The 70,848-nt window shown below is 46.4% G+C and overlaps 4 protein-coding genes across 11 annotated transcripts; 1 reads left to right on the top strand and 3 right to left on the bottom strand.

Moving 5' to 3' along the window:
• Window positions 1-40,218: 40,218 nt before the first annotated feature.
• LOC125545659 (E3 ubiquitin-protein ligase RGLG2-like) lies at window positions 40,219-44,799 on the top strand. The gene is made up of 11 exons (XM_048709680.1): window positions 40,219-40,867; window positions 41,701-41,785; window positions 41,872-42,012; window positions 42,092-42,205; window positions 42,287-42,384; window positions 42,920-42,999; window positions 43,168-43,273; window positions 43,394-43,521; window positions 43,614-43,800; window positions 44,017-44,073; window positions 44,185-44,799. Exons 1-11 carry the CDS (start codon window positions 40,535-40,537, stop codon window positions 44,263-44,265), a joined length of 1,410 nt encoding a protein of 469 aa, XP_048565637.1. The 5' UTR covers window positions 40,219-40,534; the 3' UTR covers window positions 44,266-44,799.
• LOC125545660 (probable proline transporter 2) lies at window positions 44,728-47,117 on the bottom strand. Its single transcript, XM_048709681.1, has 7 exons — window positions 46,867-47,117; window positions 46,544-46,768; window positions 46,297-46,391; window positions 45,977-46,163; window positions 45,524-45,867; window positions 45,204-45,434; window positions 44,728-45,135 (listed from the first exon to the last, which is right to left on the bottom strand). The coding sequence occupies exons 1-7, from the start codon at window positions 46,976-46,978 to the stop codon at window positions 44,986-44,988; spliced, it is 1,344 nt and encodes a 447-aa protein (XP_048565638.1). The 5' UTR covers window positions 46,979-47,117; the 3' UTR covers window positions 44,728-44,985.
• A 7,088-nt stretch (window positions 47,118-54,205) lies between these two features.
• LOC125545658 lies at window positions 54,206-61,025 on the bottom strand. 5 transcript variants are annotated; one of them, XR_007300148.1, is made up of 7 exons: window positions 60,828-61,024; window positions 58,943-59,236; window positions 56,209-56,394; window positions 55,731-55,817; window positions 55,568-55,626; window positions 55,307-55,483; window positions 54,206-54,996 (listed from the first exon to the last, which is right to left on the bottom strand). XR_007300148.1 is itself a non-coding variant. In XM_048709678.1 (7 exons), exons 2-7 carry the CDS (start codon window positions 59,219-59,221, stop codon window positions 54,913-54,915), a joined length of 777 nt encoding a protein of 258 aa, XP_048565635.1. In that variant the 5' UTR covers window positions 59,222-59,236; window positions 60,828-61,025; the 3' UTR covers window positions 54,206-54,912. The 5 variants fall into 5 exon arrangements, 3 of the variants coding, with proteins under 3 accessions (XP_048565635.1, XP_048565633.1, XP_048565636.1); XM_048709678.1 differs by having other exon boundaries at window positions 55,373-55,454; window positions 60,828-61,025; XM_048709676.1 differs by having other exon boundaries at window positions 55,307-55,454.
• A 426-nt stretch (window positions 61,026-61,451) lies between these two features.
• LOC125545656 lies at window positions 61,452-67,568 on the bottom strand. Of its 4 annotated transcripts, none has more exons than XM_048709673.1 (9): window positions 67,335-67,568; window positions 65,992-66,151; window positions 65,707-65,869; window positions 65,418-65,482; window positions 63,581-64,534; window positions 62,552-62,665; window positions 62,079-62,369; window positions 61,947-62,003; window positions 61,452-61,811 (listed from the first exon to the last, which is right to left on the bottom strand). In XM_048709673.1, the coding sequence occupies exons 2-9, from the start codon at window positions 66,091-66,093 to the stop codon at window positions 61,635-61,637; spliced, it is 1,923 nt and encodes a 640-aa protein (XP_048565630.1). In that variant the 5' UTR covers window positions 66,094-66,151; window positions 67,335-67,568; the 3' UTR covers window positions 61,452-61,634. The 4 variants fall into 4 exon arrangements, with proteins under 4 accessions (XP_048565630.1, XP_048565629.1, XP_048565631.1 ...); XM_048709672.1 differs by having other exon boundaries at window positions 65,992-66,135; XM_048709674.1 differs by having other exon boundaries at window positions 65,992-66,135; window positions 67,340-67,568.
• Between the last annotated feature and the right edge of the window lie 3,280 nt (window positions 67,569-70,848).

The following is a 70,848-nucleotide window of genomic DNA, read 5'->3' as shown; positions in this document are numbered from 1 at the left end:
TGGGTCATCTCATCTCCCCGGCTGCTGAAATGGCATACGGAACCGGTAGACAACACCTACGTACCATTTTGGTTCCTTCTGCGCTAAGTATTTAGATATGCACGCGTCTTTGTCATGCATATCCATTGGCCACTATACTGGCGTATACATGTGTCGCACCCGCTTCACCTTATCCGTGCCAAATATGCCATGTATAAATTGTGGTATTCCGGGAGACCGGAATGCAAGTATGTCTACGTAAAACTAGCTAGCTAGACTGGTAGTGTAGTTTCGGGACAGAAATGCGGGTCGCACATCGCTCACGACTAACATACCGTGTGAGTACCAAGTCATCGTTCGTGTATCTCCATTTAATTGTATTGCTCTTTCTGTTTGAAATACCACTAGTATATCTGTATATATCCATTGTGTTGTACTCCCTCTGTCTCAGAATAAATATCTTAATTTTAATATAATTTTGTACTAAAATAAAGTTGAGACACTTATTTTAAGACGAATAAAGTATTTTATAGTTTACAGAGTCACGGTGATGCACACACGTACAAGCTCCGTGACATCCCTTGGACCATTGAGCAGCCAAGTTCAAGGGAACAGAATAAGAGCAACTCTACCAGACCCCGCATCCCGCCCCGACCCGTAAAATAACCAACAAAATGCGGGTCGGGGCGGAAAAATCAGCCCGATCAGACCTAACATCCCGCCCCGGCCCGCCAAAAAATTTAGGGGGCGCGATAAAATCCCGAGCCCAAGCCGGGAAAACGCGGGTTTCCGCCTCGCGGCTGCGGTGCCCTGCATATAAACGGAAGCGATTGGTGGAGGGACATTTCATCCCGCGCTTTCTTCCACCAACTACCTCTCCTCTCCCCCCTCGCGCCGCCGCCGGCCGCCGCCCAAGATTCCGGCGAAAGCAGCCGGCAGGAGCACGCCGGAAGGCCGCCACGCGCACGAGGCCTCCCCTCCTTTCCCCCCTGCGTCGGCGGGCCGCCGGATTTGCAGATCTGCGACACTTCATCGCGGGCCACCGGATTTGGCTTTTCCGGACGCCGGTTGCTGCCCCAAGCGATGGAGTGGTCGGGGAGCCTCTCCCGCAGCCCAGACAAGGGCGCATCGCCGCATGCAGGTGCTGCTTCGTCTGCCCGCCGCCGCCGAAGGTTTGCGTGCATGGATTCGTCCGGCCGTCCACCGGGGTCTGCGCTCGCGCTGCGTCTTTGTGGCTTGCCGATGCCGCTCATAGAATGCGACGAAGCACCCCGGATGGGTGTTCTTCAAATGCAAAAACGACGGGGTACGTGCACTTGCGGTAGCTCATTTTGATGGCTCATTATTTGGTTCAATTGCAGTAGCTCATTTTGAAGATGCTCACTCATTGTGTGTAGGAAGATGGATACTCATTTTGGTTTTGGGAAGGCGAGTACATTGATTTGTTGATAGAAAAAAATTAATAGATGTTCGTGCACTCCTTAATAGAATCGAAGGCAATGAATCAGGTGCATGTGCAACTGGAGGGAAAGCAACGTCTACTTCTTTCGAACCAAAGATGAAGAAAGAAGAATGCAAAATCAAGAATCCGCAGATCAACAATGAATGCATGGAGAAGATATTAGTACAACTTGGAAATCTTCTAAAATGCATACTTGTGTTTCTTGTTTTCTTTGGTCTTACTATTCTAGCAAAGATTTGGTGATGTCTATGTATCCAATATTGTTGAAAAAGCAAAAAAAAATGCATTATGTTGGATCAAATTATGGTGCAAATTTAGGTTTTCCGGATCGGGAGGAGCTGCGCTGCGCCCGATCAGACCCCGCAAAGCCGACCCGTAAAAGAGCATATTCCGTGATTATTCTTTTTTACGGGTCTGTTATGCGGGGTCTGTATCTGCGGCCGTCCGCGCCGGCCTACAAAACCGTTTTTCCGCGAACTGCAAACGCGTTTTCCGTGCTGGTCGGATGCGGGGTCTGCTAGAGTTGCTCTAAGCACAACGAGCTAGCTGTTCCATATTTCCTCGGCAGAACATAGCAACTTGTGGAACAAGACCATCCCACGAGCCATACGAGTTGAGAGAACGCTCGTTAAAATTACACATTTGTTTGGTTCAATTAGCGCGTGTTGCTACGTCAAGGTCACGCCGAACGGCAGCGACAAATTTTGTCTAGTTTAAACCATGAGCAACTAGATGAGCCAACGGTCACAACTGGCCGAGGGGCGTGCCGCTGGAACCAGGGCCAAGGAAATTTCTGGGGACGTACGTGACGAGGGAGATGAAGATCCATCGGATGATGAAATGAGAAGACTAATTGATGATGGTTGTTCGTTCCCTAAATTACTTGGCTATATGCGGAGAAAATATTATATAGGAAAGTGGGTAGCACCTACCATATACACTACTCCTATCCTATGTCAACAAAAAGAAACGAACCCAGCCAACAATTGGTAGGTTAAGAATTAGGTAAAGTCGTCAATAGAACTGATGAAATTGCTTGAAATGTGAAGGCTTGAATGGAGCGGAGTTGAACAACAAATTGTCGTTCAGCAATACACGGCACGTGAGACCAATATAAATAACACCGGAAAGCATATGACTCCTGCTACAGAGACGATACTTCCTACACGACCCATGCCCAACACAAAAGATTAGACCGTCCCTGAGTGGATTCAAGATGCAGCGCACCAGCGGATGTTGCATCGTATGACGATCAAACATCGAAACGTCATGTGTACAGTAGTTTTCGAAAGCAGATTTACTACTCACCCCAATATTAAATATTTAAATGTATGCTTTTGGATGATTTAATGTAATATCACCATCACATGTAGGCATGTAGTACAACCTAGTGCAAACCAATTGTGCACACGCAAAAGGCACAAAACACACACATGATCCGCAAAGCTCTCTCCCCTTCTCCATGCTCTCTTTTGTGGAGAGAATGAGAATCACAATATCTGCCAAACAAAAAAAAGTAGAGATACTATTCCATGGGACCACTAGTTGTGATTTACTAGGCTAATCATGTGGATCTCGGTGAGGAAAAAGCAACCGGCCTTTTAGAGTCTTCTTTTTTTCTTTGAGAGTATACAAATTGCGTGGTATATTTTTTATAGAAGACAGAGAATATGTTACAAGAATGGATAGGAACATCAAGAAATGTTATACTGTTACTATCACTTTGAGTGATCTATCTTTTCTATATCTCTTTGTGTATGTTGATTTTTTTTACTTGAAATGTATGAAATTAGAAAGGGTAAAATGTGGTATAATTTTCGCTAAATGAGATAGAATGGATGAAAAATTCATAAATGAGGTAATTTCTTTCACAAAAGTTAAAACTGGGGCAAAAATGAAATTCAATAGAAAAAATCTCAGCGATTTACTACTTTTCATTAAAACAACAACTTAGAAATTTTCTTATTTTATTACTTTCTTATTGAGAGATAACAAGAGGGATGATATGATTCATTGAACAAAGGAGAGGCAAAAAGACTCATGTCCGGTTAACTAGAAGAAATCAAGCTAGAGCCCTAACAATAAGCAACTACCTAGTTAAACTAGATCTAGATTGTCCGGCTTAAGGCATCTCCAACGTCGTCCCTCAAACCACCTGCAAGGATTCGGACAGCGTGGTCCGGCTGTGTTTTACCATCCAACGCGGTCCTGCATCAATTCGCCGACCGGTTCAGACGCTCTTTTTTCCGCAAACTGGGGGGAGGGCTTTGCAGGCGTCTGGACCCACTACCATGGCCGCGTCTGACAAACCTGGCCTACCAAAAACCAGGGCACCCCCGCGCGCTTTCCCGGCAGAAGCCATTCACGCCGCTCTAGAGCGGCCGCTCATTGACGCCGGCCCAGAGCAGGCGTGACCTCTCACCTGTTGCCGACATTGAAGCGACCTGCCGGCCAAGGGCGCCGCCCGCGCCGCGTCCCTGGTCTCCACACCTGTTCAATGCCAAAGAGACTTTTACTGTACGGGACGGGACGGATGTCTATCCCACCCGTTCAATGCTCATCCCTCCGTCTGCCACCATTAAACAGGCTCGTCGACCGAGAAACCAACTCCGGCGCCTGCACGTTGATGCACTCGGACGCTTGGTCTCACTGGCATCCACTATTTAAAGACGGTCACACCTGGCGAATAGCCCACAACAACCCCATCCACCCCACATCTTTCTTATGTGCACCACATCCACCATGACTGTGAGTGGGAACGCTGTGTGGGAGAGCCTGTCGATGAAGATGAAGCACGAGATCACCACCCTTGTCGCCGCCTGGCAGAGTCCGCGTGCAAGGCGGATCGAGGTCGGTATGTTGGCCAACTCCCCTGAGGTATCTGACGAGAACGACCGCACGATGAAGACGGGCTCCGACAACGATTCAACACTAAAGCCCGTGCCGGTGCATGCAGACTTGACCAAGGAGCAAGCGCATGCGCACTTCAACACCACCATGACGAAGGAGCAGCCTGCGTCGGCACCTATGTCACTGTTCCAGCAGGCACATGAAGAGCAATGGTCCTCCTCGAGCAGCACCGGCCGGCGGAAGGCTAGGTCAATGGTGAGCGAATGAGCGAGGAAGCCGTGACGACCTAGGCAGTGGTGGACCCCAACTTCGTCATCGAGCAGTAGGCGCTCTACAAGGACGCCCGCGCTCAAGCTGCTGCTCGCAACGCGCGGGTGGCTTAGCCGGACGCGGACGCGATGCTGAATGCGCAGGCGATCGCAGACCGGTACGCCACCACCTCGCGTCCTACGTGCCGCCAAACACTGTTTGGTCGCGCCGCTGGGACGACGACAGTGTCAGTCCCTCCATTTCCATCGTGGACCTCATGTCCACCGGCGACGGATAGGTCGCGGACTCCTCCGATGATGATGATGAGTAGGGCATGTGAACGGCAAGGCCTGGTGTCCCAAGTGGGTCGATCTGTCTTGCATATTCCACTCTTCCTCGGGGGAGACCGCACCTTCACTTCATGAGTCTTGTCACGGCCGCTCATCAAGACGGCGAGGGAGGTGGAGCAGTGAGTTGCCTCGCTCGTATCCGGCGGGCTCGGCGGGCCACCCAGCCAGTTTTTATGATGGAAAACCCCTCTTGCTGCTCGTCGGATGCCATGGAGAGTATGGAGAATATGGTGCGAGGAGAATATGGGAAGCGGAGGTATGGTGCAGTTCTTGCCCGGCGTCTGACCTCGTTTAAATACACGATGGACGCGAAGAGCCAATCAGCGTTGTGTTTAATGTAGTCCGGCTCATGAACGGATGTGTGGTCGGAGTAGGTCTCCGGGCACACGCGCGACTTTAATGATGGCAGATGAGGACGCGTGTTCAGCTGGGCGTGCCGCGGTCGGCGCCATTGAGAGGTTCCGTCCACCCTGGTCGTCGTTAATGTGGAGTGGCCGCTCACAGCAGCATGAATGCGGGCAGCTGGAGCCGAACGGAAAAGCACGCGGGCGATGGAAGAGGGTTTTGGGTGTGACATGATTGCCAGATGCGGACGTGGCAGCGGTCCGGACGCCCGCACCCCCTCCCCCACTTTGTCTCTAGTTTGTGAGAAAATGCACGCCTGCGGACCGATACAAGACAGCGTTGGATGACAGAACACGTCTGGACGGTTTGTGTCGGCGTTGGAATAACATTATTTCAGCCACAAAATGAGTGGTTTCTCCCCACGTGTAAATAAGAGCAACTCCAACGGTCCGACCCAAACGGACGGCAATTTTGTCCGCTTTTTGTCCGTTTGGGTCGGCCAGGCGGACACGGATGTCCGCTTCCGCGTTTGGGTCAGCGCGTCCGCCCAACGCTAGCCTGACCCATTTTGACGGTGCTAAAAAAATAAACGCATGCACATTAAAAAAGAGAAACAACATTAGTTAAACATTAAAGCCGGCCACGAAGGCCGGCGAGAGTCCACACATCCACATTTGCATTTAAAAAAATAAAAACAACCTAAACTATGAGGCGGCGCGCTGCCCTAGGCGTTGTCGTCATCGTCCTCGGGGTCCGTGAGGTCGATGAGCGTCGGCACCGGCCCGGCCCAAGCGAACGCCGTGTTCCAGAGCGCCGTCATGTCGGGCGCACGCAGTGCCGGCGCGGGGGTGTGTGCGGCCGCCTGTGCAGCCGCGGCCTGGCGCGCCTCCTCCTTGCCCTCGCGCTGCTCCTCCTCGAGGTCGCGCTCGAACATCTTGAGGTACTCGCGGTCGCGGTGCTCCTCAGCCACCCGGATCTGGCGCCAGTGCTCGAGGTACGCCGCCTCCTCCGCCGGCGTCGCTCCCATCCAGACCGACGACGCGCGTACCCACTCGCGCACTACTCCTGTCCAGGAGTAGCGATCAATGGGGGACGGCTCCGGCTCGGGCTTCGGCTGCGGCTTGATAGGGGACGGCGGGGCCATCATCGGCACCACGCTGTCGCCCGCCGTGGAGAGGGCAAGTGCCTGCGCCATTGCCGCCTCGTACCGAGCCTCCTCTTCCTCCGCCGCCTCCGCCCTGCGCCGCTCGTCCTCCTCGCTCTCCCGGTAGACGGCTGCAAGGGCCGCCTGGTCCTCCTCGCGGACGACGAGCGCCGACGGCGGCGAGCTCCGGTCGACCTTGGGCACGCCCCGTCGCCTCGCCTCCTCGTGCTCGAAGGCGAACCACCTCGCCCAGTTGGACGAGTCGGATGCGTAGGCGGCGTCGCGGCGCTGCTCTGGCGTCAGCAGCGCCCGCCGGCGTCGCACCTCCTCCGCGTGAGCCCGATTCGTCCGCGGCGTCGCCGGCACTGGGATCCTATCTGGATCCAGAAGCCAGTCGTGCGGTAGGGTCATGTCGGGATACGGCAAAGGCTGGCTGTGCTGCCAGTGCCACTCCGCCTGGTGCACTGGCACGTTCACGCGCTGCCTCTGTCGGCGAGGCGCCGGCGCCGGCGGAGGCGGGAGGAACTTTGAGGGGAAAGGGGTGGCGGGGGCCTTGCCCTTGGCCTTGCTGCCGCTGGCACCGGAGAAGAGGCCCATCTCGCGGTGGTTGTGGTGGCTAGGATTTGCCGGCGACGGGGGAGCAAAGCTTGGCAGATGTGGACGGCGAGTTTGGATGAGACGGCCCCACCGCACGGTCGGCTTAAAAACGGACGAGCGCCGTCGCTGACGCGTGGGCCCGTGGTCATAAATTAAGTTGATCGCGTGGGCAGCGGGTAGTTGGACGGCCGCCATGTGGGGACGCAGCGGACAGCGAGAAGGCGCGTGAAGCGTCCATTCGGCGTCCGCGCCGACGCATTTGGGGCGCAAATTTGGACCACAAATGCGTCAGCGCGGACGCGACACAGACGTGATTTGGGTTTGGGTCAGTGCGTTGGGCCACCACTTTTGTCCGCGCCGACCCAAACGGTCGCAGGCGGACGAAATGTATCGGCCCTTTGGAGTTGCTCTAACACTCCCTGTGTCCCTCACTTCTCGCGTTGATTAACCAACACATATACATTGAACAGATATGAGACAAGATTCACTTTCTTAGGCCAACTCCACCGCGAGACCCCAAACGAACGTCCGGTTTGGCCGGATTTTGTCCCTTTGTGGCGCTGATGGGTTCGCTCGTGTCCGGTCTTGTCCGTTGGGTCGTGCGTGCGCCCACCGCGCGGCCGCTCCCCAAATCACGTCCGCGTTGGACATGATTTAAAAATAGAAAAACGTAAATAAAATGACTAAAAAATTAAATAAGCACAGTTTAATAAACATAAAACTTAGTTAGGGTCGCCACGGCCACAAAACGGCCCAGTTTCACGTCCAACTTGACATAATTAAACATAAAAAGAAAATAAAAAACGGCCACCGCCAGCGCGCTCCTACCCATGCCCGTCGATGCCGTCGCCGTCTTCAGTGGCCGCCGGCGGCGTAGTCGTCGCTGACGAGGTCCACGTAGGTCGGCGGCGTCCAGAGGTGGGCTGGCGGTGCGTGGTAGACGGGGGCGGGCTGGACGGCGGGAGGTGCCTGCACGACCTCCTCCCGTGGTGATGCCTCCCGCTCCGGTGACCGCGGCGGAGTGGCGCACCAGTTCACGCCCACGGCGGCGGCCATCTCCGGTGCAGTGCAGGACCAGCCCCACCCCTGGCCCAGCAGACCCGGGTGGAACGCGGCCACCGGCTCCTCCTCTATCGCCTCCTCCTCCATCGCCTCCTTCGCGGCCACCATCTCCAGCTCGAGGATGGCTACCTCGCCGGCGGCGGAGCGGGCCATCAACTCCTCCAGGCCCTCCCATTGCCGCTCATCGTGCGTGTACATGGAGTCCTCCATGACACGCGCCATGAGACGGGCCTCCTCCTCCGCTGTCATGTGAGGAGGTGGTGGTGGAGATGGCGAAGGCGACGGCGACGGTGTGGGAGTGAGGCCGCGCACCAGCCTACGCCCGCGCTCCTGGGGAGCAGGCGCTGCGCGCTCCCGACGTGGCCGCCGCGACCCAGACGTCATGTCGTCGAAGAAGGAGGCACGCCGCACGTCGTGCTCGTCCCTGAGCCAGGTATCCCAGAGGGAGGAGTCCGGGGTGTACCTGTCGTCGTAGTAAAAGTCGTTGGGGAGGAGGCGGTGGTGGCGCTCGATCTCATGACGGCGCGCACGACCACTCGCCGGGACCGGCGGGATCGGCACACGATCGGCGGACAGGTGCCAGTTGTTGGGGAGGTGGATGATACGTCTCCGTCGTATCTACTTTTCCAAACACTTTTGCCCTTGTTTTGGACTCTAACTTGTATGATTTGAATGGAACTAACCTGGACTGACACTGTTTACAGCAGAATTGCTATGATGTTGTTTTATGTGCAGAAAACAAAAGTTCTCAGAATGACCTGAAACTCCACAGAATATATTACAATAAATAATAAAAAAAATCCTCGCCCACACCCTTTCCACGAGGGTGGGGGGCGCCCCTACCTCGTGGGCCTCTGGAGACCTCCCGACTCCAACTCCAACTCTATATATTTGCTTTCGAGGAGAAAAAAATAAGAGAGAAGAATTCATCGCATTTTATGATACGGAGCCGGCGCCAAGACCTAAAACCTCTCGGGAGGGCTGATCTTGAGTCCGTTCGGGACTCCGGAGAGGGGGATTCGTCGCCGTCGTCATCATCAAGCATCCTCCATCACCAATTTCATGATGCTCACCGCCGTGCGTGAGTAATTCCATCGTACGTTTGCTGGACGGTGATGGGTTGGATGAGATTTATCATGTAATCGAGTTAGTTTTGTTAGGGTTTGATCCCTAGTATCCACTATGTTCTGAGATTGATGTTGCTATGACTTTGCTATGCTTAATGCTTGTCACTAGGGCCCGAGTGCCATGATTTCAGATTCAGATCTGAACCTATTATGTTTTCAATATATGAGTGTTCTTGATCCTATCTTGCAAGTCTATAGTCACCTATTATGTGTTATGATCCGTTAACCCCGAAGTGACAATAATCGGGATACTTACCGGTGATGACGTAGTTTGGAGTTCATGTATTCACTATGTGTTAATGCTTTGTTCCGGTACTCTATTAAAAGGAGGCCAGGCCTTAATATCCCTTAGTTTCCATTAGGACCCCGCTGCCACGGGAGGGTAGGACAAAAGATGTCATGCAAGTTCTTTTCCATAAGCACGTATGACTATATTCGGAATACATGCCTACATTATATTGACGAATTGGAGCTAGTTCTGTGTCACCCTATGTTATGACTGTTACATGATGAACCGCATCCAGCATAATTATCCATCATTGATCCGATGCCTACGAGCTTTCCATATACTGGTTTACGCTTATTTACTTTCCCGTTGCTATTATTACAATCACTACAAAATACCAAAAGCATTACTTTGCTTTCATTACTCTTTTGTTACCGTTACCATCACTATCATATTACTTTGCTACTAAACCCTTTGCTGCAGATACTAAGTTTCTAGGTGTGGTTGAATTGACAACTCAGCTGCTAATACTTGAGAATATTCTTTGGCTCCCCTTGTGTCGAATCAATAAATTTGGGTTGAATACTCTACCCTCGAAACCTGTTGCGATCCCCTATACTTGTGGGTTATCAAGACTAATTTCTGGCGCCGTTGCCGGGGAGCATAGCTCTATTCTTTGAGTCACTTGGGATTTATATCTGCTGGACACTATGAAGAATTTGAAAGACGCTAAGACAACAATTTATCCCTCAACTACGAGGGGAGGTAAGGAACCGCCATCTAGCTCTGCACTTGATTCACCTTTTGTTTTGAGTAAGCTTGCAACACCTACACCTGCTTCTGCTATTCGTTCTGATATGTCGCATGTTATTGATGATGCCACTTCTACTATGCATGACACTTATGATGAAACTACTTCTATGATTGATACTACTGTGCCACTTGGTGATTTTCTCGAGGGACGACTTGCTAGGGCTAGAGAGATTGAAAATATTGAATCCGATTATGATGATCAAAGTGATGATGAAGAATCACTTGTTATTCCTGAGGGTTATTTATTTGATCAAGAAGCTTCTTTATCTATTTTAGCTTGCAAAGATAGATATGAACTCAAAAGGTTATTAGCTAAATGGAATAAGCAATCTCTAAATGCTAGGATGAAACCTGACCCTGTTTTTTCTACTTCACCTATCTGTGTTACTGATAAGGATTATGAATTCTCTGTTGATCCGATATAATTACTTTAGTTGAATCTGATCCTTTTCATGGCTATGAATCTGAAACTGTTGTGGCACATCTTACTAAATTAAATGATATAGCCACCCTGTTCACTAATGATGAGAGATCTCGCTACTTTTATATCCTTAAAATATTTCCGTTCTCATTAAAGGGTGATGCTAAGATATGGTTTAATTCTCTTGATCCTGGTTGTATGCGCAGTCCCCAGGATATGATATATTACTTCTCTGCTAAATATTTCCCTGCTCATAAGAAACAAGCTGCTTTAAAGGAAATATACAACTTTGTGCAAATTAAAGAAGAGAGTCTCCCACAAGCTTGGGGAAGGCTTCTCAAGTTACTTAATACTTTGCCTGATCATCCTCTTAAGAAAAATGAAATACTTGATATCTTTTACAATGGACTAATCGATGCTTCCAGAGATTACCTGGATAGTTGTGCTGGTTCTCTTTTCAGGGAAAGAACACCGGATGAAGCTGAAATCTTATTGAATAATATGTTGACAAATGAAATTAATTGGGCACCTCCTGAGCTAGCTCCTGCTCCAATTAATGATCCTATTCCTAAACCAACTCCGAAGAAGAGAGGTGTTCTATTTCTCAGTCCCGAAGATATGCAAGAGGCAAAGAAATCTATGAAAGAAAAAGGTATTAAAGCTAAAGATGTTAAGAATTTACCTCCTATTGAAGAAATACATGGTCTTAATTTACCGCCTGCCGAAGAAATATATGATCTTGATCCTTTACTTATTGAAGAATCTCCAGACCTCGATAACCCAACACAGGTAGTAAAGGTAAATTCTCTCTATAGATATGATAAAGCTGAAATCCCTCCTGCTAAAATTGCTAGTCAATGTTTGGATGAGTTTGATAATTTTATGTTTAAGCAAGAAGACTTCAATGCTTATTTTGGTAGACAATTAAAACAAGATGCTGATATGATTAAATACTTGGGTGATTATATGGCTAATATTAGAGGTGAACTTAAACTTGTTAGCAAACATGCTTTTATGGTTACCACTCAAGTAGAACAAGTACTTAAAGCTCAAAAAGAATTGCTTAATGAGATGAATAGTAAGAAAAATAATTATGTTGTTAAAGTGGCTACTAGAACTGGTAGAATGACTCAGGAACCTTTGTATCCTGAAGGCCACCCTAAGAGAATTGAGCAAGATTCTCAGAGAAATAATATTGATGCACCTAGTTCTTCTAAAAAGAAGAAAAAGAAAAATGATAGAACGGTGCAAACTTCTAGTGAACCTATTGCTGAACCACCTGATAATCCAAATGATATCTCTATGTCTGATGCTGAAACACAATCTGGCAATGAACATGAACCTAATGAAAATGTTAATGATGATGTTCATAATAATGCTCAACCTAGTAATGATAATGATGTAGAAATTGAACCTGTTGTTGATCTTGATGACCTACAATCAAAGAATCAACGTTATGATAAGAAAGACTTTGTTGCTAGGAAACATGGTAAAGAAAGAGAGCCTTGGGTTCATAAACCCATGCCTTTTCCTGTTGGGGAACGTGGTAATTTCAAAAAAATTCCTACGGACACGCAAGATCATGATGATGCATAGCAACGAGGGGAGAGTGTGATCTACGTACCCTTGTAGACCGACAGCGGAAGCGTTAGCACAACGCGGTTGATGTAGTCGTACGTCTTCACGGCCCGGCCGATCAAGCACCGAAACTACGACACCTCCGAGTTTTAGCACACGTTCAACTCGATGACGATCCCCGGACTCCGATCCAGCAAAGTGTCGGGGTAGAGTTCCGTCAGCACGACGGCGTGGTGATGATCTTGATGTACTACCGTCGCAGGGCTTCGCCTAAGCACCGCTACAATATTATCGAGGATTATGGTGGAAGGGGGCACCGCACACGGCTAAGAATATGATCACGTGGATCAACTTGTGTGTCTAGGGGTGCCCCCTGCCCCCGTATATAAAGGATCAAGGGGAGGAGGCCGGCCGGCCCCTATGGCGCACCAAGGAGGAGTCCTCCTCCTAGTAGGAGTAGGACTCCTACTAGGAGGGGGAAGGAAGTGGGGAGGGAGAAGGAAAGGGGGGCGCCGCCCCCCCTCTCCTAGTCCAATTCGGACCAGGGGGGAGGAGGCGCGCGGCCCACCCTGGCTGCCCCTCTCTCTCCACTAAGGCCCATTACTTCTCCCGGGGGGTTCCGGTAACCCTCCGGCTCTCCGGTTTTCTCCAAAATCACCCGGAACACTTCCGGTGTCCGAATATAGCCGTCCAATATATCAATCTTTATGTCTCGACCATTTCGAGACTCCTTGTCATGTCCGTGATCACATCCGGGACTCCGAACTAACTTCGGTACATCAAAACTCATAATATAACTGTCATCGAAACCTTAAGCGTGCGGACCCTACGGGTTCGAGAACAATGTAGACATGACCGAGACACGTCTCCGGTCAATAACCAATAGCGGAACCTGGATGCTCATATTGGCTCCTACATATTCTACGAAGATCTTTATCGGTCAGACCGCATAACAACATACGGTGTTCCCTTTGTCATCGGTATGTTACTTGCCCGAGATTCGATCGTCGGTATCTCAATACCTAGTTCAATCTCGTTACCGGCAAGTCTCTTTACTCATTTCGTAATACATCATCTTGCAACTAACTCATTAGTTGTAATGCTTGCAAGGCTTATGTGATGTGCATTACCGAGAGGGCCCAGAGATACCTCTCCGACAATCGGAGTGACAAATCCTAATCTCGAAATACGCCAAGCCAACATGTACCTTTGGAGACACCTGTAGAGCTCCTTTATAATCACCCAGTTACGTTGTGACGTTTGGTAGCACACAAAGTGTTCCTCCGGCAAACGGGAGTTGCATAATCTCATAGTCATAGGAACATGTATAAGTCATGAAGAAAGCAATAGCAACATACTAAACGATCGGGTGCTAAGCTAATGAAATGGGTCATGTCAATCACATCATTCTCCTAATAATGTGATCCCGTTAATAAAATGACAACACATGTCTATGGTTAGGAAACATAACCATCTTTGATTAATGAGCTAGTCAAGTAGAGGCATACTAGTGACGTTTGGTTTGTCTATGTATTCACACAAGTATTATGTTTCCGGATAATACAATTCTAGCATGAATAATAAACATTTATCATGATATAAGGAAATAAAATAATAACATTATTATTGCCTCTAGGGCATATTTCCTTCAATTCCTCCCAAACCATCCAAGAAAAAGGATGATGAGGATTTTGAGCGCTTTGCTGAAATGATTAGACCTATCTTTTTGCGTATGCGATTAACTGATATGCTCAAAATGAATCCTTATGCTAAGTACATGAAAGATATTGTTACAAATAAAAGAAAGATACCAGAAGCTGAAATTTCCACCATGCTTGCTAATTATACTTTTAAGGGTGGAATACCAAAGAAACTTGGAGATCCAGGAGTACCCACTATACCATGCTCCATTAAAAGAAACTATGTTAAAACTGCTTTATGTGATCTTGGAGCCGGTGTTAGTGTTATGCCTCTCTCTTTATATCGTAGACTTGACTTGAATAAGTTAGCACCTACTGAAATATCTTTGCAAATGGCTGATAAATCAACTGCTATACCTGTCGGTATTTGTGAGGATGTGCCTGTTGTGGTTGCAAACATTACTATTTTAACGGACTTTGTTATTCTTGATATTCCCGAGGACGATAGTATGTCTATTATTCTTGGAAGACCTTTTTTGAATACTGCAGGGGCTGTTATTGATTGCACTAAAGGCAATGTCACTTTTCATGTTAATGGTAATGAGCATACGGTGTTGGAAATATGCCCTAGAGGCAATAATAAAAGCATTATTATTATATTTCCTTTTTCATGATAATTGTCTTTATTCATGCTATAATTGTGTTATCCGGAAATCGTAATACATGTGTGAATAATAGACACCAACATGTCCCTAGTAAGCCTCTAGGTGACTAGCTCGTTGATCAACAGATAGTCATGGTTTCCTGACTATGGACATTGGATGTCATTGATAACGAGATCACATCATTAGGAGAATGATGTGATGGACAAGACCCAATCCTAAACATAGCACAAGATCGTATAGTTCGTTTGCTAGAGTTTTCCAATGTCAAGTATGTTTTCCTTAGACCATGAGATCGTGTAACTCCCGGATACCGTAGGAGTGCTTTGGGTGTACCAAACGTCAAAATGTAACTAGGTGACTATAAAGGTATACTACGGGTATCTCCGAAAGTGTCTGTTGGGTTGACACGGATCAAGACTAGGATTTGTCACTCCGTGTGACGGAGAGGTATCACTGGGCCCACTCGGTAATGCATCATCATAATGAGCTCAAAGTGACCAAGTGTCTGGTCACGGGATCATGCATTACGGTACGAGTAAAGTGACTTGCCGGTAACAAGATTGAACGAGGTATAGGGATACCGACGATCGAATCTCGGGCAAGTAACATACCGATTGACGAAGGGAATTGTATACGGGTTTGATTGAATCCTCGACATCGTGGTTCATCCGATGAGATCATCTAGGAGCATGTGGGAGCCAACATGGGTATCCAGATCCCGCTGTTGGTTATTGGCCGGAGAGTCGTCTCGGTCATGTCTACATGTCTCTCGAACCCGTAGGGTCTACACACTTAAGGTTCGGTGACGCTAGGGTTGTAGGGATATGTATATGCAGTAACCCGAATGTTGTTCGGAGTCCCGGATGAGATCCCGGACGTCGCGAGGAGTTCCGGAATGGTCCGGAGGTAAAGAATTATATATAGGAAGTGCTATTTCGGCTATCGGGACAAGTTTCGGGGTCACCGGTATTGTACCGGGACCACCGGAAGGGTCCCGGGGGCCCACCGGGTGGGGCCACCTGCCCCGGGGGCCACATGGGCTGTAGGGGTGTGCGCCTTGGCCTATATGGGCCAAGGGCACCAGCCCCAAGATGCCCATGCGCCAAGAGATAAGGAAAGGAAGAGTCCTAAAAGGGGAAGGCACCTCCTAGGTGCCTTGGGGAGGATGGACTCCTCCCTTGGCCGCCGCCCCCCCAGGAGATTGCATCTCCTAGGGCCGGCGCCCCCCTAGGCTCCCTATATATAGTGGGGAATGAGGGCCTCTCACACCACGCCTTTGGTGCCTCCCTCTCCCTCTCCAACACATCCTCCTCCTCCGTAGAGCTTGGCGAAGCCCTGACGGAGTACTGCAGCTCCTCCACCACCACGCCGTCGTGCTGCTGCTGGAGCCATCTTCCTCAACCTCTCCTTCCCCTTGCTGGATCAAGAAGGAGGAGACGTCACGCTGACCGTACGTGTGTTGAACACGGAGGTGTCGTCCGTTCGGCGCTAGGATCTCCGGTGATTTGGATCACGTCGAGTACGCCTTCCTCATCCCCGTTCTTTGAACGCTTCCGCGTGTGATCTACAAAGGTATGTAGATGCAATCTGATCACTCGTTGCTAGATGAACTCCTAGATGGATCTTGGTGAAACCGTAGGAAATTTTTTGTTTTCTGCAATGTTCCCCAACAGTGGCATCATGAGCTAGGTCTATGCGTAGTTCTCTTGCACGAGTAGAACACAATTTGTTGTGGGCATTGATGTTGTCAACTTTCTTGCCGCTACTAGTCTTATCTTGCTTCAACGGTATTGTGGGATGAAGCGGCCCGGACCAACCTTACACGTACGCTTACGTGAGACCGGTTCCACCGACTAACATGCACAAGTTGCATAAGGTGGCTGGCGGGTTTCTGTCTCTCCCACTTTAGTTGGAGCGGATTCGATGAAAAGGGTCCTTATGAAGGGTAAATAGAAGTTGACAAATCACGGTGTGGCTTTCACGTAGGTAAGAAAACGTTCTTGCTAGAACCCTTTTGCAGCCACGTAAAACTTGCAACAACAATTAGAGGACGTCTAACTTGTTTTTGCAGCAAGTGTTCTGTGATGTGATATGGCCAAAGTTGTGATGAATGATGAATGATATATATGCGATGTATGAGATGTTCATGCTATTTTAATAGGAATCACGACTTGCATGTCGATGAGTATGACAACTGGCAGGAGCCATAGGAGTTGTCTTTATTTTTTGTATGACCTGCGTGTCATTGAGAAACGCCATGTAAATTACTCTACTTTATTGCTAAACGCGTTAGCCGTAGTAGTAGAAGTAATAATTGGCGAGCAACTTCATGGAGACACGATGATGGAGATCATGATGATGGAGATCATGGTGTCATGCCGGTGACAAGATGATCATGGAGCCCCAAGATGGAGATCAAAGGAGCTATGTGATATTGGCCATATCATGTCACTATTATTATTTGATTGCATGTGATGTTTATCATGTTTTTGCATCTTGTTTACTTAGAATGACGGTAGTAAATAAGATGATCCCTCATAATAATTTCAAGAAAGTGTTCCCCCTAACTGTGCACCGTTGCGACAGTTCGTTGTTTCGAAGCACCACGTGATGATCGGGTGTTAGATTCCAACGTTCACATACAACGGGTGTAAGACAGATTTACACATGCAAACACTTAGGTTGACTTGACGAGCCTAGCATGTACAGACATGGCCTCGGAACACAGAAGACCGAAAGGTCGAGCATGAGTCGTATAAAAGATACGATCAACATGAAGATGTTCACCGATGTTGACTAGTCCGTCTCACGTGATGATCGGACACGGCCTAGTTAACTCGGATCATGTTATACTTAGATTACTGGAGGGATGTCTATCTAAGTGGGAGTTCATTGAATAATTTGATTAGATGAACTTAATTGTAATGAACTTAGTCTAAAAATTTTACAATATGTTTTATAGATCAAATGGCCAACGTAGTCCTGAACTTCAACACGTTCCTAGAGAAAACCAAGCTGAAAGACGATGGCAGCAACTACACGGACTGGGTCCAGAACCTGAGGATCATCCTCATAGCTGCCAAGAAAAATTATGTCCTACAAGCACTGCTAGGTGACGCACCTGTTCTCTCTGCAGAACAAGACGTTATGAACGCTTGGCAGGCACGTACCGATGGCTACTCCCTCGTTCAGTGCGGCATGCTTTACAGCTTAGAGCCGGGGCTCCAAAAGCGTTTTGAGAGACACGGAGCATATGAGATGTTCGAAGAGCTGAAAATGGTTTTCCAAGCTCATGCCCGGGTCGAGAGATATCAAGTCTCCCACAAGTTCTTCAGCTGTAAGATGGAGGAAAACAGTTCTATCAGTGAGCACATACTCACTATGTCTGGGTTGCATAACCGCTTGACTCAGCTGGGAGTTAATCTCCCGGATGACGCGGTCATTGACAGAATCCTTCAGTCGCTTCCACCGAGCTACCAGAGCTTTGTGATGAACTTCAATATGCAGGGGATGGAAAAGACCATTCCTGAAGTATTTGCAATGCTGAAATCAGCAGAGGTAGAAGTCAAAAAGGAACATCAAGTGTTGATGGTGAATAAAACCACTAAGTTCAAGAAGGGCAAGGGAAAGAAAGCTTTCAAGAAGGACGGCAAGGGAGTTGCCGCTCCCGGCAAGCAAGCTGCCGGGAAGAAGCCAAAGAATGGACCCAAGCCTGAGACTGAGTGCTTTTATTGCAAGGAAAGTGGTCACTGGAAGCGGAACTGCCCCAAATACTTAGCGGACAAGAAGGCCGGCAAAACGAAAGGTATACGTGATATACATGTAATTGATGTGTACCTTACCAGTACTCGTAGTAGCTCCTGGGTATTTGATACCGGTGCAGTTGCTCACATTTGTAACTCAAAACAGGAGCTGCGGAATAAGCGGAGACTGGCGAAGGACGAGGTGACGATGCGCGTCGGGAATGGTTCCAAGGTCAATGTGATCGCCGTCGGCACGCTACCTCTACATTTACCTTCGGGATTAGTTTTAAACCTTAATAATTGTTATTTAGTGCCAGCTTTGAGCGTGAACATTGTATCAGGATCTCGTTTAATTCGAGATGGCTACTCATTTAAATCCGAGAATAATGGTTGTTCTATTTATATGAGAGATATGTTTTATGGTCATGCTCCGATGGTGAATGGTTTAATCTTAATGAATCTCGAGCGTAATGCTACGCATGTTCATAGTGTAAGTACCAAAGATGTAAGATTGATAATGATAGTCCCACATACTTGTGGCACTGCCGCCTTGGTCACATAGGTGTCAAACGCATGAAGAAGCTCCATGCAGATGGACTTTTAGAGTCTCTTGATTACGAATCATTTGACACGTGCGAACCATGCCTCATGGGTAAAATGACCAAGACTCCGTTCTCAGGAACAATGGAGCGAGCAACCAACTTATTGGAAATCATACATACTGATGTGTGCGGTCCAATGAGTGTTGAGGCTCGCGGTGGCTATCGTTATGTTCTCACCCTCACTGATGACTTGAGTAGATATGGGTATGTCTACTTAATGAAACACAAGTCTGAGACCTTTGAAAAGTTCAAGGAATTTCAGAGTGAGGTTGAGAATCAACGTGACAGGAAAATCAAGTTCCTGCGATCAGATCGTGGAGAATACTTGAGTCACGAGTTTGGCACACACTTAAGAAAATGTGGAATAGTTTCACAACTCACACCGCCTGGAACACCTCAGTGTAATGGTGTGTTCGAACTTCGTAATCGCACTCTATTAGATATGGTGCGATCTATGATGTCTCTTGCCGATTTACCGCTATCTTTTTGGGGGTATGCTTTAGAGACTGCCGCATTCACTTTAAATAGGGCTCCGTCAAAATCCGTTGAGACGACACCGTATGAATTATGGTTTGGAAAGAAACCTAAGCTGTCGTTTCTGAAAGTTTGGGGATGCGATGCTTATGTCAAGAAACTTCAACCTGAAAAGCTCGAACCCAAGTCGGAAAAATGCGTCTTCATAGGATACCCTAAAGAAACTATTGGGTATACCTTCTACCTCAGATCCGAAGGCAAGATCTTTGTTGCCAAGAATGGGTCCTTTCTAGAGAAGGAGTTTCTCTCGAAAGAAGTAAGTGGGAGGAAAGTAGAGCTTGATGAAGTATTACCTCTTGAACCGGAAAATGGCGCAACTCAAGAAAATGTTCCTGAGGTGCCTGCGCCGACTAGAGAGGAAGTTAATGATGATGATCATGAAACTTCAGATCAAGTTGCTACTGAACTTCGTAGGTCCACAAGGACACGTTCCGCACCAGAGTGGTACGGCAACCCTGTCTTGGAAATCATGTTGTTAGACAACGGTGAACCTTCGAACTATGAAGAAGCGATGGCGGGCCCGGATTCCGACAAATGGCTAGAAGCCATGAAATCCGAGATAGGATCCATGTATGAAAACGAAGTATGGACTTTGACTGACTTGCCTGTTGAGCGGCGAGCCATAGAAAATAAATGGATCTTTAAGAAGAAGACAGACGCGGATGGTAATGTGACCATCTATAAAGCTCGGCTTGTCGCTAAGGGTTATCGACAAGTTCAAGGGGTTGACTACGATGAGACTTTCTCGCCGGTAGCGAAGCTAAAGTCCGTCCGAATCATGTTAGCAATTGCAGCATTCTATGATTATGAAATATGACAAATGGACGTCAAAACAGCATTCCTTAATGGTTTCCTTAAGGAAGAATTGTATATGATGCAGCCGGAGGGTTTTGTCGATCCTAAGTATGCTGACAAGGTATGCAAGCTCCAACGCTCGATTTATGGGCTGGTGCAAGCATCTCGGAGTTGGAACATTCGCTTTGATGAGATGATCAAAGCGTTTGGGTTTACGCAGACTTATGGAGAAGCCTGCGTTTACAAGAAAGTGAGTGGGAGCTCTGTAGCATTTCTCATATTATATGTAGATGACATACTTTTGATGGGAAATGATATAGAGCTTTTGGACAGCATTAAGGCCTACTTGAATAAGAGTTTTTCAATGAAGGACCTTGGAGAAGCTGCTTATATATTAGGCATCAAGATCTACAGAGATAGATCAAGACGCCTCATAGGTCTTTTACAAAGCACATACCTTGACAAGATATTGAAGAAGTTCAATATGGATCAGTCTAAGAAGGGGTTCTTGCCTATATTGCAAGGTGTGAAATTGAGCTCATCTCAATGTCCGACCACGGCAGAAGATATAGAAGAGATGAGTGTCATCCCCTATGCCTCAGCCATAGGGTCTATTATGTATGCCATGCTGTGTACCAGACCTGATGTAAACCTTGCCGTAAGTTTGGTAGGAAGGTACCAAAGTAATCCCGGCAAGGAACACTGGACAGCGGTCAAGAATATCCTGAAGTACCTGAAAAGGACTAAGGAAATGTTTCTCGTTTATGGAGGTGACGAAGAGCTCGTCGTAAAAGGTTACGTCGACGCTAGCTTCGACACAGATCTGGATGACTCTAAGTCACAAACCGGATACGTGTATATTTTGAATGGTGGGGCAGTAAGCTGGTGCAGTTGCAAGCAGAGCGTCGTGGTGGGATCTACATGTGAAGCGGAGTACATGGCAGCCTCGGAGGCAGCGCATGAAGCAATTTGGGTGAAGGAGTTCATCACCGACCTAGGAGTCATACCCAATGCGTCGGGGCCAATCAAACTTTTCTGTGACAACACTGGAGCTATTGCACTTGCCAAGGAGCCCAGGTTTCACAAGAAGACCAGGCACATCAAGCGTCACTTCAACTCCATTCGTGAAAATGTTCAAGATGGAGACATAGATATTTGTAAAGTACATACGGACCTGAATGTAGCAGATCCGTTGACTAAACCTCTCCCTAGAGCAAAACATGATCAACACCAGAATTCCATGGGTGTTCGATTCATCACAATGTAACTAGATTATTGACTCTAGTGCAAGTGGGAGACTGTTGGAAATATGCCCTAGAGGCAATAATAAAAGCATTATTATTATATTTCCTTGTTCATGATAATTGTCTTTATTCATGCTATAATTGTGTTATCCGGAAATCGTAATACATGTGTGAATAACAGACACCAAACATGTCCCTAGTAAGCCTCTAGTTGACTGGCTCGTTGATCAACAGATAGTCATGGTTTCCTGACTATGGACATTGGATGTCATTGATAACGAGATCACATCATTAGGAGAATGATGTGATGGACAAGACCCAATCCTAAACATAGCACAAGATCGTATAGTTCGTTTGCTAGAGTTTTCCAATGTCAAAGTATCTTTTCCTTAGACCATGAGATCGTGTAACTCCCGGATACCGTAGGAGTGCTTTGGGTATGCCAAACTTCACAACGTAACTGGGTGACTATAAAGGTAGACTACGGGTATCTCCGAAAGTGTCTGTTGGGTGACATGGATCAAGACTGGGATTTGTCACTCCGTATGACGGAGAGGTATCACTGGGCCCACTCGGTAATGCATCATCATAATGAGCTCAAAGTGACCAAGTGTCTGGTCACGGGATGTGGGGAACGTTGCAGAAAACAAAAATTTTCCTACTCGTTTCACCAAGATCATCTAGGAGTTCATCTAGCAACGAGTCATCGGATGCATCTACATACCTTTGTAGATGGCGCACGGAAGCGTTCAAAAGAACGGTGATGATGTAGTCGTACTCGACGTGATCCAAATCACCGATGACCAGCGCCGAACGGACGGCACCTCCGCGTTCAACACACGTACGGGACGGGAGACGTCTCCTCCTTCTTGATCCAGCAAGGGGGGAGGAGAGGTTGATGAAGATCCAGCAGCACGACGGCGTGGTGGTGGATGCAGGGCGTCACAGAAGCAGGGCTTCGCCAAGACTACGAGGGAGAGACGTAACGGGGAGAGAGGGAGGCGCCAGGGGCTGGTATGAAATCCCTCCTCTCCCCCCACTATATATAGGGGTGCCAGGGGGGCGCCGGCCCTAGTAGATGAGATCTACTAGGGGGGGCGGCGGCCAAGGGGAGGTTTCCCTCCCCCCCAAGGCACCTAGGGGTGCCTTCCACCACATGGACTCTTCCATGGTGGAAACCCCTAGGCGCATGGGCCTATAGGGGCTGGCGCCCCAGCCCACTATGGGCTGGTTCCCTCCTATTTCAGCCCATGGGGCCCTCCGGGATAGGTGGCCCCACCCGGTGGACCCCCGGGACCCTTCCGGTGGTCCCGGTACAATACCGATAACCCCGAAACTTGTCCCGATGCCCGAAACAGCACTTCCTATATATAATTCTTTACCTCCGGACCATTTCGGAACTCCTCGTGACGTCCGGGATCTCATCCGGACTCCGAACAACATTCGGGTTACTGCATATACATATCCCTACAACCCTAGCGTCACCGAACCTTAAGTGTGTAGACCCTACGGGTTCGGGAGACATGTAGACATGACCGAGACGACTCTCCGGTCAATACCAACAGCGGGATCTGGATACCCATGTTGGCTCCCACATGCTCCACGATGATCTCATCGGATGAACCACGATGTCGAGGATTCAATCAACCCCGTATGCAATTCCCTTTGTCAATCGATATGTTACTTGCCCGAGATTCGATCGTCGGTATCCCAATACCTCGTTCAATCTCGTTACCGGCAAGTCACTTTACTCGTACCGTAATGCATGATCCCGTGACCAGACACTTGGTCACTTTGAGCTCATTATGATGATGCATTACCGAGTGGGCCCAGTGATACCTCTCCGTCATACGGAGTGACAAATCCCAGTCTTGATCCATGTCAACCCAACAGACACTTTCGGAGATACCCGTAGTCTACCTTTATAGTCACCCAGTTACGTTGTGACGTTTGGCATACCCAAAGCACTCCTACGGTATCCGGGAGTTACACGATCTCATGGTCTAAGGAAAAGATACTTGACATTGGAAAACTCTAGCAAACGAACTATACGATCTTGTGCTATGTTTAGGATTGGGTCTTGTCCATCACATCATTCTCCTAATGATGTGATCTCGTTATCAATGACATCCAATGTTCATAGTCAGGAAACCATGACTATCTGTTGATCAACGAGCTAGTCAACTAGAGGCTTACTAGGGACATGTTGGTGTCTGTTATTCACACATGTATTACGATTTCCGGATAACACATTATAGCATGAATAAAGACAATTATCATGAACAAGGAAATATAATAATCATTTTATTATTGCCTCTAGGGCATATTTCCAACAGTCTCCACTTGCACTAGAGTCAATAATCTAGTTACATTGTGATGAATCGAACACCCATGGAATTCTGGTGTTGATCATGTTTTGCTCTAAGGAGAGGTTTAGTCAACGGATCTGCTACATTCAGGTCCGTATGTACTTTACAAATCTCTATGTCTCCATTTTGAACACTTTCACGAATGGAGTTGAAGCGATGCTTGATATGCCTGGTCTTCCTGTGAAACTTGGGCTCCTTGGCAAGGGCAATAGCTCCAGTGTTGTCACAGAAGAGAGTCATCGGGCCCGGCGCATTGGGTATGACTCCTAGGTCGGTAATGAACTCCTTCACCCAGACTGCTTCGTGTGCTGCCTCCGAGGCTGCCATGTACTCCGCTTCACATGTAGATCCCGCCACAACGCTTTGCTTGCAACTGCACCAGCTTACTGCCCCACCATTCAAAATATACACGTATCCGGTTTGTGACTTAGAGTCATCCAGATCTGTGTCGAAGCTAGCATCGACGTAACCCTTTACGACGAGCTCTTCGTCACCTCCATAAACGAGAAACATTTCCTTAGTCCTTTTCAGGTACTTCGGGATATTTTTGACCGCTGTCCAGTGTTCCATGACGGGATTACTTTGGTATCTTCCTACCAAACTCACGGCAAGGTTTACATCAGGTCTGGTACACAGCATGGCATACATAATAGAACCTATGGCTGAGGCATAGGGGATGACACTCATCTCTTCTATTTCTTCTGCCGTGGTCGGACATTGAGCTGAGCTCAATTTCACACCTTGTAACACAGGTAAGAACCCCTTCTTAGAATGATCCATATTGAACTTCTTCAATATCTTATCAAGGTATGTGCTTTGTGAAAGACCTATGAGGCGTCGATCTATCTCTATAGATTTTGATGCCTAATATATAAGCAGCTTCTCCAAGGTCCTTCATTGAAAAACTCTTATTCAAGTAGGCCTTGATGTGTCCAAGAGTTCTATATCATTTCCCATCAAAAGTATGTATCTACATATAATATGAGAAATGCTACAGAGCTCCCACTCACTTTCTTGTAAACGCAGGCTTCTCCATAAGTCTGTGTAAACCCAAACGCTTTGATCATCTCATCAAAGCGAATGTTCCAACTCCGAGATGCTTGCACCAGCCCATAAATCGAGCGTTGGAGCTTGCACACTTTGTCAGCATTCTTAGGATCGACAAAACCTTCCGGCTGCATCATATACAATTCTTCCTTAAGGAAACCATTAAGGAATGCCGTTTTGACGTCCATTTGCCATATCTCATAATCGTAGAATGCGGCAATTGCTAACATGATTCGGACGGACTTTAGCTTCGCTACCGGTGAGAAAGTCTCATCGTAGTCAACCCCTTGAAACTTGTCGATAACCCTTAGCGACAAGCCGAGCTTTATAGATGGTCACATTACCATCCGCGTCTGTCTTCTTCTTAAAGATCCATTTATTTTCTATGGCTCGCCGCTCAACAGGCAAGTCAGTCAAAGTCCATACTTCGTTTTCATACATGGATCCTATCTCGGATTTCATGGCTTCTAGCCATTTGTCGGAATCCGGGCCCGCCATCGCTTCTTCATAGTTCGAAGGTTCACCGTTGTCTAACAACATGATTTCCAAGACAGGGTTGCCGTACCACTCTGGTGCGGAACGTGTCCTTGTGGACCTTCGAATTTCAGTAGGAGCTTGATCAGAAGTATCTTGATCATTATCATTAACTTCCTCTCTAGTCGGCGCAGGCACCTCAGGAACATTTTCTTGAGTTGCGCCATTTTCCGGTTCAAGAGGTAATACTTCATCAAGCTCTACTTTCCTCCCACTTACTTCTTTCGAGAGAAACTCTTTCTCTAGAAAGGACCCATTCTTGGCAACAAAGATCTTGCCTTTGGATCTTAGGTAGAAGGTGTACCCAACAGTTTCTTTTGGGTATCCTATGAAGACGCATTTTTCCGATTTGGGTTCGAGCTTTTCAGGTTGAAGTTTCTTGACATAAGCATCGCATCCCCAAACTTTTAGAAACGACAACTTAGGTTTCTTACCAAACCATAATTCAAACGGTGTCGTCTCAACGGATTTCGACGGAGCCCTATTTAAAGTGAATGCGGCAGTCTCTAAAGCATAGCCCCAAAAAGATAGCGGTAAATCGGCAAGAGACATCATAGATCGCACCATATCTAATAGAGTGCGATTACGACGTTCGGACACACCGTCACGCTGAGGTGTTCCAGGCGGCGTGAGTTGTGAAACTATTCCACATTTTCTTAAGTGTGTACCAAATTCGTGACTCAAGTATTCTCCTCCACGATCTGATCGTAGAAACTTGATTTTCCTGTCACGTTGATTCTCAACCTCACTCTGAAATTCCTTGAACTTTTCAAAGGTTTCAGACTTGTGTTTCATTAAGTAGACATACCCATATCTACTCAAGTCATCAGTGAGGGTGAGAACATAACGATAGCCACCGCGAGCCTCAACACTCATTGGACCGCATACATCAGTATGTATGATTTCCAATAAGTTGGTTGCTCGCTCCATTGTTCCTGAGAACGGAGTCTTGGTCATTTTACCCATAAGGCATGGTTCGCATGTGTCAAATGATTCATAATCAAGAGACTCCAAAAGTCCATCTGTATGGAGCTTCTTCATGCGTTTGACACCTATGTGACCAAGGCGGCAGTGCCACAAGTATGTGGTACTATCATCATCAACTTTACATCTTTTGGTACTCACACTATGAATATGTGTAGCAATACGCTCGAGATTCATTAAGAATAAACCATTCACCATAGGAGCATGACCATAAAACATATCTCTCATATAAATGGAACAACCATTATTCTCAGATTTAAATGAGTAGCCATCTCGAATTAAACGAGATCCCGATACAATGTTCATGCTCAAAGCTGGCACTAAATAACAGTTATTGAGGTTTAAAACTAATCCCGTAGGTAAATGTAGAGGCAGCGTGCCGACGGCGATCACATCAACCTTGGAACCATTCCCGACGCGCATCGTCACCTCGTCCTTCGCCAGTCTCCGTTTATTCCGCAGCTCCTGCTGTGAGTTACAAATATGAGCAACGGCACCGGTATCAAATACCCAGGAGTTACTACGAGTACTGGTAAGGTACACATCAATTACATGTATATCAAATATACCTTTGGTGTTGCCGGCCTTCTTGTCCGCTAAGTATTTGGGGCAGTTCCGTTTCCAGTGACCCTTCCCTTTGCAATAAAAGCACTCTGTCTCGGGCTTGGGTCCATTCTTTGGCTTCTTCCCGGCAGCTTGCTTGCCGGGCGCGGCAACCTCCTTGCCGTCCTTCTTGAAGTTCTTTTTACCCTTGCCTTTCTTGAACTTAGTGGTTTTATTGACCATCAACACTTGATGTTCCTTCTTGACTTCTACCTCCGCTGATTTCAGCATAGCAAACAACTCAGGAATGGTCTTTTGCATCCCCTGCATGTTGAAGTTCATCACAAAGCTCTTGTAGCTTGGTGGAAGCGACTGGAGGATTCTGTCAATGACCGCATCATCCGGGAGATTAACTCCCAGCTGAGACAAGCGGTTATGTAACCCAGACATAGTGAGTATGTGCTCACTGACAGAACTATTTTCCTCCATCTTACAGCTAAAGAACTTATCGGAGACTTCATATCTCTCGATCTGGGCATGAGCTTGAAAAACCATTTTCAGCTCTTCGAACATCTCGTATGCTCCATGTCTCTCAAAACGTTTTTGGAGCCCCGGCTCTAAGCTGTAAAGCATGCCGCACTGAACGAGGGAGTAGTCATCAGCACGTGTCTGCCAAGCGTTCATAACATCTTGGTTCTGTGGGACAGGTGGATCACCTAGCGGTGCTTGTAGGACATAATCTTTCTTGGCAGCTATGAGGATGATCCTCAGGTTCCGGACCCAGTCCGTATAGTTGCTGCCATCGTCTTTCAGCTTGGTTTTCTCTAGGAACGCGTTGAAGTTGAGGACTACGTGGGCCATTTGATCTACAAGACATAGTGTAAAATACTTTTAGACTAAGTTCATGATAATTAAGTTCATCTAATCAAATTTTTAATGAACTCCCACTTAGATTAGACATCCCTCTAGTCATCTAAGTATTACATGATCCGAGTTAACTAGGCCGTGTCCGATCATCACGTGAGACGGACTAGTCAACGTCGGTGAACATCTTCATGTTGATCGTATCTTCTATACGACTCATGCTCGACCTTTCGGTCTTCTGTGTTCCGAGGCCATGTCTATACACATGCTAGGCTCGTCAAGTTAACCCTAAGTGTTTTGCTGTGTAAAACTGTCTTACACCCGTTGTATGTGAACGTAAGGATCCATCACACCCGATCATCAAGGCGTGCTTAGAAACGACGAACTTTAGCAACGGTGCACAGTTAGGGGAGAACACTTCTTGATATTGTTATGAGGGATCATCTTATTTACTACCGTCGTTCTAAGTAAACAAGATGCAAAAAATGATAAACATCACATGCAATGAAATAATAAACGTGACATGATATGGCCAATATCACATAGCTCCTTTGATCTCCATCTTGGGGCTCCATGATCATCTTGTCACCGGCTTGACACCATGATCTCCATCATCATGATCTCCATCATCGTGTCTCCATGAAGTTGCTCGCCAACTATTACTTCTACTACTATGGCTAACGCGTTTAGCAATAAAGTAAAGTAATTTACATGGCGTTCCTCGATGACACGCAGGTCATATAAAAGAATAAAGACAACTCCTATGGCTCCTGCCGGTTGTCATACTCATCGACATGCAAGTCGTGATTCCTATTACAATAGCCTGAACATCTCATACATCACATATAGATCATTCATCATTCTTCACAACTTTGGCCATATCATATCACAAACCACTTGCTGCAAAAACAAGTTAGACGTCATCTAATTGTTGTTGCAAGTTTTATGTGGCTGAATTAGGGTTCTAGCAAGAACGTCTTCTTACCTACGTTAAAGCCACAACGTGATTTGTCAACTTCTATTTACCCTTCATAAGGACCCTGTTCATCAAATCCGCTCCAACTAAAGTGGGAGAGACAGACATCCGCCAGCCACCTTATGCAACTAGTGCATGTTAGTCGGTGGAACCGGTCTCACGTAAGCGTACGTGTAAGGTTGGTCCGGGCCGCTTCATCCCACAATACCGCTGAAGCAAGAAAAGACTAGTAACGGCAAGAAAGTTGACAAATCTCCGCCCACAACTAATTGTGTTCTACTCGCGCAAGAAGAACTACGCATAGACCTAGCTCTCATACCATGTTGGGGAACGTTGCAGAAAACAAAAATTTTCCTACTCGTTTCACCAAGATCATCTAGGAGTTCATCTAGCAACGAGTCATCGGATGCATCTACATACCTTTGTAGATGGCGCACGGAAGCGTTCAAAAGAACGGTGATGATGTAGTCGTACTCGACGTGATCCAAATCACCGATGACCAGCGCCGAACGGACGGCACCTCCGCGTTCAACACACGTACGGGACGGGAGACGTCTCCTCCTTCTTGATCCAGCAAGGGGGAGGAGAGGTTGATGAAGATCCAGCAGCACGACGGCGTGGTGGTGGATGCAGGGCGTCACAGAAGCAGGGCTTCGCCAAGACTACGAAGGGAGAGACGTAACGGGGAGAGATGGAGGCGCCAGGGGCTGGTTGAAATCCCTCCTCTCCCCCCCACTATATATAGGGGTGCCATGGGGGGGCGCCGGCCCTAGTATGAGATCTACTAGGGGGGGCGGCGGCCAAGGGGAGGATTCCCTCCCCCCCAAGGCACCTAGGGGTGCCTTCCACCACATGGACTCTTCCATGGTGGAACCCTAGGCGCATGGGCCTATAGGGGCTGGCGCCCCAGCCCACTATGGGCTGGGTTCCATCCTATTTCAGCCCATGGGGCCCTCCGGGATAGGTGGCCCCACCCGGTGGACCCCCGGGACCCTTCCGGTGGTCCCGGTACAATACCGGTGACCCCGAAACTTGTCCCGATGGCCGAAACAGCACTTCCTATATATAATTCTTTACCTCCGGACCATTCCGGAACTCCTCGTGACGTCCGGGATCTCATCCGGGACTCCGAACAACATTCGGGTTTTCTGCATATACATATCTTCACAACCCTAGCGTCACCGAACCTTAAGTGTGTAGACCCTACGGGTTCGGGAGACAAGCAGACATGACCGAGACGACTCTCCGGTCAATAACCAACAGCGGGATCTGGATACCCATGTTGGCTCCCACATGCTCCACGATGATCTCATCGGATGAACCACGATGTCGAGGATTCAATCAACCCCGTATGCAATTCCCTTTGTCAATCGATATGTTACTTGCCCGAGATTCGATCGTCGGTATCCCAATACCTCGTTCAATCTCGTTACCGGCAAGTCACTTTACTCGTACCGTAATGCATGATCCCGTGACCAGACACTTGGTCACTTTGAGCTCATTATGATGATGCATTACCGAGTGGGCCCAGTGATACCTCTCCGTCATACGGAGTGACAAATCCCAGTCTTGATCCATGTCACCCAACAGACACTTTCGGAGATACCCGTAGTCTACCTTTATAGTCACCCAGTTACGTTGTGACGTTTGGCATACCCAAAGCACTCCTACGGTATCCGGGAGTTACACGATCTCATGGTCTAAGGAAAAGATACTTTGACATTGGAAAACTCTAGCAAACGAACTATACGATCTTGTGCTATGTTTAGGATTGGGTCTTGTCCATCACATCATTCTCCTAATGATGTGATCTCGTTATCAATGACATCCAATGTCCATAGTCAGGAAACCATGACTATCTGTTGATCAACGAGCTAGTCAACTAGAGGCTTACTAGGGACATGTTGGTGTCTTATTTTCACACATGTATTACGATTTCCGGATAACACAATTATAGCATGAATAAAAGACAATTATCATGGGAACAAGGAAATATAATAATAATGCTTTTATTATTGCCTCTAGGGCATATTTCCAACAGCGCTGGCACGCGGAGAGGAAGAAGCTCGATGATGGAGATGATCCGAAGCTGAGACACGTCAAGGATGGAGGCCAGTGGAGAGCGTTGAACAGCTTCTATCGGTATTTTGGATGTGATGCAAGGAACATCATGCTCGGCGCGTGTACCGATGGCATGAATCCGTTTGGCAATCAGAACACCAACCATAGCACATGGCCCGTGTTCGTATGGATGTACAACCTCCCCCCTGGTTGTGCATGAAATCGAAGTACATTCACATGAGCATGCTTATTCAAGGGCCGAAACAATCAGGAAATAATATTAATTTGTATCTGGGGCTACTTCAAGAGGAGTTAGACACGTTATGGAAAACACCGGCCAAGACATGGGACGCCAGCAAAGGCGAGTATTTCAACATGAGAGCCGCGCTGATCACGACAGTGCATGACTATCTTGGTTACGGATATGTGGCAGGCCAGGTGTGCCATGGATATTGCGGATGCACGCGGTGCATGGATGATACGACGTCTCAGCAGCTAACGTCAAGGAAAGATGGCGGGTCTAGGAAAATCGTGTACATGGGGCATCGAAGATGGCTCGAACAGGACAACCCGTGGAGAAACCGTGGAGATCTATTCAATGGTCACGCTGAGCATCGAGGACCTCCACGTAAGCGGAGCGGTGCCGAAATCGATGAGCTGTTGAAAAACTGGAAGGAGAGCCCCGCGTTGGGAAAGACGATGAGAAAGGCGCCGGAGCCGCTGCTGGAGGTATGGAAGACGAGGTCTGTGTTCTGGGACTTGGAGTACTGGCACAAACTCGATAGACATCATTGCCTTGATCAAATGCATATCTGTAAGAATGTCCTTGAGAGCTTGCTCGCAACACTGATGAACATGCCGGATAAGACCAAGGATGGGCCGAAGGCAAGAAAAGACTTGCAAGATTTGAAAGTCAGGGAAGATCTGCACATGCCGCCCCGTAAAATGTCAGACAAGACAGAGACGGAGACAGGGGAACGGGAGAAGAAGGGCAAGAAAATAAAGAAAGAGGATTATTGCCCCCTTCTTGCTTCACCTTAAGTCAGGCTGAGATCCATCAATTCTTTAAGTGCCTTACCGGAGTCAAAGTTAGTTCCGGTTACTGTGGCAAGATAAGCAGATATCTAGACACGGACAAGAAAAGGTTCAGCGGGATGAAGTCCCATGACTGTCATGTGATGATGATGCAGATACTACCTGTTGCCCTTAGAGGGATAATGGACAAGCACGTCCGTGACACGCTTATTCGTCTTTGCAGCTTTTTCGACGTCATCTCTCAAAAGTCGATCAGTGTGAAGCAGCTTCGAAGGCTACAGGAAGAGATCGTTGTGATACTGAATGAGCTTGAGATGTACTTCCCGCCCGCATTCTTTGACATCATGGTGCATCTGTGTGTCCATATTGTGAATGACATAATAGACCTGGGGCCGTCATTCCTGCACAACATGAAGCCGTTTGAGAGGATGAATGGGATCATCAAAGGATTCGTTCGTAACATGTCCCGTCCGGATGAAGCATCGTCCAGGGCTATTTGACACAAGAGTGCATCTCTTTCTGTGAGAATTTTCTATATGGCACAGACCAGCCGCCTGGTGTTAGTGTTGGTTTGCCCGTTAACAAGCACGATGGGAGGCTCGAAGGAGAAGGTCACTGCAACGGTCACAGGGAATTGCACGTGGCATACTCAGATCAACGCAGCGACTTTGACAGAGCAAACTTGGTAGTGCTACAACATCTAGACGAGGTAGATCCTTTCGTGGCACTGCACAAAGAAATTATCGCAAAGAAGTATCGTGACCGGGGGGTATGCAAGACAGACACCGAAGTTACTAGAGAGCACAACTCAAAATTCTCACTGCTCCCCCTACCTCATGAGCCCCTGGAGACCTCTCGACTCCAACTCCAACTCTATATATTTGCTTTCGGGGAAAAAATAAGAGAGAAGAATTCATCGCGTTTTACGATACGGAGCCGCGCCAAGCCCTAAAACCTCTCGGGAGGGCTGATCTGGAGTCCGTTCGGGGCTCCGGAGAGGGGAATTCGTCGCCGTCATCATCATCAACCATCCTCCATCGCCAATTTCATGATGCTCACCGCCGTGCGTGAGTAATTCCATCGTACGCTTGCTGGACGGTGATGGGTTGGATGAGATTTATCATGTAATCGAGTTAGTTTTGTTAGGGTTTGATCCCTAGTATCCACTATGTTCTGAGATTGATGTTGCTATGACTTTGCTATGCTTAATGCTTGTCACTAGGGCCCGAGTGCCATGATTTCAGATCTGAACCTATTATGTTTTCATCAATATATGAGAGTTCTTGATCCTATCTTGCAAGTCTATAGTCACCTATTATGTGTTATGATCCGTTAACCCCAAAGTGACAATAATCGAGATACTTACCGGTGATGACCGTAGTTTGAGGAGTTCATGTATTCACTATGTGCTAATGTTTTGTTCCGGTTCTCTATTAAAAGGAGGCCTTAATATCCCTTAGTTTCCATTAGGACCCCGCTGCCACGGGAGGGTAGGACAAAAGATGTCATGCAAGTTCTTTTCCATAAGCACGTATGACTATATTCGGAATACATGCCTACATTACATTGACGAATTGGAGCTAGTTCTGTGTCACCCTATGTTATGACTGTTACATGATGAACCGCATCCGGCATAATTATCCATCATTGATCCGATGCCTACGAGCTTTCCATATACTGGTTTACGCTTATTTACTTTCCCGTTGCTATTATTACAATCACTACAAAATACCAAAAACATTACTTTGCTTTCATTGTTACCGTTACCATCACTATCATATTACTTTGCTACTAAACCCTTTGCTGCAGATACTAAGTTTCTAGGTGTGGTTGAATTGACAACTCAGCTGCTAATACTTGAGAATATTCTTTGGCTCCCCTTGTGTCGAATCAATAAATTTGGGTTGAATACTCTACCCTCGAAACCTGTTGCGATCCCCTATACTTGTGGGTTATCAATGGACGTCGCTCCAGGGAAGCGGCGTCCTCGTCTCCCAATAACAGCGGCACACCGACGCGCGGATGTAGTGTCGGTCGCGCTCGCCGGCGGACGTGGGGGCGATGGAGAAAGTGGGCGGCGCGGGGGGCCCGGTGTGGTGGTGATGCGGCCTCCTTCTTCACGGAGCCGGCGCGGCGCCCCGACGAGGAGCCGGCCTCGCGGTCGTGCTTCCCCTTGCGGTTGCAGAAGCCCATGGCTTCGAGGTGGCCGGCCGGCGAGCTCGACAAGGGAGGGCTAGGGTTTAGCGCGGTCGGGTTTCGAGAAGGCCGCGGGATGGAGTGGGGCAATGTGGGCGACAACCGGTCCACGGGTTCCCTATTTAAGAAGGACGGCGACCTTCCACTGGGCCGATGACAGGTGGGGTCGGCCACCCGTGCGCATTGATGTTGGCGGGTGGGAGGTAGATGGCCGCCCCGCCACGCGGCCAGACGCGGACGAGCGGCGCGTCCGTTCGGTGTCCGCGGCGACCCAAACCCGGCGCAAAGATGCGCTCGAAATGGGTCGGCCTTGATACAAAACGGACCAAACGGGTCCGGACCGTCGCGCGCTGAGCCGCCTTGTTTGTCCGTTTTACCCCAAACAAACGGAGCCGGACAGAATGGGGTCGCGCAATGGAGTTGGCCTTATTCCGTCACATCAAATGAAAGATAGATAGAATAGAGAACAGCAGGTCTAGTCAGACAGACAGAAGCGTGTTTCAAAAACAAAAAAGAAGGTCACATAGCAACTGCTAGTGATAGGTAAAACGCTCCGAGCACTACAACACAGTAGACATTAGGAGGCATTAAAAAATGTCTTTAAAAGCCTAAAAAATGCCTCCAAAAATATACCAAGGCGTTTTAGAAAAACGCTAGAGACTATCCCGAAAGGAAAGGTCTACCTAGGCATTTTTGAAAAATGCCTTAACAACACACACACACATACACGCAACGGGTCCACCTCGTCTCAACTTGCCGGGCCTTTTCCCTGGGCTGGCTGGCCCAATCATGTCCCACCTATCACATTTCAATACCATTTTTCTGAGCCATTCCCGTCCTCGTAGGTTAGATGTACAGGTCCACCATAATTAATAATTAATTTAATAATTAAACTAAACTAAATCACACGTCACTTTCGTTTACGTTGGAGAATTCTTACAAGACAATACGCGGCTGTTCTTTTAAAGCGGCTAAATTTTATCTCGGTAGACGGTATGGGACTAAATAGTTAGCGGTTGTATTCAAGCGTCGAATGGCTGGCGCAAAAAATGCAAATAGTATTGCTTTGGTAAATTCTAAGGTAATGCAGACCATCCCACCATCCTGCTATTGCTTTGAAGAGTAACAGTAGCTTTTATATGCAATATATCTGGCCAACTGGGCCGCACGAGTGGAAGGTTGTTGACGTACATATGCCATCTAATAGGGACTGATTTGGAAATTTAACTGAGATTTCGACGCGTTTTCTTTCAGAACGCCTTCAAAGCATGTGCTGGCAAATTTCAAAACACCCCTTATGCTTTGGTAAATTGCGGCGTTTTCTAAAAACGCATCTAAATCTCCAGTGGCCTTTTGCAAAATGCCTGTATACTATTCCATATCACGGCACTTTTTTTAAATGCCATTAATTGAGCATCTTTTGAGGCATTTTTCATAAGTGCCTGCTATCCATGGACCTTTGAAGGCATTTTCTCCAGAACGCCTTTGAAAGAGATAATCTAAGGCACTTTTTTTATGCCTTCAATAAAATGCCTCCATTTCTTAACCGTGTTGTAGTGCAGCCGAGCCAAGGCATCAATCTCGAGCAAAACGGGCGTCCGGTTTCAGATTATAGCAGTGTGCGCAGCGGCGCATGTTCTCCTCCGGTCACTGCGGTCAGCGACGATGACTTCCTACGTAGGGAACGCGCCGTCCTTTCGCGGCGGCGGCGGCAAAGGTGACTTGCCTTCGTTGCCAACCTCGTTCCTGAAGTGGCCAATGACAAAAGCCTTTTCCCCTAGCGTGCGTGCAGTTTTCATTTACCTTTTCTTTACGACGTAGTCGGCGACTCAGCGTTGGTAGGTCCTTCGTGCTTACTAGTAGCTGCTGTCTTAAGCTTCCTAGAAGGGAGCATTAAGCCCCTCTGATTAATTACCGAATGCAGTTTATAATCTGACACATACTCCCTCCGTTCCGAATTACTCGTCGCATAAATAGATGTATCTAGATGTATTTTAGTTCTAGATACATCCATTTCCGCGACAAGTAATTTGAAACATAAGGAGCGGCAATAGATATATGAGACGGCTAATAATCGTCCATGAACGGTGTGAATGATGAGATGATTGCTGATGAAAAAGGATAGCCTGATGGGTCGTCTCATCTCCCCGGCTGTTGAAATGGCATACGGAACCGGTAAACAACACGTACGTACCCCTTGGTTCCTTCTGCGCTAAGTATTTAGATATGTACGCGTCATTGTCATACGTACATATCCACTGCCCACTCTACTGGCGTATACGTGTGTCGCACCCTCCACCTTATCAAATTTTCAGTACACCTTGTGTCAATTGTGGTGTTTTCTGGGACCGAAATGCAAATACGCAAATACATGTATTCCCTCCGTTTTTTAGTCTGCATGTAAAATTTATCTAGAATCAAACTTCGTAAAGTTTGATCATGTTGACAGGAAAAAATATCAATATTCGCAATACAAAATCAATATTACTAGATGCATCATGAAATTAATTTTCATGCTCCTACTATATACCTCCGGTATGGTAGATGTTTATATATTTTAATACAAAATAGGTTAAACTTTAGGCAGATTTCAAATAAATTTTATATGCAGAGTAACAAGAAATGAAGGGAGTACATACCATAGCTAGACTGGTAGTGTAGTTCCGAGACAAAATGCGGTAGCAGGCACGTCGCTGACAACCAACAACGCGTGAGTACCGAGTCATCGTACTACACCCTCTGTTTGAAAACAGTATGCACGTATCCATCGTATTCTGTATTAGCATTCGCCATTCGTTTGCTTACGGAGCCACAGTGATGCGCGCGTACAGGCCCTGTGACGTAACACTGGACCTTTCAATGGGCACAGTCAAGGGAAAATGACATGCATGCACGTACAACTGACTGAGCACAACAAGTTTTTTTTTTTTTTTGAGAACTGACTGAGCACAACAAGTTGCTACATATTTCTTCCGCATAATACGACCACTTGTGGAGCAAGACCTTCCCACTAGGCACTAGCAATACAAGTTGAGAAAACTCTCGTTAAATTTACATTTGTTTTTCTAGAAGGACATTTGTTTGGGTTAAATTGGCGCGTTGCTACATCAAAGTCACGCCGAATGGCAACGGCAAAATCTTCTAGTTTAAATCATGCGCAACCAGATGCATGAGCCAACGGTCACAACTGGTCCAGGGGCGTGCCGTTGGAAGCGGAGCCAAGGAAATTTCCGGGGACGTGATCTCGAAGAGAGAGATGCGTCAAGGTCGGACAGTCAAATGTGATGAATTTACTTATGCAAAGGATAGTATACTATGTCAATGAAAACAAATGTGAGCAACCAAACCCTAGGTAGGTTATTGTAAGAGTTAGGTAAGGTTGAATAAGTAAGAGAATGGATGAAGTTGCTGGGAATGTGAACACTTGCGTGGTTGAACAAACTCTATCTCTCCTTCAACAAGGCACGGCATGTGTGACCAATAAACAACAACCGGAAAGCAAATTTACTAGCAGTACTACCAAGTTTTTCTTTAACTGCCCTCGTTTCAGAAAAGTTTTCTTTAACTAATCGCTCGATATTAAATGTATATTTTGGGAGGATTGGATCTGATATCACCATCACATGTTAGATGTAGGCATGTAGTACAACCTAATACAAACAAATGTGCACGCTCAAAAAGCACAAAAGCACACATGCTCACTGCCAAAAGCTATCACCTTTTTTTTCCATGTTCTCTTTTTGAGAGAATCACGAGGGTATACATGACATGGAGGAGAAATACTACAGTACTATAGCCCTAGGAAGTACTAGGTGACATTTTTTGATTTTTTTTGTCAAAAACACCAAAAAAATCGAGCTGGATTACTATTTTTGAAATACATATAATAGGCTTGGCCCTTCTGAACTTTCCGATTGTTGTTTCTCGAATTTTGGTTGTAACTTCTCAAGTTTCGATAGAAAATATACTTTTGTGTTTAGTGATATGAAAACTCACTATCACCTAGTTTCTTGTCAATAATAAGGCTATATAGGAGAGATAGCCACGTGGTTGCACCTGAAGTAATCTACATGTTTGTTGAACTGATAAATTGCCATGAAACAATCTAAATGATTGCGAGAAGTTTGGTTGTGTTTCTATATATTTGAATTTGCTTTTACGATCCCTATAGCTTGTTTTTTTTTTGGTACAACATGCAATTCTAATTATGATTTTTTGTGCAATGGTAAAGAACATCCTAACATGCACGATTAATGTTTTTGATGGTTTTCTATATTGATATGGAAGTTTAAAAAATATTTCCCGTATCAGGTATTTGGTGCTTGAGAGCCAAAACATTGCACCCAGATTTACGACGGTAAACATGTGGATCTTGGTGAGAAAATATCCATGGATCCTAGACCCAGTTTATACGCGGAGTAATTTGTGTTTGTTCCCGCCACCCGTTGAGTTCAAGATCGGTGAGTATGCATAAGATGCCCCAATCCAAGTATGCTCTTAGGCGGTAGCTATGCCGGTCACAGGCAGCCAATGGGGTGGAGGTGCCGATGGGTCGACAAGTAGTGGGAGGAGACAACACATACATTAGAAAATGCAGGGGAGCCGATGGTGGATCTTGTATGGAGGAACCACCGTAGACGTAGAAGAAGGTAGGGAAACAATGGTGATCCAAGATTCACTGTGATGGGTGATGAAAGAGAGAGAGAGATAGTGACAATGATTGGGTTGATTGGAGGGGGCAACGTAAGTCATTGCCCCAACGACATCAAGTCTAGTATAGTGACACACAGGGTGATAGAAGATGGTCTGTTGGTGCCTTGAATGATTGGTGCTAAAACTGTACTAACTACTGATGGTCAAAAATGGGGTGAAGGATGGAGGGCAGATCTGTGGCACGATCATCGTAGTTGAAAAGGTGCCATTTTATGTGAAGGAATGGCAGGACAAACACGATCTCGAGCAGGTGATCACACCGGCAAAGTAACCCATGTGATGGCTTCCCCCATGTGCAGGTTGGATTAAGGCAAATGCAGTCGGAGCGCTATCTAAGGATGGACCCATAGGTGGTGGGGGTGCAATTCTTCGGGATTATCATGGCTCATTCATCGCCAGAGTGTGCCTTTTGCTATTGTCCACCACAGAACCAGAGCTAGCAGAGTTGTATGCTTCCAACGAGTGGTGAATCTGTATGTGGTGATTGAGGAGGGGGGAGTGTCCAGGAGCTAGTACTGGAATCGGACTACACAGGGATGGTCAACAAGCTCAAGTCAAGGTTGAACCATTTTGTAGAAGGGGTGAAGAATCTGCTGCCCTCCATTCAGCAGGTTGAAGTGCGATGGGATGGATGATCCGCAAACGGTGCCGATCACGGATTAGTTAGGGAAGGTTGATGTAATGAACTTTTCAGAATGTGGCTCCATAATTTCCTGAGATGTAGTATTAGGAATGCTATGATCGCGGATTTATCCGAGGCCTTCTAATAAAAAGCAGTAATTCCATCTAGAAAATCTAGCCCACGCCCATTTGGTGGCTAGTCACCATGGCGCCCTCGCATATATATTTTTAGAAACACAATATAGACCATAGACACACATAAACACACATCCCTATAAATGCACATATCACATCCTGTCCCTGTGAGCACCTGTAAGAGACCGAGCCGACACGATTTTTGAGGTTGACAAGGTCGAATAACCTCCTTTGGTGACTTAAAAATTGCCATACCCTACGAAGCATTAGGCGCGACTCGGTAAGACACTAAACATGTGTATCTCGGCCGCATAAACTGTTTAATTTGTACAATCCAAATACACAAAGGACATTTTGACAAACAATTCCGCGTAGAGTACTGTACATTTTCCCCGGAAAGATGCCGTTTATTATTATTTTTCTAAGAAAAAACAACCAAAAGACATCCAGTAGAGTGAATGACAACTGTACGCAGAAGGATGCCATTTATCACAGCTGCCTATATATCTCTCGAAAGCTACCCTAAATAACATTCGAAAAATAGTAGGATCCGAGCGGAAAGCCGGCTCGCTTTCGAGGACCGCGATGCGAAGATTCCACGTACGTAGCAAGAGCGAGAGCCCGAGCAGTTTCCTCCGGGATTGGGTTTTCTTGCACGTGACCGCTAGGCCTAGGCGTGTGTCATGTGTGGGATATATACTCCTCCGGCTCCCCGTGATACCACTACTCGACGCATCCCCCTCCCCTCGCCCCAAAAAAAGTCACCCAGCCAAATCAAAACTCCAACCACCGTCAGCCAAGCGAACAGCAGCCCAGCACAGGACGGAAGCACACCGGAAGGAAGCATCCTCTAGACTCTGCAAGCCTCCAAGCCTTCGCCGCCGCCGCGGTCGCCTCCCCACCCGGTCCTCGCGCGCCGCCGTTGCCACAGCAGCCACCGCCACCGCGTTTTCATCTGCCATCTGCGGAGCCACCCATCTACTACTCTTCAGGCGAGGGCGGAGGGACACATACAGAGAGAGGGAGAGGCATGGGGGGCGGGCATTCGAGGAGCGAGTCGCGGGGGGACGGGAGCGGGAACGGGCGGTACGCGCACTCGGCGTCCTTCCAGCAGCCGCCGGCGCCGCAGTGGGGGCCGCCGGGGGCGGGAGGGTACCCGTACGGCGCCGGCCAGGACGCGCAGGGCGGCTACTACGGCGCGCCGCCGCAGCAGGGGGGCTACGCCGCGCCCTACCCGGCCTACCAGCCCGCGCCCGTCGCCGCGCAGCCGCCGCCGCCCGCAGCGCGGGCGGGGGCGGCCAACAAGCCGCGCCTCGACCGGCGCTACTCGCGGATCGCCGACGACTTCCGGTCCGTGGAGCAGGTGCGTCCCCTTGGTGATTTCGAGTTTGTTGGGATTGTTGTTAGTTCAAGCGTGTTCGTCCCTAACTCTCGGCGCGTTCATCCGGAACTCTCGGCGCGAATAGATCGAAACAGTGAGTTGGTGCGTGCTGCCAAGTCCCTAGATCCCATCTTCGGATTGCTGGGAAGCTGGTGGCATCGCCGATTTGTGTTCCGTAGTCGGTCAATCTGCAGCCCATTCGAGGTTTCCAGAGAGTTCATGACTCTCCATTAGCAGGTCAACCGGATTGAGTTCACGCCGAATCGGCACGAGATCACAAGTTAATCTCGTGGTCAACCATCAATCACTGTTGATGAATGATTCCCGCACGCGATAATAAAAGAAATTGGTTGGTCGCAGCTCACTACAAGAATTATACATGTTTATTGGGTGGTTGCCAGCTTGGTAATCATGTTTGCTTGTATTAGTTGGTGTGTGTTGCTTGGTCTTCTCAAACAGGATAATGACTATGGGTGGCAATAATCTATCGCCTCAAGTTCTGGGGTGCTCAGTCGCCCAATGTGCCGTGTAGATGCCTGTATATTGTCACACTGTGGTGCAGTTTGTCTGACAGTGACTTTCCTGATTAAATCTGTGCATCATACTTTCCTATCGGTTTCGCAAGTATGGCCCACTACATTTCTTACTGCAACTAGTAGCTTATCAATCAAAAGTTTGTTCACCAACTTCTGTTAGGTTCTGGCGTTCTTTCTGTAGTATACTGGCTTCAGCGTCAATAGTACAAGATTCAGGCACATAAGCAAACAATTGATTTTCAAAATCCGGATAGTTAAGAGTTGATAATGTGTTTGCAGGTTACTGATGCTCTAGCTCAAGCTGGACTCGAGTCTTCGAATCTCATCGTGGGTATTGATTTCACAAAGAGCAATGAATGGACAGGTTAGTGCTTGTGAACCACCTGTTTGCTTTATTCCCAATAATCAGTTCCACTGATCCTGATGCTAATGATTTGTTCCCTTTATCAGGCAAATTCTCCTTCCATGGACGTAGTTTACATCACATTAGCAATGTACCAAATCCTTATGAACAAGGAATCTCGATTCTTGGACAGACATTGTCTAAATTTGATGAAGATAACTTGATTCCCTGCTTCGGATTTGGAGATGGTAAAGATCGTGTAATAGTTGATCATTTCTCACCACTGACGATTCATCTAAATCATGCCCATTTGCTTACTTTTTTCAGCATCAACACATGACCAAGACGTATTCTGTTTTTACCCTGATGAGAGACCGTGCAATGGATTCTCAGAAGCTCTTGAGCGATACAGGGAACTCGTTCCACATTTGCGCTTGGCTGGTAAGCTTAAGTCACCCTATTGTCTTTCAAGTAGGTTCGATTGGTGTGTTAGTTCTGAGTATTAATGTTGATTTTGAACAGGACCAACATCTTTTGCACCAATAATTGAGATGGCTATGACCATCGTGGAGCAAAGTGGTGGGCAGTACCATGTTCTGCTGATAATTGCTGACGGACAGGTACTACACTTTACCCTCTTCTGATGGTACATGTAATTGCACAGTTGGTAGTTCTGACTCCTGGGCAGTGGGCATGCTAGATATGCTTCATTTAGAATTGTTGCATTCCAACTGCAAGGTGCTTTTTTCTTTTTCTGTTAACATAGGCATGACTGTTTGTTTGTATGCATATCTGGAGTGCTGGTATGTATAATAATGAACATATAACAGAAGAAAACTTCTATATCTGGTAAAAGCTGTATAACTTTTATTTCAAGATCAAACTCCTATATCTGGCAAAAGCTGTATAACTCTTGAAGAACTTCAACTCGATATAATGTGTTTGCGAAATTGTAATCATTCTTCCAGGATATGTATCCTTCTTTTATTAATCTGAACTATGTACCCTGCACTGTAGTGTCAAACTGTGCTCTTCACACTTGATCAAATAGTTCATATTTGTGATTATCATGTTTTCCATGTTCTCTCTGCTGTATAAACCTCAAAACTGGATATCTTCTTTATGTTCTCTTGTTAACTTGTGTGCTTTACGTAGGTTACAAGGAGTGTAGATACTGCATCTGGGCAGCTGAGTTCCCAAGAGCAAAAGACTGTTGATGCCATTGTGAGGGCCAGGTTGGTCCTTCATATTGCCTTTGTTATAATGTTTTGATATGTACATAGTCATGTGCACCTCACCCTCATTTTTGCAGTGACCACTTGCTTTATTGTGTGCATTGAATTTATTGCCCTCCCATGTCATGGATGTTGCTCATCGCTTCAGTTTTTTGTTTATGTATGCAGTGAACTGCCGCTATCTATTGTGTTAGTAGGAGTTGGTGATGGCCCATGGGACATGATGAAGGAATTTGATGACAACATTCCTGCCCGGGCTTTTGATAATTTTCAAGTAAGTCACAGGGGAACGTAGTGATAAAGATCTGATATGATTGATGTCATATGTTTTTTCCTTTTCCGAACCTTGACTGGCTGACGCCATTGTAACACTGAGAATCTTTTACTTGTCCAGTTTGTGAACTTCTCGGAGATAATGTCTAAAAACATGCCACAATCAAGAAAAGAGGCAGCGTTTGCACTTTCAGCCTTGATGGAGATACCACAACAGTACAAAGCAACTGTGGAATTAGGAATATTAGGGTATATGCTCCCCCACCCCTTTCAAGTGCTTGATTCGTTATTTTTTTATTCATTCTGAAATATGCACTGACTTGTATCGATGTGGCAAACAGTCGTCGTTCTATGAAGGCTCCAGAAAGGGTTCCTCTGCCTCCTCCTGGTGGAAGCCATGATGCTTATTCATATGGATCTAAAAGCTTTAGTAAACCTCAGCCTAGTACATCTTCATCAGCGTATCCTCCCTATGAAACTGCACATACTGCGGCCCCTGCTGCACCGTCTTCTGCTTATGATAATCAGGTAAAGTTTTCACCTGTCATAGATGCAAATGTCACCTGATCTTTTAATTTCCTACGCCCTCTGTTCACTTTTATAAGACCTTGAAGACATTTCAGACAATGTGCAAAACAGCCTATTTTGAGCTGTCTGATACAACTTACAAAAGTGAATGGGGGGAGTATTTCTTTACGCCAAATTTGCAGTCTCCAGCGCCTTACTAGCATTTCTCATGTGCAGGTTTGCCCTATCTGCCTTGTGAACCCAAAAGACATGGCTTTTGGCTGTGGACACCAGGTGAGTGGATTAGCGCATTGCTGTTGCTTCCTGGGAAATCATTTTCTGTTTTTGTGCGTGGGTTGAAACGTCGGTGTCAACATCCTTTCTAACAAAGCACTTCCTTTGCAGACGTGCTGTGAATGTGGACAGACATTGGAGTCATGCCCAATCTGTCGGAGTCCAATTACCACCAGAATAAAGCTATATTAGCAAGTGGTGGTTTGGATCATTGCGAATGGGTGGCGTTACTGGAGACCACCCCTGCGTCACACTGGACGATGGACTTCAAGCTCTCCAAGCCCAGTCCATGAAGGGCTCGATCGGCTCTCGGAGATTACGCCAGGCATCGGTCTGCGTCGAGTTTTGCAGGGCCGATGAATCCGCCGTCCCAAAGATGGGAGCAGGGGCCGGTCTCGAGTATCTACACCCAACCAGGAATGATCCAAACTCCAGCGCAAGAAATGGATGCAGGTTTTCAAGGGCCATTGGCATGCGAAAACAACAAAAAGAGAGAGAAAAGAACAGAAAAACGAGAAACTGCTGCTGATGGATCCAGCGAACCGTGTGTGGTACTTGCAAGTGTGTACATATGGATGTGGTTCTTGAGCTGCCGTTTCACCCGGGATATGTTTGTTTTTTGATTGATTGATGCGTCTGTACAAATCCGCAGTGTTCTCTTGCAAGGGAGGTGGCATTATTTTATTTTATTTTTCGTTTCGAAATGGAAGTTTCTTCTTGCTCAAATGGCGTCCAATGCAGGTGGTTCACCACTACTACTATGAGTACTGCTATTTTAGTGTCACGTTTGGCATGTTAACGTGCCCACGCATTGACACGGATACGATGGTCTGATAGTGCTAGTAGTAACTGTTATGTCACGGTTGGGCGCACGCACTGCATCATCGTCCTGCGCGCCGGGATCGTCGTGCTCTAGGTGTCGGCGAAGAAGCGGTAGACGCTGGCGTTGTGCAGGATGAGTCTGACGGCGGCGGCGGAGGTGGCGAGTCCGATGGCCGAGGAGACGACGATGATGCTCCAGTGCCAGAGCCTGCACCATCTCCCGTCACACTCCCCTTTGATCTGCACGGCAGGCACAATCGTCAAATTAACAATCCACGCACTGCTGGTTGTAAAAGAAATTTACTTACTTTGAGGACGATCATGCTGGGGAACATGAAGGTGAGCGGGAAGAGCGCGAAGGATCCGAAGAGGTTGACGAAGTCGCCCATGAATGGGAAGAGCGCGGTGACGAAGACGTTGACCCCGAAGAGCAGCCCCCTGGCGAAGAGCCTGCGCGTCATGTTGTAGCGCGAGAACATGCCCTCCTCCAGCCGCTGCAGCCCCGTGTCCATGCCCTCGTGGATCGGCACCGTGAACAGCTGCACCGGCATCATCAGCACCCATGTGTACGTACGTAGTGGCCATCACAACTTGACTGAAACAGACGAGAAGTAGAGTAAGTACGTACGTGCTGCGAGACGATGCTCTGGAGGAAGGCGGTGGCGTTGATGAGCACGGAGGCCCAGCGCGGGCCGGAGAGCTGGTTGGGCAGGTACTCGGACGCGGCGGCGCCGTACGCCCAGTACCCGGCCACGCTGATCCCGTAGTACCCCGCGGCCCCCACCGTGTACTGCAGCGCCAGCGCCCGCCGCATGTTGCCCACCGCCGGCTTCCGCAGCGTCGACTGGATCTCCGGGAGCAGGCCCGAGGTGTTGCACACCAGGATCGCCGCCACGGCCCCCAGCGCGTTGAACGCCTTCTCCGCCTCCGTCCCGTGGATGGCGTAGTCAACCCGCCGCGAGTTCGACCTCCCTACGTACGCAGTTCGTTACAACGTCAGTGAGCTTTTGCCTTTGAATGGTATAATGAAAATGCACGCACGCAGCACGCATATGCGTGGTCACCACCAGTCCACCAGTACCGTCTCGGACGAGGACGGCGAGCAGCGCGACGTCGAAGGTGACGGTGAGCGCGGCGGAGGTGGCCAGCCAGTTCCGCATGGCGGAGATGGTGGGCACGAAGTAGGCGAAGGCGAAGTAGACGAACCCCGTCGCGGCGATGAACCACTGCAGCCGCGGAGGGGTCTGGGTGAACTCCGCGCTGATCGCCTGCGGGTGGAAAGCAACGCACGCACGTTGACTACGGTTGTTAGTTAATTAATCGTGCTAATGCCATTATGACTCACGATAAAAAAAAGAAAAAAGTATTTTTAAGGAGGTGATGGCCGATCGAACGGTGAACCTTGAGTGCTCTCCCGCCGAGCAGAATGAAGCCCATGCTTCCCAGGAGCAGGGTGGTGAACTGCAGGAACCAGGTGAGGTAGTACATTTTCCTCCCTTCACACGCACAGCAAGCAGAGCATAATCGGTGAGTACGTGTCGGATGCATTTCGTTCTCCATTGTAATTAGTCACGAAGCTCTCAAGTCATCGAGTCAGCCTAGCTAGAACGCTTCCTCGAAAAGAAAAAAACAAACTCTGGCTGCGTACCGAAGACGAAGCCCATGAGGTCCCTGTAGCGGATGAACCGCTGGCCGTCGACGACGTGGAGGCCGGCGAGGAGCCAGTTGGCGTACCAGGCGGCGGCGGCGAGGAGCAGCAGGCAGGCGGCGCCCCACCCCCACCCTAGCGGCACCATCATCAGGTTGGAGAAGCTGAGCACGTAGGCGCAGTTGAACCCCGTCACCAGCAGCAGCCCCACCTGCTGCCATGAGTCTGCACACGCACTCATCAAGTCATCATGCACCATTGCCATGCGTCTCGAAACTTAACAAGCTACTAGATGGATTATTGACGTTTACACGACGACGAACCTGTGTCCACCGCGTGGGCGGTGGCCGCGGTGGTGTACCCGCTGCCGTCGCCGGCGGCGGCCTTGTGCTGCGCTCCGGCTCCCGCCTCCGTGTCCAGCGACGAGGAGGCCATTGCTAACTGATGGCTTCTCTAGTTCTCTTTTTCTGCTACGTCGTCGAGCTGTGCTCAGCGAATCTGTTTGAACGACCTAGGCAGGCAGGCAGGCAGGGATGGAACCGGCGAAGGATATGGCCTAACAGCTCATATAGGCTCCCGGATATATAGACAGAGGAGTGAGGTCACAGACTAAAGGTCTTGTGATCATGCATGTCGTTGCCGGGATACAGTAAAGGTGCACCACTAGAGTCGATCGGCCTGCTCAGCACGAGGGCGGGCGTACGTACGTATCCATCCGGCGCGCGAGTGCGTAGGCCCCCTCCCCTAAAAACGACCTACGTGCGAAATCAAATCAGATCAAATCAAACCGCAAGTGGCAACAAAATGTGATGTGATGTGATGTCTTATTAAACGTGACGCTCCTCGATCCAGCAATGGATCAACACAAAAGTGTGGGATTTGAACGTCATTTCTTTCGTGGTAACACGGGTTTCATTTACAGAATAAAGATCTAGTTACAAGACATGTAAACACCGATCTTACATGACCGAAAAGATTGGAAAATCCTATGCAAAATACTAGTGCATGTTCCTCTCCTTCGGCACCACCAAAGGGTGAAAAGACATATCACCTCTTCATCCAAGCTCGACGCGGTTTCATCGCTCATCAGTAGCTTTACGGACCTCCATAGTAGTTTGTCAGAAGCAAAACCATAACAGTTGAAAGAATTAATCAGACCGGGGCAACATGTTCCTGGACACACCGTCAAACTTCAGAACTGACACCCCCGCATGACAACGATGTCGGAGGAGGAAACCATAATTGTTGGCCTCCAACCACAGACCCAGCACTGGTAGAAAAAGGACATGTTGTCCCGGTTCGTAAGGGCCTTTAGTCTCGGTTCCTGAACCGGGACTAAAGTGTCGGTACTAATGCCATGTCCCTTTAGTCCCAGTTCAATCCAGAACCGGGACTGATGGGCCTCCACGTGGCCTGTGCGCGGAGCCCAGGCAGGAGACCCTTTGGTCCCGGTTGGTGGCACCAATCGGGACCAATAGGCATCCACGCGTCAGCAATTCTGTGGCTGGGGTTTTTGTTTTTTTTTTGAAAGGGGGGGGGGGTTGGGGGTTTTGGGGGGTTAATTTAGGTGTTTCATATATTGTGTTAGCTAGCTATAATTAATAGAGAGAAGTGTCCTCTCTTATGTCCGTGCTTGATCGACGCTACGTACTATACATACGTATAGAGAGGACTAGACACGCTAGCTAGCTAGTAAGCAAACGAAGGAAACAGAAGATCGTCATGAACATATATGCATACAGAGAGAAGTGATATCGACCACCTCTCCTTCTCCGAGAGATTGGTCGAACAACAAGTTCTCGTATATCTATCCGACACTACCGAATTATCTCTTACAAATATAATCATACGGACTCATGGTCCACATAGTATTCTCCGTCTTCAGCGATCACGTGGTCAAGAAAGAATGCCGCCAATTCCTCTTGAATTGCTCGCATGCGAGCTGGTGCTAGGAGTTCATCCTGCTTCCGAAACATCTAATTTGAAGAAGGGGGTCAATACATATATATATGAATGAATGAAACTCAACACAAATGATGGTAATAAAATAAAATTGTGAATGTTGTTATTTACGTACTTCATATTGTTCGTCAGAGTACCCGCCCCGCTCACAGGTCGTGTGACGGATGGACTCGCAGACGTAGTATCCACAGAAATCATTCCCTTGTTCCTGCCACAACCACTTTACAAGAAATAGAGGTCAATCAAACTGATAAGCAAGAATGCTAAATGGTATTGATGAAACTAGCGCTTGAATCACTAGGAGATGCGCGGAACATGCTACTATAGTACTTACTTTCGGGTGTCTAAATTCCAGCTCCTTCGGCAGTCCCGGAACTTTTCTGGTGAATTTTCTCCAAACCCTGCCGGACAAAGAAAACAATTACTTGATATCAGGAAATGAACAAAGTTGCTGATATGGTGGATAATGATCGATTTAACTTACTTCTTGAGGATTTCAGTCATGTACGCATACTCCTGGGGATCTTTTCGTTTAGAGTCCAAGACGGTTACTACTTCCTGCTTAAGCCTAATCTCTAGGAGAATATAGTGGAAACTGCACACGCATGCATAACTCATCAATTACATTACTATAACCTGGACTAATATATAAGGGAAACCGAATATGCACAAGACAGTAACACTCACTTGAAGTTGTAAGGAAAGAGTATTATATCTTTGTTTTCATTTTTTTGAATGATCGTAGCAAGTTGGCCTCGGTATCTTCGGGACGATGTTCAACCTCAGTTGCATCTATGAGATATGTGTTAACGAACCCAATATCACTTTGTCTTTTCTTCAATTCGGCGATCTTCAATCTGTATAATATAGCGAGGATAATTATAAATACATGCAATGAAAGAGATGAGCTATATAGAGAGACTTAATGACAGAAGTAGTAGTACTTACCGACAGTAGCAGGTGATCGTTGTTTTATCGAGGGCCACTTGATTAAAAAACTGATAGAACTCCTCAAATGGAATAGGCAACAGTTCAATTCCAACGAGGTCATGCTCCGGTTTAACTCTCGCATACAAAGTACTCCTCCCCCAGACTCTCTGCATATTTTCAAGTACCAATCATGTAATCTTCGCATCATTGTTGTTAAAGATTTTTCATCTTTGACGAGAGGCTTCTGTACTCGTATCTGTGTATCTGCACCTCCATGGGATCATAATGTACATCGTCGGGCAGGTAATCGTCAACATTGCCATAACCGGGCACCATCCTCGGATCGACGACGTCGCTAGGCACCTTGAGCGGGGGGCACGATTGCTTCGCTTGTTCGCCGAGCTGGGCAATTTGTTTCCCAGCTGCTCGTCGTTCTTTCAGCCTTTGATCACTGACTGTACTTCCCGACCGCTCCGCTTCGGCCCATGTCTTTGCAATAATGCGCTCATAGTTGCCTTTCGGCGGAGACTTGGGTGGTTTTGCCAGGGCAGCCAGAGTGCGCTTCACTTTCACCGGATCTACCTTCTCCTCCGGAGGTGGATGTCTCTTTGCTTTCAACCCTTGAAACCAGTCATCCACTTCGGTTCGCGCGATCTTCGTGTTCTCCTCCGGGGTCCTCTCGTACGGTAACTTCTATGGACTCTTCAGAGAAGGACCGAATCTGTATGTCCTCCCGCCTCTGGTTATACTGCTAGACGCCGGCCGAGCAGACGAAGCGGTTGTCTTCTTTACTTGCTTACGAGGCGGAGGAGAAGGACTACGACGCGCCGGAGCAGCTGCCGGAGCGGCGGCGGGTCTCTTCCGCCCTTGCTGACGAGGCGGAGAAGGAGGAGGCTGGCTGCTCGGGCGCGCCGGCGCAGGCGGAGTGCCGCCACGCGCCGGAGAAGGAGCCGGCCGAGGGCCCTGATCGTCACTCGCCAGAGGAGGAGGCGGTGGAGGAGGCGGAGTGCCCTGACTCACCGAAGGAGGAGGAGGAGGAGGCGGAGGCGTCCAGTTCGGAAGGTTGATGAGCTCCTTCCGCCATAGGTATGGAGTCTTCAGAGCAGACCCCAGCCGAGTCTCCCCTTCACCGGTAGGGTGGTCAAGCTGGAGGTCCTCAAATCCCTCCGCTATTTCATCCACCATCACCCTAGCATATCCTTCTGGAATCGACCGGCAGTGAAAAGTTGCGCCGGGTTCAGTAGGATAAACAGAGCCAACAACCGCCTTGACCTTCAAATTCATCCATTGCGTTATAAGGTGGCAATTTTGAGACTCCGTGATAACTTCCGCGGGATAGCTGGCAGGAGCCGTCAAGGCATGCTCCGGCTGAAGCAGCTCTAATAGTTGTCATCGTAGTCTTCTTCTTCGCCGTCTTCCATCATAACCCCTATTTCTCCGTGCCTAGTCCAAACATTATAGTGTGGCATGAAACCCTTGTAAAGCAGGTGGGAGTGAAGGATTTTCCGGTTAGAGTAAGACCTCCTATTCCCACATTCAGTGCATGGACAACACATAAAACCATTCTGCTTGTTTGCCTCAGCCGCATCGAGAAACTCATGCACGTCCTTAATGTACTCGCGGGTGTGTCTGTCACCGTACATCCATTGCCGGTTCATCTGCGTGCATTATATATAATTAAGTGTCCAAATTAATAGAAGTTCATCATCATATTAAAACCAAAGTGCATACATAGTTCTCATCTAACAACATATAGCTCTCCAGAGCATCTAATTAATTAAACCATACATTGAAACTATGTAAAACATTTCAATGCGAAAACAAATGCGATCATAATCGCAACCAAGATAACAATTGATCCAACGACATAATGATACCAAGCCTCGGTATGAATGACATATTTTCTAATCTTTCTAATCTTCAAGCGCATTGCATCCATCTTGATCTTGTGATCATCGACGACATCCGCAACATGCAACTCCAATATCATCTTCTCCTCCTCAATTTTTTTTATTTTTTCCTTCAACAAATTGTTTTCTTCTTCAACTAAATTTAATCTCTCGACAATAGGGTCGGTTGGCATTTCCGATTCACATACATCCTAGATAAATAAAATCTATGTCACGTTGGTCGGCATAATTTTCATAAACAATAAATGAACCAATAGTTATAAAGATAATATACATACCACATCCGAATCATAGACAGGACGAGGGCCGACGGGAGCGGATACCAAAACCATCGCACTATATAAGATGCAATAATAAATGTAAGAAAATGATACAAGTATCTATCTAAACATACAAGAGGCTCACCACGGTGGTGTCGGTGATGAGATCGGCGCGGGTGATCGACGGCGGTGAAGACGGGGACGGGGCGTGACGGACCGCTAAATCTAGACAAATCTCGAAGAAAATGGAGTTTGGAGGTCGAGCTTCGAGAGGAAAAAGGTTAAGTAGTGTGGCTCGGGCATTCCATCGAACACCTCATGTGCATAGGAGGTGAGCTAGAGCACCACAAAGCCCTCTCCCCCTCGGCCAGAGAAAAACAGAGCACTGGGGTGCTCTGCTCGCGAGCGAGGGGTATATATAGGCACCTCATTGATCCCGGTTGGTGACATGAGCCGGGACTAAAGGGGAGCCTTTGGTCCCGGTTCAAGCCACGAACCGGGACCAATGGTGGTGGGCCAGGAGCGAGGCCCATTGGTCCCAGTTCATCCCACCAACCGGGACCAATGGCCCACGTGGCCCGGCCGGCCCCCCTGGGCTCACGAACTGGGACCAATGCTCACATTGGTCCCGGTTCTGGACTGAACCGGGACTAATGGGCTGATCCAGCCTGGACCAAAGCCCTGTTTTCTACTAGTGCAGCACAAAATGCTCCATCTTCCAGCTGTCATTTGCGTAGACAACCGTCCGCGCGTACTCCTGAACGGCAAAACCTGCCTGCTCTACCATGATGTCGGAGACAACGCCACAACAACGGGAACAAAGCAAAAGGAGAGACACACCTGATGAAGTCGCCGCCGCCGCCTCGCCAACACCATCCATGGACCCTAACGTTGCTGATCTGAAGTATCGGCAGACATACGATGCCATCAACTCCGAGACGCCGTCATGAAAGGCACCACTAGTGTGGGAGTGAAACTGAGACAAATATATTCGTCCGCGCGGCGCTCCCACCATCCCAACGACGCACCATGACCTACACCCCCCCCCCCCCCTCCTTTCCTTCCGCCGGAGCAGCAACAAGGGGGGAGGGGGCCAGTGCCTTGGCCGGTGGAGATCGGTGGAAAGAGATCGCGTCCATAGTCGCCTGGCTGATGACGGCGGCTAGGGTAGGGAAAACGATTGAACGGCGTCAGGCCGCTTTTGCGCCCCAACATCATTTATTTACACCTGATGTTCTTCCGTGTCTGGCTAGTAGTATTAATTAATGCACTTGTTGATAAAAAAAAGTGGTTTACCGGCTAATAAATAAAGAAAATGGTCGAGTGCCCCGGCAGGAGCAGCATGTGACGGCGCCTCCGTGGCATGTGGCGCTGCCCCCGACCGATCGGGCCGGGCGGCCGCGTGCGCCGTTTCCTGGGTTTGTAACTTGCACCGTCGTCATGCACGCACGCTGGCACGCAGGTGCCTCCATGGATCGATCGGCGGCATGGTGCGCCCGGGCCTTTTCCGTTAGGCCAAAATGTCAGGGAAGTTGGGTGACGCGGTGCTCAACTGCTGTCTGCTGACCCCATCGGCCGCCGCATGCAGAGCAGGCGCGCGCGACGGCGTGCGTTGGTGGTTTTGTCAAAGAGCCATGTTTTCATTTTTTTTCTCAGGGGTCAAGACTCAAGAACGATGCATTGCATCGAACATCAAGATGCATTTTTTTTGCATAAAATACCTGTTGTGATTGATCTATGAAGGAGTAAGCACATGTGTAGAAACTAATAATATCTCGAGAAAGAAGAGAGATAAGGCGAGAAGGAGTGGGGCGTGGGGCGTGGTGGTGATTGATGGTCGGACTGAGCGGAGGCATGGGATGGACGATGCCGGCAGCGTCCACCATGCCAGATTGTTCCAGAGGCTTCATTTTTTAATTGCTCAACAATAAGATTGTGGGGGATAAGGATGAACAAGGGAAATGTGGAGAGGTGCAGATATCTTTTTGTAAAATTATTATAGTTTGCTTTCTATCCGTCATATATAAATCGGACGGTTTATATTACAAGATGACAGACACACCATCATCACCAACTCGATTTTTTATAAGAGTAGAGAAAAGATACTCCTTCCATAAAGCCTTATGCATTCTGTTAGTTCAATTTGAGGACAGTTACTCCCACTTCTATTCCGCCTCTCACAGCACTTAAAGTTTCTGTAAAACCAGTGGCTTTGCGTGAAGTGGTAGGAAATAGCATTCCCGAAAAGATAATATACATATGATCAAATGTATAGCTTTATTATTCAGTGTTATGCTACCCAACGAAGCATAAGGTCACTCCCAATTTAAAGAATGCATGTGTAAAACAAAGAATTGAAATACATAGAATTTCCGCATACCTAGGTGTTTGATTCACAAAGACCTTATTGATGGACGTGGGTGTCTCTTGGGCATTCTTTTTGCTAGACGACGTGTTTTGCAGCTGATCACATAAGTATACAAAAATTTCATTGCCCATCCGCGACTGCCCAAAGCAAAAGTTGATAACATGGTATCCATATCACGGATTCCCTATCAGAGCACTAGAATATGCTACGTACAAAAGCAACACCATTAAAATGTTATGTTACTCTCATCGATATATTCGATTATCTCACAGCAAAGCACATCACTCACGCCTTTTCAAAGAGGAAAATAAAGGAACAACATGGCGAGAGCTTTAATGTTCTCATTTAAACACAAACCGAACGAGATTTGATTGACGCAATGCAGCACTCAACCACCGGCCACTCACACAATCTAGGAGGCTTTCCCCGTCGGTTCTTTATGCCCGAGCCTTCCAGATCATCTGCCGGAGAAGGACCAAACACAAAGAATTGTCGCAGAGTCGCGAAGTTGACCCGATATCTTTCGCGCACAGAAAGGCCTCCATTGCTGAAACTTTTGCAGAAACATTGAACAAGAGGCAATATGATAAAATGAGAAGGCGTAATCCCATAACAGTGGAGTGGAATATCTGCAGGAGCTGACCAGGATTGATTTGCAATATGGCATGCAAAAACAAAATTGTCACCAGTGCCATAGTGGTCAGTGCACTAGTTTCTGCAGCTCTAGATAGCGGTTATGATGTCGCTTTTGATGCTACTCTCCTTCTAGTATTATCTTCATACAGGTACAACAGAGATGTTGCATTGGCAGCTAGCTGAAGCTAATGTATTCCTTTCTGCAAAGCACTACCACCACCTACACTGGATTATACTAAAACTAACCATAGTATAACCTGAACGATACTTTAGATGGACCGGCAGTTACTGCGCATGGAACATCTAGGGAGGGGTGACCGTCCGATCTTGTTTTGCTTTTAACGCAGTTTCCACATAGTAGTACAGTCTCCACAAAGTTGTGTCATCCTAAGGAAATGGAAGCAAGTGAGGATATGGTGAATATAGTACGTAATAAAGTAAATCAAGTGGAGATATACGAGACTTGAAGCTTCTGCAAACAAGTAAATTTAATAGCAAAGTTAACGCAAAACATGCTGTCATTTGAAGCCTGCATCTAACATAACACGTATGTACCTCTCATAATTTCATAAAGACTAAAATAAAATTCCAAACATATCTACATGGCAGAATCATGGTTGGCGTAATAGTAAGTAGCATGACCAATGTCATTTACTTAAAAGTAAAATTAAGTAGTAGGAACAGATAGGTTGAGTACCAGTCTTCCTAAGTTGAATGATACTTTATCAGAAACCGAGATTTCAGGTCTCCTCATTTTAACTACCTCCACCATGTGATCAAGTGCCGTCTCTGGGAGTTTGCGGACGCGCCTACCAAGTTCAATCTTCTCAGGAGTGGTCATAGATCTGACAGTATGCAGCAATTCAATAAATTTCTGCATACAGTAGATGTATATACAATCTTGACAGTCAGCATAAGTAGGCATATCACTCAAATTGAGACAAGCGACATATGATACCTGCACTTGGATGCCACTGTGTCCAGTAAATCATAAACACCTTGCTCCATTTCAGCAAGCTGAAAAAAATGTCTCACTTAAATCCTTAGAATAACTCATGAAAAATATGTGTAAGATATTATTTGACAAAGGATATTTCATAACCACATGCCATGTTGAATACCTTCCGCAGCAACCCATCGGAGAACATCTTTGCAGCCTCTTGACGTGTTTTGCCACTTTCTTCTATCAGCCGGATATCTCTTGTGAGCTGCCAGAAGCAAAAGCCTCATCTGTTAGGCTGCTACTGCTTTGGCAATTTCTGAAAATGTTCTTATAATGGAACCACTGGTTTGGTGCATAGCCTAACTCATTCTCACATCATTTGACATGAAAGACCAACAAACAAAACCAGTCACCTATTTTTTCGGCAGGATTATGGTTGGCTATTGCAAGTGGGTACAATAAGTATTTAAGTTTCCCCTCACAAAAATGGCAACAAAATTGCATCCACTATTTGCATTAATGGCCATCCGATTCTTAAAAAGGTAGCTGGGATGAGGGTATTCTCCTTAATCTTCCATTTTTCAAAGATTAAATGTTGGATTGGCTGAACGAAACGCCTAAGCATAACAGTTAGGTATAGAACAAAGATTCTTCACCTGTGCAAAGATATCTGAATCAATATGACCATGCGATTCTTCATAAGCATCGATTGTAGAAACTGTCACAGTTTTCTGTTTTTTAACACTTGGTGGGGCGATACTGTCCTCATACGATCCGCTTCCATGGTTTGACGGCAACTTCTCAGACCTAAATTCAGATAGTGCGAAAATGTAACCAAATATCTGCAGCCAATTTTAGATATTAGACAAATCACAGCAGTTCTGCCTGAGCAATATCAAAGAATCTTAAGTTAATAACCATAGTACTGTAACTTCAGAAGCTTATGTAGACAGATAGATCGAGAACCCTTAAAACATTGGAGTAAAAAGAAATAACAAACTACTAGGTTCGACATGGCTGAAATATGACTATCGATACTAGGTCTATTTTATCGTGGGCTGCCCAACCACCCAACTAACACAAGAGGATTATCGTGGGCCAGCCCAACCGCCTAACTAACAGAAAAAGATTAGTCCTTCCCGGCCAGCACAACCGCCTAACCAACAGAAAAAGATTAGTCCTTCCCGGCGAGTCAAACCAGGTGACCCCTTATCCTCGCACGAGCAACGACAGCCACATATTCCTTTCCTCTATTTCTTCTCCATCATCGACTCTTCCCAGATCGTCCATGCGCTGCCTCCCCGATCCGTAAGCCGCCTCCGGCGAATACACAGACGAGCCAAGCCTCCCCAATCGTGTCCCTCCTATTCTCCTCCCTCTTCCTTCTTTGCAACAACGGCGGCGAACGACGACTGTAAAACGCGACTATGTTTCCCGATGGCGGAAACGGCCACGAGAAAGTGCCTGTTGCAGTTGTGACAATGCTCCTGTTGCAAAAGGGTCATATTACAGCCTCATAAATAAAGTTTCACAAAAAACGCCATGTTTGCAATTCCATCAAGGGCCCTATTGCAATTGTAACTAGGCTCTTGTTGCAAAAGGGTAAAGTTACAACCTCGCAAAAAAAAGTCATGTTTGCAATTGCAACAAGAAACTTGTTGCAATTGCGACAAGGGTCAAGTTGCAGTGGGGAAACAAAGAAGAGGGATCATACGCATCATAGATCGGACGACTCATGACCCGGCCGATCTTTTAAGAAGATCAGTGGGCGGACGCGTAGCACACCCTTATAAATATGCGCTAACCTTGCTACTTGCACTCGTTGACTTTTTTTAATCTATCGAGCACATAGTACTAGTATATAGCAATATAGCTCTATCAGTAAAAATTTAGCCATATGTGTAAAGTTGCTAGTTTGCTAAATGACATGGAATATCCATGAACTATTGCATCTGTTTTTTCAATATAAATTATATATTTTGCATGCTTGTGCTTTTTCTAGGATTTCAAGCAGAAAATTGGAGCCCAAGCCCAGCCCAACAATTGCGTTTTTAGGCTAGGCCTACTGAACCGAGCTGCCTATGCCTATGTTTAAGCCTACAAGAGCAAGGAAAGAGATTCTCGTTAACTAACAACGCATTTGGCAATATTTGGGAAGGGGAATGGGAGTTTAGAATAGGGTGTTGTATTGAGAATAGAAATGGGTGCATCCATTTATTTACAATCCTTTGTTTGGTACATAATAGAAATTTTGTGTGGGAATTTGAAGAGAAACTATATTGCCTAGTTTGGTTTGTGGTAATTGACAAGGGACTAGATAAGGGAAGGTAATGTATGTTATGATGAAGTGTCAAGATGGATCACTAAATCAATTCCCTTTCAACTCCGAACCCTTACCCAACTCCCATGCCTAATCTCTTCTCAATCCCCAACCCGTAACCAAACAATATATTTCAAGTCATGTACCCCTTCCATTCCCTCCCTAGCTCTAACTAGTAAGGTACACGTGCATTGCACGCATGAGATTTGGTAACCAAATTATGAATAAATACCACACTATAGCATGTAAGCTTTGAGTCATATATGCATGATGTAGATGTTCGTTTAATTCTTATAGTTCATCTCATTCAAAATTAATTAGTTTTATAAAAAAAATCTATTTTAAGATTCATGGAATTGTGCATTGTAAAGCATAAAGTAAAAACAAATAGTGACAATTCATTTAGAATAAAAAAAGTTTGGGCAATTAAGATATGGAAGATTCTAACAAAGGAGAAGTGCTTGTGTTTTGAGGTTTGTGCATTATGCTTAAGTTCAACCATGGAGTCTTCTAGATTGTACATGTGGCAGAATCTGGTGGAATGTAGATGATATCCAACGGCCAGTAGTGCTCGGATTTGCCATCTCTGTACCGTCGGATTGGCTTCACCAACGACCAACTTTCAAAGTTATTCACACTATATAGGGGTATAGATTACCACCCAAACACATTGTAATTGTTTGTTAGAGCCTATGATAATAACTCTATGATATTGGTCTTATTTTCACCCTAAATGAACCAAATGAATAAGACCCTCACAACCTTAGGCATACCAATAGAATCAACACATTTAACACTAGCCCATTGTGCATGTTCCCAGAGGTAGATTTTGTAAGAAAAAAATGAGATAAACTCCGTACTTTCCTAACTCCATCGCTTCCTATGCCCATTATAGTAGCATCAAGTCGACCAATTCATCGGGTGTTTGGATGGACTAGTTGTTAATGGAACTTAATGTAGTATGCGGGTTAACAGGTCACCAACATCATCATTGAGGATTGTAAAAACCTCATTTTGAGGAATGGCATGGAACATAGTGGATAGAAGCCTAAAATGTGAAGTATTTGTACCTCATCAACTTCATCATTGAGGATTGTAAAAACCTTATGGAGAGCATGCTTTAATCTCTCCATGGCACATTTTGATAGGCCCCTAATTTCTTCCATGAATAATGGAAGAGAATCTTCACCTGCTTTGCGGTTATATTGGGCCATAACAACTTCAGTTTGTTTTGCAACTCCAGTAGAGAATGTGCCTTCTTTTCCGAGTAACAACTCAGAGATAATGTTTTTATAGTGCTTGATATGATCAATTCCAGACACATTTCTCTCAGAAGAGTCTCTTGACATCTGAAAGATTTGGTACTGCAAGTAGTAGAATACAAACAATGATATGGATTAGCTATTGTGGCAATTCAACAAGTGGGCTAGAAGATGGTACATATCTAGTGGAATACTCTTCATGTAGATATAGAAAAGGAATCAAGGGGAGACACATCTCATCCTTAGATAGCTAATCCCATTGGTATGGGGATCCACTTTGTTAATTCAACAACACCAAAGGGCCTATACAATAGATCTACCAACAAACAGTGCTCTAACAATTGGTAGGTCAAGTCAAGATCGGTAGAAGGTTTAAAGATAAGTTTGAAATAGAGCTTGCTAGCGAGCTCAAGCTCACCTTAGAGATATCTCAAACTCGGCTCAAAATGAGACACAAACATGTGCACTCATAAAGAATAGAGTAAGCTCAGCAATTTCAAGTGGGCTTGAGCACGACTTTGACAAAGTGCACATTGACAAGACATAAGAAAAGTAGTGATTGTTGAGAAGACCAAGCAAGTTGTTGCAAGAAGTTGGCCAAACATCATGCAGAGAATCAACATCGATGGTGTGGTTCCTCATAAGTCACCATCTATACATTTTCCATAGTTGTGCATTGGAATCAAGAGTGCGGGGAGAGAAAGGCAGATGTTGGAGGAAGCGAGTGAGAGGCCTCCTAAAAGGTTGTGTGCCTCCCTGACGGGCCCATGGATGTGTCACATAAGAAATTGGCTCGATATGTGTCCATAATGTCAAAATGAAGAAAATACCAAAGTGGTTCAGATTGAGAATGTTGGTACTGTGAGGAAATCTGGAACAAAATCTCAATTTATAACTAAGAGTTAATCTTATGGCCTCTGCGAAACAAATGATTCTTAAAGCATTGGATTCTACAAAGAATGAGACTATCATAACATATAACAATTTTATAGAGAGAATGTCCATGCAAAATCTTTGATCCAAAGGGCTTCGTATGGATTAAAATACTTCGATCCAAGGAGGACTTATTGATAATACCATGAATGAATCAATTACATCCTCTAGGTCACATCCCATCTTGATATTTACCCAAAGCTTAGATGTTTACCTAACACTTTCTTGAACTGTTTTTACTATCTAAATTATTACTTGTCTCATAGTATAAGGTGCATCATGATTTGTGTAGGCAAGAGTTTGATGAACAATTACTCTACTAAAATAGGAATCCCTCCGTACGGAAATACTTGTCGGAGAAATGGATGTATCTAGAAGTAAAATACATTTAGCTACATTCATCCTTCCAACAAATATTTTCGGGCAAAGGGAGTATAATTTATGTGACATAAACATTATATCATTAGAACCGTGTTAAAAAATAGTTATAAATATCACATAAGTTACACATCACTAAAATAATTGTTGACCAAATCCTTGTCTTTAGCGAATTATAGTACGCCTTGCATCATGGAACGATGAACCCACTATAACAGATCTACTTCAAATCTATCATACCTTTGTCAGATCTACATCTAAACACAAAATCATGACCTAAAACAAAACAGATCTATGAAAAAACATCTTTCAAATAGCCAAATAGATGAAGAAAAAAAATCCATTTCAAAATCAAAAGTCGGCCAAACTCGAAGATCCGTACCCGGGGAGGCAGATAGCACGCGCACGAGCGGATCCTTCGTTTCCTCCCCTCAGCGCAGATCCCTTCGCTTCCGCCTGCCCTAATTAGATTAGATTAGATCGATCCCTTTCTGGGCGCTTCCTAGGTTTTATAGCCCCCGACGGCGCATCGAACGCGGCCGTGGGTTCGTGGCCCTCGGCAGGTCCCGTGCGAGCAGCCCACGTTACAAAAGTTGGACTGGGCACAGTTAGAAAAAAAAATGTTGGATGGGCTAATTGTTTTCAGCGCTGTTTTTGTCATGTGTAACAAATGGGCTGAGCTGAACAGCTAACTGGGCCAATTTGTCGTGATTTTTTGACACAAAGGTCGAGTAATTTCCATGTACCCCTAAAAAAAAAGTAATCTCCGTGTCATCTTTTACAGAGTGCAACTACAGTACAGAGTACAGACAGTAATCTTCTTCGAGTAGATTCAAAGTCGCCCGGTGTTGTGTTTTCATTCCATTGCCGGTGCACATGCATCATTTTTCTTTTTGCAAGAAAACTTCCGATATATTCATCCTTATATGCATACTTTCAGTATGACCTACCTCGAACGTATGGCAAGCTCTATGAACATACTGTACATAAAATACATGCTGCGAAAGAAACCAGGTGAGAAGGCATTGCATTGCATTTTGCAGGCGCGGTAGATTATTTACATTGCACATGGAGAACGCGATCACAACTTCGTCGCGATAATAAGTGTGTTCGTCGTCCACAAGCGTACTACACCTACTATCTCTCTCGGATGTTTGTTTTTTCATCTACTTGCCTTGCAGCACATGGATCACAGGAACCCCGATGAACCTCTCCCCTGTGCCGCCTTGCTGCTCTGCCCTGAGAACTTGATTGCCGCCGCCAGGTTGCCGGCTTGCGGCTGAAGCTCAGCTAGCTCTTTCACTCGTAGCAAAATGGCCGGTGGTATTGGAATGATCGAAGGGTTGCTTTTCCGCGGACAAACACCCTGCTCAGCACCATTGAAGAGTGAAGAAAGTGAGCAATCAGTAATCCAGGAGCAAACAGGACAGGATGGGAATAACTGAGCTGATTGGAAAAAAAGTTGAACATCCATATAAGTTGAAAAGGGAGAAGTAATTACATCATTTTCCGGCGAAAGCTGTGTCTGGCTGGCTCTTAGCAGATTGCGCCACTTATCCTAAACAACGGCAGCGTGATCCATTAGAAAACCAAATCGTAAGGAGTGAGTGAGGAACTGCGAGAGTAAACCCACCTTGAGATCCACTGAGGTGCGGTAAGAATATGAGGCAAAGGATAGTCTTCTAATCTCAGACCATTTGCCAGGCCCGAACTGAGCCACGCCATCGACCAGCTTCAGAACCTCGGACAATGTCCATGCTCGATGATGCTTCCGCTTCAAACCCCGCTTTGTTTTCGTCTTGGCATCAGTTCTGCAAATATCCTCTGGCTCTATGGAATGAATCTCCTTGTTATCAGCTGTTTCTATATGCCCTCCTTTCTTCTCAGCTGTTTCTATATGCCCTCCTTTCTTCTCAGCATTTTTCTAGTACCAAGATGGACAAGAGAAAACATATCATTGCATGCCAAACACGGCCGCATTTGCAGTTCAGTAATAATGTTTGAAGTAATATGTGTTTCAACATACATTTCTAGCTAGTTATTATCAGCTTCTAAAGTGTACATTTTTCCTACGTGGTCCTACATGATCAGAGGCATATGGCATACCGTTAGTGGAACTTCCACGGCACTGCTTGCATGATTCACATGTTCACCATCTTTTCCCAACATCGTCTCAACTGCCATCTGAACCTCAGGACATTCCACAGGTGGATCATCATCCTGTTATTCAAGGTATAACATAAAGAGCATACTGTGAGACATCCAAGAAATAATGTGTGACATCTAGTGAGACATACAAAAATAATGCTAACACACGCCACAATTACTAATAACGGCTCAGCACAACAATGTGGCAGGTTGCATTAACTTTGTCTAATTAGGCTATCGTATGTACTTTTCAGGCTTTCCCCATTTGGACCGGTTGGCTAATTGGTCTAAATTGTTCTAACAGTGCACTGGGCATGATATGGCAATGCAAGTCTTCCTTGACAGTTATACATTAACCTACATGTCAGACACAGACTGTAGAGATATCCACAAGGAAAGATTTGTATTGAAGTGAGGCCAACATGTTAAGCTCTTTAAGAGACAGCATGGGCAAACGTTGTAATGAAGGTTCAGAGATTTATCATATTTTTCTAAGAAAATGGCAGAAGGAATTGACAAGGCAGCGAAATAGGGTAATGAGTTCAGTGAACAAAAATAATAACTCAATTAGGTACTGAATAGAGTTGCTTGAAATATACACCCTCTGTTCCAAAATGTAAGACGTTTTGGCAGTTTAAATGGAACTGCCAAAATGTCGTATATTTAGGAACAGAGGTAGTACCACAAGTTTCTTAGGTGAGAATCTGGCATGTGAGCAGCTGAGTATATAGTGATTCTATCCTACTTGGGCCATACTGATAATAATATGCCAAAATGTATTAGCTATGTGTTTTGTTTAAGTCTCAACTGTTTTGAGAACAAAGCTACAAAGGGCACAATACCCTATAAACAAAATCCATCTTCAAGAAAATAAAGAGAATGACATGTACCATCATTACCAGAATGTAGTAACTTAATGTATGTGTCTCTTTGCAGTAATAAAAAAGGCAGACGATTGCAAAGCTGTAAAAGTAAGTAGATTGTTACCAAAAATGAAATGAAGTTTCTCCGAGGACGCCCTCTTCTCATCCTTGACGCATAAGGAACATGTACACTAAATCCTCCAAAAGTATCCTTCCGGGTAGGATAAGTTATACTCAATGAATCAACTTCTTGTAAAGGAGTAACCCGTTGTCTGAGTAACACCTCACCATGTGCAACCCTTTTTCCTGGTGAAGAAAGCTTCCCAGTGGAGTCAAGTGTCTCGGTATCTGAGAGCTCCTCAATGTACCTTTTTGTTGGTTTTCTAAGTCTCTTAGCGGCGCCTTGTTCATCCTGCAAAGTTCCTTCTGATTCATCGTTGTCTGTTGATACTCCTTTTAGCCTATTGGAGGATCGCTGTTGGTCCTCACTCCGATAGTAAGAGCAAGATGGTGTATCTCTCTCATTTCCAGGACCCAATACTTGATACCTAACCAAAGAAGTAGCCTCAACCTCAGCCTTAGGTATTCCTCCAATTGTAGGTAGCTCGTGTTTGGCATCCTTGCAAACTATTTTATAATCTTTAACTACACAGCCTGAACTTTGAACATCGCAGGAATTGGTCAATCCCATTGTAATCCGTCTTTTGAGCCATAACTTGTCCTTGACAGTAGTTTCGCGCCCAAATGTGGCTCTAAATGCTTCCTGAAGTTCTCTAATTGTAAGATTATCCAAAGAGACTTCTCCTCTTAAAATGGAGAAGTCGGGAACTGAACTAGTAACTCCAGAGACAGATGGTCCTGTAGATGAGTTATTTACAGATCTTGAACAAGCATCGGTCTTTTCTTTTTCAGCACTGCAAGAGTCATTTAATACTGTTGATTTTGGAGTCTCGGTGGAAGCATTGTCCTGGTGAACAATGTTGTTATCGCCTTGTTCCGTATCTGGTTTGTGATCATGAACAACTGTACACTTCGAGGGAATATCAAGCGAGTCATCCGACGGTTTTAACCTGTCTACCTGCGCAATTTATATGCATCAATTAAATTCACTGATAAGTAGAACATAGACAATGTGTACAAGAAGGATTTGTAGATGGTTTAAATATTTAAAGCAAATGATCCAATAACAATAAATTGTCAAACCCTGAGCTCAAGCATTAATCGATACCATGCAGATAATAGGCCCGCAATTTGTTAACAAGTTTAGTCCACCGCTCACAATTTGTTAGTCTAGAGAGATTTGGTTAAAACTAACAGCAGCATACTCACTTATTAGCCACATGAAAAGACTTTATCTGCACCACAACAAAGAAACCATGGTAAAGTAGAAATAGCATTTATTGTTAGTTTAGGCATGGAAACTTGATTATATTTCAAGTCTACTATGCACTATATCAATTCCGATACATGCATCCATTTCTCCATGTTAATTATTAATCATGTTCTAAAATATCTTCCACACATATATGAGAATTCCAAATATGAAGGAAAGCTTAAGCATGAATGACAATGGCGCTGCTTGAGTAGGAAAGACAGAGCTGACTAGATGACAATACTTGGTGCTAATTCCAGAGGTTGTTCAAACTAGATCTAATACGTACTCATATATGCATATAATGTAATATTATTGAAGTCATGGACAAGGCCTGTTTGCAACGCAGGAATCATATAGGAAACAAAATCATGCTTCAAAACATGGCAAACTCTGATTTGCAAATTTTATAGAAATTGGGCAGCCCATATGAAAACCATGTCAGATTTAGTTTCAAACATGACCCGAAAGAATCATGTGTACACACCAAACCCATTTTCTAGTAGAATAAACCTATAGTAAAATAGCAAATCTGACAAGCTTAAAATCATGGCAAATAATGATACCCCTACAAAAGCAACATACATACCTCTAGGTCAGCATCAAACTGTTGTGTATGTATTTCACCATTAGTCTCTAATTCGGAATACCCCTCTGCACAAGTTTAATAAGCAGTAAGCATCTTAAGTAGTCAAAGGGGTTGAATTAATGAACTTTGTATGGACTATCAATATGATGCATGAAACATGAACTTTGTATGGCTAAACTGCATCCCAACATCACAGCTTAAATACTGTACTGTCCAATGAAGTAAGATCATCAAAAGGAAATGATATAGCACTGTAATAATTCGAACTGAATAAAGATACTGACATCACCTTCAAAGTCAGGCTCCTTCAGAAGCATGCAGTCATTAGTAAAAAAATCCTCCACATTTCCTACATCATCAATAGAAGGCAGATCAACCTTGTCATCAAGAAACTGTTCAATCTGCAGGACTTCGTCCTCCGTAGGAGGAACAAGCGTTCCATCACCTTCAACCTTTTTTAAAAGAAAAAAAACGTTTATCAAAGGGCTATAAGCAAATGGAAACATCACAGTGAGTTATGTACCTTCAAATATAGCCAAAGAGATACAGTACAACTAAGAAAGTCAGAATATACCCGAACTAGCTGGTAAACCACGGGATCCAAACTGCCATTCTCTTCAAAGTCATTCCCTCCATTCTTAGTCTCCTCAGCATCTTGTAGAGTTTCCACTTCCATAGATCAGTACAAACTTCATCCAATGTTCGTACTAATCAAATCCTACCAGAATGGAATTCTAAAATCAGATGGAATCAATTCAAACTACAGTATAAAGCCATCCAAGAAAAAATGAAGGTAAGTACGTAATAGTAACACAGCAGAAGCAATTGTTAATGCTGATCGAACAAAGTCACCAAGAGGAAAACATGTCGTAGTGAATAAAACTGTGGCAAACAAAAGGATTCAGATGATAATTGTTCATCAATCATCATTTTCATATACATAAAAAACATGGCATAATTGGAATGCAATCTAGAGCAGAAGTTCCTTGATTATATTCCTCTTTTGACCTGACAAGATTTCATGAACACATTTCAGGCTGCAATCTAGAACAGTATGTAAAGCATCATCAATGAAGCCACTGATATTTTCTCCAGGTAGTTCTCCCCATTACTGATTAAAGGGGTAGTAACTGACTTCAGCTATGCTTCCAAGATTAACAGAAGTATCTAGTTCTTCGTATGGTTAGCCGAGACCCCATTAGCCAGTTCCTGAACAATAGCACTTCCTACATACAGGAAATCATCCCCAGAAAAACTAACAAAAGGGCTAACATCAACAGGAGACATTCAAGAATCTACTAAATTCATCAGTGGTGAAAGCACCCCGTGCCTGAAAATAGCTCTGCCTACTGTTCAATCCACACTTCGACCGTCAATTCCACTGTAAATCAGCTTAAGGATACGGTGACTTAGCATGGATTCCCCACTGTGTTTACTACATGGAGAGCATATAGCTCCAGTTAAGCAAACAGAGCAACAACAAAAAAACAACTAAAAACTACCTAAATATGCGCTGATATAAATTATCGGAACAATCAACAAAACCAGGATACAGCTAGCAGCGCAAAAATGGTCGATTAAAGCTACCAGAGCAGAAATTACAGCCGGTGATTAAGCGGAACCGAGCTCTGTATCACCTCACGCATCACGAGCGGCGGCCTCAAACTCAAAACTAGACACTAATCCGGCACCACAGCGGGCTCTTCCACAATTACCCCCCGGCCCTCCCCGCCAGCTCTGCTGACGTCACTTCGCACCGAATCAGAAATCAGGCGCGAAATACAGCGCGATCAGGCGAAATCCCGCGCGCCCGATCACGCGGAGCTGAAATTGACTCGCCTATCACGAAATCTACCGGAAAACAACCGCGAAATAAGCATAGGAACGCGGCGATCGGGCGGATCGGGCGGAGCGTACCTCACCGCGATCAGCAGCGGCGGCAGCGGAGGGCGGATCCCCGCAGCATTGGCCCGATCGGCCGGGCCGAGCAGCCGGCGGGCGGATCAGATCGCGCGAGGGCGGGGCGGAGGCGGAGGCGGGGGATCGCTCGGTGGTCCGCTCCTCGTTTGCTTCGTCTCTTCTGTTCTCGGTATGGAGGGGAGCTCCGTTTTGGTGCGATAGGGAAGGGTGGATGCGAAAGGCAGAGAGAGAGAGAGGAGGTGGTTTCGAAAAGGGGGGAGGGGAACTCGAGGGGTGGGGGTGGGAGGGGCTGGGCGGCCGGGATCGGCTCCGGATGGGGATCCGACGGCTGGGGGGCAAGTGGCCGGTGGGGGAGTGGGGAGTGGCGCAGCACGGGAGAGCCTTCTGGAGCACGCAAAGATTGGGGTGAGCGAGCGAGCGCTCACGTCCGCGAAAAATTAGAGCCGAGTAAGCAAAGCGTGCTGAGCAAGACGTTTAGAGCATCTCTAACAGTACTTTATATCGCGGACCCTTAGGTCCTGTACAATGATAAATGTTTAGGGAGGTGCTTAGAATTGTATTAACCGGAAACTTGATACATTTGTGGATATACATAGACAAAACACTGTGTCCCTAGTAAGCCTCTACTAGACTAGCTCGTTAATCAAAGATGGTTAAGTTTCCTAACCATAGACATGTGTTATCATTTGATAAACGGGATCACATCATTAGGAAAATGATGTGATGGACAAGACACATCCGTTAGCTTAGCATAATGATCGTTAAGTTTTATTGCTATTGATTTCTTCATGACTTATACATATTCCTTCGACTATGAGATTATGCGACTCCCGAATACCGGAGGAATACATTGTGTGCTATCAAATGTCACAACGCAACCGGGTGATTATAAAGATGCTCTACAGGTATCCCCGAAGGTGTTTGTTGGGTTGGCATAGATCGAGATTAGGATTTGTCACTCCGGGTACTGAAGAGGTATCTTTGAGCCCTCTCGGTAATGCACACCATAATAAGCCTTGCAAGCAATGTGACTAATGGGTTAGTTACGGGATGATGCATTACGAAATGAGTAAAGAGACTTGCCGGTAACGAGATTGAACTAGGTATGGAGATACCGACGATCGAATCTCGGGCAAGTAACATACCGATGACAAAAGGAATAACGTATGTTGTCATCATGGTACGACCGATAAAAATCTTCATAGAATATGTGGGAACCAATATGAGCATCCAGATTCCGCTATTGATTATTGACCGGAGAGGTGTCTCGGTCATTGACGGTGTCCTGGACTAGGGGGTTCTCACTACGTCATCTCTCGATCTGTTAGATTGGGCCGAGGACCCCATGGTCGTATACTCATGGGCCAGTTCGGACAGCTGCCGCATACAAGGAAGATTCCAAAAGACTTGGCGATCAAGACAAGGACTTCTCCCCACCGGTGTATTCGGTTAGGACTCTTGTTATCATAGGCCTCTGGTGTATTATATAAACCGAGGCCAGGCTAGTCGATAGATATATAACAACAATCATACCATAGGCTAGCTTCTAGGGTTTAGCCTCTATGATCTCGTGGTAGATCAATTCTTGTAATACTCATATCATCAAGATCAATCAAGCAGGAAGTAGGGTATTACCTCCATCGATTTTGACACCGCCTCATGTTACCATTAGCCTTAGACGCACAGTTCGGGACCCCCTACCCGAGATCCGCCGGTTTTGACACTGACATTGGTGCTTTCATTGAGAGTTCCGTTGTGTGATCGGCAAAAGGATCAATGGCTCACCTGCAGGTCAACTGCGACGTCGGCATCTTCGTCGCCGGCTCGACTGGTCACCTTGGCTCGACCGAGGACCGTGCTCCATCTCCGATCTTCATGTTCGGACGGGGGCCTTCTTCAACATCAACTCCGATCTCTATCATGATCATAGCAGAATCATCCATGGAGCTCGAGGGATCAACATCAACATTGTCCTTGGGCGGTCGTGCTATTTTTATGGACAGCGAACTTGTATCCGCCGTCACCGCCTCCTTGAGCGTCGGTTTGACGATTGCTTCAGTGGAATAGTGCGGAATTACGTCTACAACAGTCATGCAAAATTTTGTCGAGTTCTGATGGAGGAATCTCTGACAATCTACGATATACCGGAGCCCTGTCAAATATGGACGGGAATCTGGACGAGTTTAGTGCGTGGTCTCCAGAGCCTAGCTCGGAGGTCCTTTGGAAGATCCAACCGTTGATCTACTGCAGAATTCCCATATCTACCACCCCTCCAAATTTCAGCTCGATCCGACGGTTCAAACTCCAGGAACCTTCCGATGAGTGGACCGATTTTCGGATCTGTTTTCTGCGCGAATACGGATCCGACTCGAATTCATGTTTATTTTATGAACGTAATATTGGACAACCTTTTTAGAGGAGTTCTCTTCTAGGGTATTGTGCGCCGTTTTTAAACACGTGCCCGTAAAATTTTAAGCCTCCCCTGAGGTCATCTTCATCATCATACTGGTGTCAAACCAGTCCGGCAATATTGCTCCAAGACTGCCGACCTGCGCTAGACGCGTCGTCACTTTGTTGAGCCGAGCTCAACTTCTTCGGATCATCATCTCGGTAAGCTGAACAAGAGTTCGGCATTGCGAAGGATAAATCATCACCAACATCGCCGCCCCACGAATTACACGGAGCAGGCACACCGGCATCGCCGCATGGTCACTTAATCAAGCCGGCATTGACCACGTCACGACCTGCATCGGCAGGGCCACACTGTTGCTTCTTCAAGCCGGTGTCCATCATGCCGACCTACTCCGACTCATCGGCTGACATCGAGGCTTCGACATCTCGGCTGGACCGCGGGCTTCGCCATCTCTTCATCAACCTACTCCGGAGACTTCGGCGTCACTAGCCGACCAGCTCCGTCACGTTAGCTGGACCGAGGGCTTTGCCTCGGCGAGCCAACCTTTGCCAGCATCGCCATGCCGTCGCTTTATCGCTTATCAGGCAATGAGTGTGCGGATCGAGTCCCAATTTTGGGAATCACCTTTCTTCGGATTGCTACAACAAATAAACCAGGTGCTATTAATCCTAGTATTTTTTGCTTGTTTGGGTTCATTTTTCCCAAGGAATTATTACTCTGATTTGTCCATCATATGTACACATGTTTATCAAATGATGGCCGCATTAACAACGGTCGCATGGTGGTTCGGTCAGTTTCCGTACATGGTCTGGCGAACGCCACATCCGGAACTCGGACCGACCTGTGAATTCAGGCTTTGCCACGCCTTTACCGTATCACGCCGACGCCCTGCATCGACATTGACTTCTGCGCCAGGCCATATTTCTTTTATTACTCACTTTGCATAAATTATTTATTATGCAACGATTTTTTTTAAAATTATTATTATTACTACTATCTCCGATTTGCACTATTTTTTATGCACAGGAAAATGATTCGGGTTGGGCAGTATCGTCAACTCGACGTACTGACATACCACGTCACCTCGGCTCGACAGGG

Source organism: Triticum urartu, chromosome 3 (assembly GCF_003073215.2).
Source record: "Triticum urartu cultivar G1812 chromosome 3, Tu2.1, whole genome shotgun sequence".
Classification (NCBI taxonomy): domain Eukaryota; kingdom Viridiplantae; phylum Streptophyta; class Magnoliopsida; order Poales; family Poaceae; genus Triticum; species Triticum urartu.
This window is presented reverse-complemented; position numbering and strand designations above follow the sequence as displayed.

What these genes read in the sequence shown, in the direction of transcription:
- LOC125545659 (XM_048709680.1), top strand. Translation starts at nt 40,535, where the DNA reads ATGGGGGGCGGGCATTCGAGGAGCGAGTCGCGGGGGGACGGGAGCGGG. An exon ending in CTGCTTCGGATTTGGAGATG is followed by an intron (nt 42,013 to 42,091) that starts GTAAAGATCGTG and finishes TACTTTTTTCAG; the next exon opens with CATCAACACATGACCAAGAC. An exon ending in GATGCCATTGTGAGGGCCAG is followed by an intron (nt 43,000 to 43,167) that starts GTTGGTCCTTCA and finishes TTATGTATGCAG; the next exon opens with TGAACTGCCGCTATCTATTG.
- LOC125545660 (XM_048709681.1), bottom strand. Translation starts at nt 46,978, where the DNA reads ATGGCCTCCTCGTCGCTGGACACGGAGGCGGGAGCCGGAGCGCAGCAC. An exon ending in CCTCATGGGCTTCGTCTTCG is followed by an intron (nt 46,392 to 46,543) that starts GTACGCAGCCAG and finishes GTGCGTGTGAAG; the next exon opens with GGAGGAAAATGTACTACCTC. An exon ending in TCGGCGGGAGAGCACTCAAG is followed by an intron (nt 46,164 to 46,296) that starts GTTCACCGTTCG and finishes TTCCACCCGCAG; the next exon opens with GCGATCAGCGCGGAGTTCAC.
- LOC125545658 (XM_048709676.1), bottom strand. Translation starts at nt 59,221, where the DNA reads ATGTCAAGAGACTCTTCTGAGAGAAATGTGTCTGGAATTGATCATATC. An exon ending in ATTCAGATATCTTTGCACAG is followed by an intron (nt 55,818 to 56,208) that starts GTGAAGAATCTT and finishes TGCTTCTGGCAG; the next exon opens with CTCACAAGAGATATCCGGCT. An exon ending in CATTCAACTTAGGAAGACTG is followed by an intron (nt 54,997 to 55,306) that starts GTACTCAACCTA and finishes CCATTTCCTTAG; the next exon opens with GATGACACAACTTTGTGGAG.
- LOC125545656 (XM_048709673.1), bottom strand. Translation starts at nt 66,093, where the DNA reads ATGGAAGTGGAAACTCTACAAGATGCTGAGGAGACTAAGAATGGAGGG. An exon ending in GAAGGAGCCTGACTTTGAAG is followed by an intron (nt 65,483 to 65,706) that starts GTGATGTCAGTA and finishes AAACTTGTGCAG; the next exon opens with AGGGGTATTCCGAATTAGAG. An exon ending in CCGTGGAAGTTCCACTAACG is followed by an intron (nt 62,370 to 62,551) that starts GTATGCCATATG and finishes TCTTGGTACTAG; the next exon opens with AAAAATGCTGAGAAGAAAGG.